This window comes from Notolepis coatsorum (assembly GCF_963971535.1).
Source record: "Notolepis coatsorum genome assembly, chromosome: 9".
In the NCBI taxonomy this organism is placed as follows: Eukaryota; Metazoa; Chordata; class Actinopteri; order Aulopiformes; family Paralepididae; genus Notolepis; species Notolepis coatsorum.
Genome location: NC_140173.1, coordinates 23,290,852 through 23,362,940, shown reverse-complemented (window position 1 = coordinate 23,362,940; position 72,089 = coordinate 23,290,852). Strand labels below are relative to the sequence as shown.

General features: G+C 43.2%; 1 protein-coding gene across 2 annotated transcripts; it reads left to right on the top strand.

Annotated features, from left to right (window-relative positions):
- The first annotated feature begins 21,411 nt into the window (after positions 1-21,411).
- On the top strand, positions 21,412-60,068 carry LOC311234538 (uncharacterized protein). 2 transcript variants are annotated; one of them, XM_084321780.1, is made up of 3 exons: positions 21,412-21,509; positions 46,287-46,431; positions 58,826-60,068. In XM_084321780.1, the coding sequence occupies exons 1-3, from the start codon at positions 21,495-21,497 to the stop codon at positions 59,974-59,976; spliced, it is 1,311 nt and encodes a 436-aa protein (XP_084177906.1). In that variant the 5' UTR covers positions 21,412-21,494; the 3' UTR covers positions 59,977-60,068. The 2 variants fall into 2 exon arrangements, with proteins under 2 accessions (XP_084177906.1, XP_084177905.1); XM_084321779.1 differs by having other exon boundaries at positions 46,287-46,446.
- Positions 60,069-72,089: the final 12,021 nt, after the last annotated feature.

Below are 72,089 nucleotides of genomic sequence, written 5' to 3'. Positions count from 1 at the left end.
CCTAGTTGTACAGTAAATGACCAAGTAAGGCTTTGTCAACATTCCAATGTACAGTGTAAAATGTGTGTGTGTCCCCTACCCAACCCCCCCCCCCCCCCCCCCACCTCCAATGTACAGCCCTCACCCAACCCACCCAACCCCACCCCACCAACCTCCTCCAATGTACAGTTTCTACGCCAAATGTATATACACTCCTTTTCTGGACACTTTTGTATCACAAACAGTACTGTATTTGCAAATCTGATATGTCATAAATGTATAGATGTAGCAGTACTGTCTATCTGTATGTCATGTATGTCATATATGTTATGATGAATTGAAAATGGGGGACCCTGGTGGAAACAAGACGAAAGTCTTTCTCTGGTCTGCATCCCCTTAACAATTGTATGTATTGAGATGTACTGTACTGTACCCATTCTGCAATCTGTTAATAAACTTTTCAATCAATCAATCACTATGAAGGGGAGCTGGAGGTCGGGGTAGGCCAGCACCGGGGGTGTCAAGAGGCACTTCCGCAGATGGTCGAAGGCCGTCTGACACTGCGGAGTCCACTTGAAGGCCTCAGGCCGGCCTTTGGCGAACCCCTTTTTTTCTTTCCCCATCAGGGCGTGCAGTGGCTGGGCCACCTGGGCGAAGCGGGGCACGAACCGCCGATAATAGGACAGGAATCCGATCACCTGCCTCACTTCCTTCGCTGAGCGTGGCGCCGGCCAGTCCTCCAACGCCTTCACTTTGTCGGTGTCGACCTGTATGCCTGCCGTGGAGACGATGTGTCCCAGGAACTTGACTTTGGTCTTCAGAAGGAAGCACTTCCGGGGCTTGAGTTTGAGCCCATGCGCCCGAAGCCGTCCAAACACCAGGTCCAACTTCTGACAGTGGCTCTCGAAGTCACTGGCGAACACCAAGACGTCCTCTAGATCAGTGGTTCCCAACCTTTTTCCCCCCAGGGACCCCCAAACATCTCTGATGAAATTTGCGGACCCCCTCCTAATAAGATACCATAAAATACTTTTTTTTTTTCATTTTAATAACAAACTGCTTATACACAGGCATATGCATCACAATTAGACCCACTATGCTTCTTTGACTTGTGCCTTCAATCAACAAATCTCATCTTGCACCATATGCATTTCAAAATGTTTGGCCAATATTAAAATGCTGTATTCATCCTCTCAAATCAGGCCCTAATGGTGAACGGTTTGCATTTATGGAACAAATCAATGCAACAAATTAAACTAAATATGAGACAGGAAATTCCAATCAGTAGCAGAGAGAATCTGTCCTAGCTGGGTTTAATACTTTTTTTTGTCATTTTAATAACAAACTGCTTATACACAGGCATATGCATCACAATTAGACCCACTATGCTTCTTTAACTTGTGCCTTCAATCAACAAATCTCATCTTGCACCATATGCATTTCAAAATGTTTGGCCAATATTCAAATCCTGTATTCATCCTCTCATATCAGTCCCTAATGGTGAACGGTTTGCATTTATGGAACAAATCAATGCAACAAATTAAACTAAATATGAGACAGGAAATTCCAATCAGTAGCAGAGAGAATCTGTCCTAGCTGGGTTTAATACCTTTTTTTTGTCATTTTAATAACAAACTGCTTATACACGGGCATATGCATCATAATTAGACCCACTATGCTTCTTTGACTTGTGCCTTCAATCAACAAATCTAATCTTGCACCATATGTATTTCAAAATTTTGGCCAATATTCAAATCCTGTATTCATCCTCTCAAATCAGGCCCTAATGGTGAACGGTTTGCATTTATGTTGAATGAAGTAAGAATCCACTGCAGTAAAAATATCCTGGTAGTAAGGTTGACTGACATGAGAATGTCCTGCTTCAGATCCTCATTTTCAATATATTGCACATAAACGATGAGCACAGCCTCGTCTGCGACAGTTGTAGTTTCATCAAGTTGTGTGGCAAATGGACCCTTTCTAAGCTTTTCTGACAGCTGCTGCTCGCAATCACTTGACATCTTATCAATTCGGTCTTTCACTACATTGTTCGAGAGTGGTACTGATTTTAGTTTATCCGCCACCTGTGGGCCGCACAGTTTCTAAACCATTTTGATGCAGGCTGGTTTGATGAGCTGCTCGCCAATATTGTGCGGTTTCTTTGCTTTTGCAATTAAAAGCGAACACTCAAAGGAGGCTTCGGTAGCCTTCTGTAAATCACTGCCACCCCTGCTCCACGCTACTCTAACATCAACAGGCTTGTTCGCCTTGAGAGACTGTTCTTTCCTCCGAAAAAAGTCTGGATCCTTCCCAACGGTTTCTGGGTGCTTAGACGCCTGATGTCTCTTCAGCTTGCTGGGCTTCAGGCTCGAGTTTGCCAACTTTTCTCCACAAATCACACACTCAGGTCGTTTGTCTGGTCCCTCAGTGAAGCCCATGGTGATGTAATTTTCGCGATTGCTGTAGGTCCTAACTTTTTTTGCAGATGAGCTGCCGTCATCTCCTTTTCGTTTGTCACACATTTTCGCCTCTGGCGGCTGACTGCAGACGAGCCGAGAAAGTTAACTAGCGTGCTAGGCTAGCTACAGAAAGTGATACAGTCAACTGATTCGCGTTTTAGCGGCTACCCGGTAGCCTACTGTTAACGTTCAAAAATCATGTCTAGATGTTTATTTATTTATCTTTATTTTTTATTGTAGTGGAGAGACTATTCATGCTTCTGATGATAAAAAAAAATCAAAAAAAACAAAACAAAAAAAAACAAAAAAAAAAATTTAAAAAAAAGACCTCAAATCATCTGTGGTCTGGCGGACCCCCTGCTGATGCGCCGAAACAGTACTTGTTGGTGCAGACGGAACCGCTCCCACTGCAGAGCAGGTTGGGAATCACTGCTCTAGATAGACGAGTAGGACGTCGAAGGCCAGGTCTCCCAGCACGGCGGTCATCAACCGCTGGAATGTCGCTGGTGCGTTACACAGCCCAAAGGGCATACGGGTCCACTGGTAGAGGCCGAAGGGCATCGTGACTGCCGTCTTCTCTTGGTCTTCTTCTTTCACCGCCACCTGGAAGTAGCCGGCGGTGAGATCGAGCGAGGAGAAGATCTTGGCCTGCCCCAAGGCGTCTAGGGACTCCTCGATGCGAGGTAGGGGGTACGCATCTCGGTGCGTCACGTTATTTAGGCGGCGGTAATCGCAACAGAACCGCACGGAGCCGTCCTTCTTTATGACGATCACGGCTGGTGACGCCCACGGACTGCAGCTCTCTACCAGGACACCCTGGTTCACCAGGTCTTGTACGTGTCTCTTTACTTCTTGGAACACGTGGGGTGGTATTCGGCGGTGTCGTTGCTTGACCGGGTGTGCGTCACCAGTGGGAACGTAGTGCGTGACCGTGGTTGTGTAACCATACTCCCCGTCGTCGAGGGAGAACACCGCCTTGTGTTTCTCCAGCACTTGATTTAGCCGGCTCACTTGGGCCGGTGTGAGATCCTGCAGGTTCGCCTGTACAGCCATGGCGAGCCAGCGGGTCTTCCCGTCCGGCTCCGCCTCTGGCGGGCTGTCTCGAGTCTCAATCGCTGTCACTCGGACGCCTCCGTCTACTTCCTCCACGGTCACCCTCTCCTTAGGCCGTACCTGACGGGGGCAGTGGAGCTCCGCCAGCCTGGACCGGGGTCGGAGCACCATCTCGACGTTGGTCGGGTTCAACACCCGCACAGGCACTCTCCCCTGTCGGGCGTATGCCACCACGTTCGCCACCAATAGTCCGGGAGGCAGGTTGGCACTCGGCGTATTCTCTAGCATCACGGGACGCCGCATCCCCGCTGTCGTCTCACATCGGCCTGAGACGACCACTTCGCTGTGTGGGGGAATGACCACCGGCTCTCTGCCGGCCACCTTGACGTACCCCATTCTTCCCGGGGCGGTACACTCTCGGGCTTCTTGGGCCAGGACGGCGACCACACGGCGGATGGCGATGCTTCTAGCGTCGACACGTCTTCGGTTCACCGGCCGCATCCCCTTGATCCCCGCGAACAGGCCGTCTACCCCGCCGAGCACGTTCATGCCCAGAAGTCCCTGGACGGCGTCTCCTGGGGCCCCTCGGCCGGGATCGTCTTTTAGTATGAATATGCATTTCCCCGTAAATGTCATATCTAGGCACTTCACCTCGGCGTAGAGACACCCCACCACTGGGATCTCCAACCCGTTGGCGGCGATGAGAGTGATCCAGTTGGAGGGGGTCAACCTCGACCTCGGGAAGTGTCTTCGGAAGTGGCTTTCGTACATGGTGGTGACTTCGGCGCCGGTGTCGAAGAGGCAGCGGGTCTCGACCCCGTCGATCTGGACGTCTAGGGCGAGGCATTCCCCTTGCGTTATTTAGGCGGCGGTAATCGCAACAGAACCGCACGGAGCCGTCCTTCTTTATGACGATCACGGCTGGTGACGCCCACGGACTGCAGCTCTCTACCAGGACACCCTGGTTCACCAGGTCTTGTACGTGTCTCTTTACTTCTTGGAACACGTGGGGCGGTATTCGGCGGTGTCGTTGCTTGACCGGGTGTGCGTCACCAGTGGGAACATAGTGCGTGACCGTGGTTGTGTAACCATACTCCCCGTCGTCGAGGGAGAACACCGCCTTGTGTTTCTCCAGCACTTGATTTAGCCGGCTCACTTGGGCCGGTGTGAGATCCTGCAGGTTCGCCTGTACAGCCACGGCGAGCCAGCGGGTCTTCCCGTCCGGCTCCGCCTCTGGCGGGCTGTCTCGAGTCTCAATCGCTGTCACTCGGACGCCTCCGTCTACTTCCTCCACGGTCACCCTCTCCTTAGGCCGTACCTGATGGGGGCAGTGGAGCTCCGCCAGCCTGGACCGGGGTCGGAGCACCATCTCGACGTTGGTCGGGTTCAACACCCGCACAGGCACTCTCCCCTGTCGGGCGTATGCCACCACGTTCGCCACCAATAGTCCGGGAGGCAGGTTGGCACTCGGCGTATTCTCTAGCATCACGGGACGCCGCATCCCCGCTGTCGTCTCACATCGGCCTGAGACGACCACTTCGCTGTGTGGGGGAATGACCACCGGCTCTCTGCCGGCCACCTTGACGTACCCCATTCTTCCCGGGGCGGTACACTCTCTGGCTTCTTGGGCCAGGACGGCGACCACACGGCGGATGGCGATGCTTCTAGCGTCGACACGTCTTCGGTTCACCGGCCGCATCCCCTTGATCCCCGCGAACAGGCCGTCTACCCCGCCGAGCACGTTCATGCCCAGAAGTCCCTGGACGGCGTCTCCTGGGGCCCCTCGGCCGGGATCGTCTTTTAGTATGAATATGCATTTCCCCGTAAATGTCATATCTAGGCACTTCACCTCGGCGTAGAGACACCCCACCACTGGGATCTCCAAGCCGTTGGCGGCGATGAGAGTGATCCAGTTGGAGGGGGTCAACCTCGACCTCGGGAAGTGTCTTCGGAAGTGGCTTTCGTACATGGTGGTGACTTCGGCGCCGGTGTCGAAGAGGCAGCGGGTCTCGACCCCGTCGATCTGGACGTCTAGGGCGAGGCATTCCCCTTGCACGTCTTGCGTCTCGGTGCCCTCCGCGGCCGAGTCGGCGACTCCGGTTACGACGGCGTCGACTGTCCTTCGTGGTCCGGGTCGGTACCCTGACGGGCCCGGAGTTTCGGGGTTGGGAGTAGAGGCGGGGCGTGGCTCGCCGGCCAAGCGGGGGCAGTCTCTGCTGATGTGGCCCGGCTGATTGCAGGCATAGCAGATCAGCCTGCCGTCTTCGTCTCGGCGGGGCTCTCGCGTGGCGGCGGTCGTGTCGTCTCGGCGTCGCCGTCCGGTGGCGCCTCTCCGGGGCACGCCACGTTCCTGTGAGAAGGTCTGGGCTAGTTGCTCCTGGCGCGCACCTAGCCGCTCCATTCCCGCCTGGATCTGCCTAATAGTCTCCCGCAGCGTGTCCATGCTTGTCGGGGTCTCTCGTCCCTCCCCGGTCGCGGCGTGGACCAAGCCCCGGGGGGGACCCTTGTTGGCGGGGAGGACCAGCTCGGCCTCCGTCCAATCGATCGCCGCCTGCAGTACCTGGGGGAACGGCCGCGTCCCATCCTCCCTCATGTACTTCCGCATTTCTCTCCTCAGGGCCTCGTCTCTGAGGCCCACCACAAACCGCTCTTGCAGCAGGGCGGTGGCGTCGGCAACCAGCGTAGGCGCCCGACGTCGTAGGCGACGGATCCTCTCCTGCAGGTCATAGGTGAACTGGCGTACGGTCTCGCCGGCGGCCTGTCTTCGGTCAAAGAACTCCCCCAGTCGAACGCTGACCGGGACCTTGTCCCCATAGGTTTCATCGAGGAGCGAGAACAAGGCTTCCGTGTCAGGGATAGTTCCCTCCGTCCGGAAGCGTACCATCTGCTTCGCTTCGCCTTTGAGGTGAAGCTGTACGACCTCCGCTTGTTACTCCGCGGGCACTCGACTGGCACGGAGATGGGTCCTCATTGCCTGGATCCAGTCTTCGACAGGCAGTTCCCCCCTCTCTTTTTCAACCCCAAATTCGCTGCACTTCCGCTCTCGTTGGACGTACACCACCGGGAGGGGCGCTGGAGGGAGCTGTAGGATCATGGCCTGTGCCGCGGCAAGCGACTCTTGGCGCCTGGCCCGTTCCAGTTGTTCGGCCTGGTGGTCCAGGGCGCCCGCCTGGTCCTGGAGTTGACCCTTTAGGAACTCCACTTCCGCGGCCAAAGCCTGCACCGTCTCGGCTTTCCCTCCTTCCTCTTTGAGAGGGGCCGGCGGGTCATCTCGTCGCTCCGCCCGGGACGGCCCGGCTTTGACCTCCGGCTTCGGGGTGTCGCCCTCCAACATCTTAGGTCTCTTGGTCGTCACTTACGAGGGAGTGGAGTAGGATGTGTATCCTGTTCGTGACGCCAAATGTAGCAGGGTGGATTATCCCTGCTTCGTGGGAACGGGTGGGCACAATCACTGGGTAGCGAGACACAGTAGAGCTCTGTCTGACTGCACCTCCGTCTTTGAGTCTGGAGCTTCGACTGGAGGCTGGTAGTGTGAGTGGATGGGGCCTGGGATTTACCAACCTGGTCTGGTACTCTGGTCTTCCTTCCCTGCAGCAGGGCGGTCAGCAGTACTCCCCAACACACTCCCACTTCCCCCAGACGCTCCTTAAACCCTCCCACACCTAGTGACTGAATTGTAAATAAATACCATGAGTTCACCCCGCAAGCAGTACCCTCCCTCAGTGACACTAGAAACCTTACAATGAAAAGAGAAAGGTGGAATAAGAAAGGGTTAATTAGGTTAACGTTACCCACACCAAAAGAGTTGCTGAACCGCTCATGAATGGACACGCACACAGAACTCCCATCTAATTCTTTAATATTAACTATACTGGTCAGTTACAAGGATTTAATGATAATGACCAAATGGACTGAAGTCCCACTATAACTCTGTTTCATCGACTCAATACCTCCTAAACCCGTATTTTATATCAGGGGTAATATACTGCAATAGGTTTGGCTCCTCACCCACGTCTGGGTCGCCCTGCATAATACCTCTGTCAGGCTTTAATTATATGGCAAGAATAATACCTCTCTAGGCTTTATTTGTAATGCAACAGGTCTGTAACCTCCCCACAGGGAAAGGGTTACTTAGATGGGAAAATATTATTAAACACAAACACGGTATCACACTCAAAGAAAATAAAAAGAAATCAAAAGGTGGGCCCACAAATACCTTACAAAAGTCCTATCTTAATGCCGGCATATATTGTTTGGGGTTCCCCTTATGAACTGTAGTAGCAACGTTAACTTCGCCCGCAGGCTGCACCACACTGTGTACGGTGTAATAGCTCCGGAGCATAGATGCTCATTTGTACTCATCCAAAATGGCGGCCTCGCCGCGCCACCGTCGTCCGGAAGGCAAGATGGCGTTGAACGCTCTCTGCGGGGTTGGAGCAGAGGGCAGTGTTGGGCTGAGAGCGTGTGCTGGGTGGTAGCGACCTCTGTCGGTCTCTGAAGGCAGCCGGGTGCAGATCTGGTTGTAGACAGCCGGGGCGAACTGGTTGTAGAGTTGGTGCTGGGTCGACACGCGGATCTAACTTGCCCTCACTCACACTGCAGCTAAACTCTGGGTCCCAAACAGCCCTTCTGCTAGACGGGATATATCATAACGCAGGGTGCTCCTAAACACCGGTTCTCTTCGCGCCACGCTGGCGGGGCGCCTCGCTAGAGGGAATAACTTTAACTTAAGCCCAACTCGGCTATACCGTTCTACCGGTGGGTCCTGGTTGTTGTAAACAGTGACTCCTACAGTTCGGTCGGGGCGCCTGCACAGCGAGGGAAGGATCTGGGGGAGGTAGTGTGACCTTCCACACGTTACACTCTCTCAGTGAGAGTCCACGCTGCCAGGTGAAAAGAAGCGGTGGGCTGGTTACACATGTGTCGGAGGAAGCATGTGATAGTCTCCGCCCTCCCAGACCGACGGTAGGGGGTAGAGTGCGCAACGACCAGGAACGGGATTGGGAATTGGCATAACGACTAACATTGGGATGGGAGAAAAACGGAAAAAGGAGGGGGAAAAAGATAATACAAAAAAGAAAAAAAAATATTATCAACAAAGCAATGTCAGACTTTATTTGGGCTGGCAGAAAACCTAAAATCTAATTAGAGACATTACAGCTGCCAAAAGGACAATGTGGGTGGAGTTTCCCAAATATAGAATATTATATATTGTCCATACAAGCCAGAATAATTTCTTCCTGGGTGAATGAGAATTCAGATTCTCCTTGGCTTGACTTGGAGTCAGTGATCTGCAAACCCCTGTCTCCTGTGAACATGTTGGTTAAACGCCTGAATGAGTTGCCACTCATTGCTAAGAACAACATCTTGATAAATAATGTATTGTGGGCATGGAGACATTTTAAGAAAATATTCAGAAACACCTAACCAGTCAACATGTTAATGACATTGGTGGATTATAACCCGGAACTATCATTACAGGGAACATTATTATATATATATATACTCCTCACTGTCAGGTGAAAAGAAGCGTCTGGCGACTCCACATCTATCGGAGGAGGCATGAGATAGTTCTACACCCTCCCCAGGCTGACAGTGAGGCAATGCGTAGGAAGGGAATTGGCATTACAACTAAATTGGGATGGGTGAAAAATACAGAAAGCCCAAAAATAAATAGAATATTAAATATGGACAAACAAAATAGGAACATCTTGGTGTACAGTAATGTTGTGGGGGATAAAATAATGCGGTTGCCTTCCAGAATTTATATTTGATATAGATATAAATTGTTATAATATAATATTCTATATAATATTTATATATCACCATATCTCTATAGTAAGTATAAAGTATTACAATATAATATTCAACATCATATTTATATATTGCCATATATCTATAGTAAGTATAAAGTGTTACAATATAAATCTGTTATTCTGGAGGGCAAAATGCTCAAACATCAGTACAGCAAGAGGCCAGCAGGTGTCAGCAAATCCACCATTATGTCTGCTGGGAAATATGAGGAAGTGGTTCAATCACTGGTTCAATTCCTGTTAGTGCTGGAGGTGCCTTCATGGTGAAGTGGGTTGGGGATCACTCCCCCCCCCCTTCTCTTTCCATGTGGAAGTATCTGATTTCTGAGGTTGTAACTATGGAAAAAACAAGACATTATATTGATGGAAGAACTCCATTGGAATCTCTGGGCATTTAATATAATGTGGATTCATGTCTTCATGTCGACAGTGGTTATGTACCAATGACTGACCTGGGAACAGTGGACATGAATCGAACTTAATTTTACTGTATTGTTTCTTAGATTATTTTTTATTGTGGACCAGTGTTTTATAAATATAAAACACCAGTAGACCTTTATGCCAGCATGTTTTTATAAGGGTCATTTCATTTGACTAATTCTAAATGCAGAATATGTTCTACTGTATATCAAAGTTACTCCTCTCACGTTGGCAGTTTTGTTAACTCATTGGCAGCCACGCTCTTTTCCCATCTTTATTGACCATTTTAGAGATGTTTGCAGACCCATCGTGTGTTCTGTATTATAGCTATGGAGACAATAGTATGGCTCATTTGACAGGCATTGTTCATAGTCCATCACTGACTAACCAGTTAATTTCTACATACTGTAGTTTGTGCACTATTACACACTAAACATCACCCCTTTCCAAAATAATCCAGTATTTTTTCATAGATTGCGAGATATGACACGTTATATGCAATATGCCCAAATCGTTCGGGTTGCTCGCCTGAAACCCCAAATACTTCCAAATCAAAGGTATATACCATGTACATAATGTGTCTTCACAAAATCATCAAGGGGGTGGGGGGTAGTTTTAACTCAAAACTGCAATTGTTACCAAAAGCACGTTTTAGGTCCGGTAAAATACAACACTCTGATCGGTACAAAAACATGTTTCAGGTTAGGTAAAATAGACATAGAATAGACCTTACCTTAGCCAGAAGGTACTCCAAAAAGAATAATCCCCATGTGATCCCATCGCCATCGCGATTACTCGTGTATATGTCAGGGCTTCCGTTGTCCGGTAATTACAGTTTTTTTACCGGGAAAATCTGTTGAAGTCCGACATATTTAAATATCTCCGGTCATAATGTCCTGTGAAAATAATTCCCTCTAAGCACAATTTGAATTGTATTAAAATAGTTACATTTGTTTCATTGTTGCTTCACCAAGCAGGTCTAATAATGACAACGATGTGTGTTCCTATATCATAGCACAGCAAGTTTCAATTTCAGTTCCTGGCATTTTTAACCAGTGGAGAAAGGTAAGAGAAATTTCCCTATCGTTTTTCTTATATGAATTATTCAACCTACATTAATAAAACATACCTGGTGATCAACTACAGTTTGCTGTGAACATTATGATATGTGTGTAGTGTTCATACAACGACTATTGGTGAAGTGATGTCGAAATTCATTTGGGTTAGGCAGCTGATGCAGCGCGACCTGTGGTTTGCTGATGATAATGGCGGGGCGGGGGCTTGATGCTGGATTAGCGCATCGCTTCGTTGGGAGGCGGAGATAGTAATTGGTTTCAGCGAATCACGCAACGTTTAGATTTCAGTGAACCCCACGATAATGTTGCCGTCTCTCTCTGTCAAATTTCTCAGTTCTTCGCTTGATATAATTAATACAAATGTCCAATATAACGGAATTCGTTAGCTCATAAAAATGTGATTATAACAGACTGCTGTTTAATGTCGGGCCGACTGCCCACAGACGCCTATTTGATTTCATGTCAGCAGCAGCACGTGAGTCTCGACGGGACTTATTTTATTTGGAATATAATGACTGTATACACAAAAGTAGCCTAGTTTTAAGTAAAAATATTATAAATCTACATGCCTTGAGGATGTCATTCTTTATATAGCCTGCCTATCAATTGTTTTTAAGCTCAATAAACTCTGACCGGAATTTCTCACATTTGTCCGGGAGATTGAAATCTTCCAGGACAGGAGTCTGGCACCAATATTTTCTAACCCTGGTATATGTGTATACTCATGTATACGGGAAATAGGTTTTAGTCGCTCTGTCCTCCGAGGGGGAGGAGTTCTTGCAGGCGAAACAAAAAAAGTGTCACCACACTAAATTGTCCCAGTTCAAAAGGTAGCCGATACTGCCACCTGGCAGGATTCGATCGTCATTGCAATTTTAACGTAGGCAGCGGTGCAAGGGAGATACAGGGAGGTCCGAGCGAGTGGTTAGAATGGGGATCAGAGGAAAAAGATCAAAGGGTCAAAACCGGCGCTCAACGGTTGGCGACGAAACCCGACTATACTCGGGTTTGGCGCAGAAAGAGTTAATAGTGACTTATATATTAATGATGATTTATGGATAATGGTGTTTTCAATATTTTATATTTACATTTAAAATGGGAGATGAACATTTTGAGTAAGGGCTCCTCTTGCGTTACAAAAACATGTCCTTCATGTGGCCTTTGATTAAAACACGGCAGCAAACACAATACATACAATAACCAGCATTACATGCTATAGAACCACAGTACACCTGTAGTTTATACCAGTCCTGTTATAACATGTTAGTTTATACCAGTACTGTTATAACATTTTATATAATACACACAGTACACCTGTAGTTTATACCAGTCCTGTTATAACATGTTATATAATACACACAGTACACCTGTAGTTTATACCAGTCCTGTTATAACATGTTATATAATACACACATACACCTGTAGTTTATATACCAGTCCTGTTATAACATGTTAGTTTATACCAGTCCTGTTATAACATGTTATATAATACACACAGTAAGTTTATACCAGTCCTGTTATAACATGTTAGTTTATACCAGTACTGTTATAACATGTTATATAATACACACAGTACACCTGTAGTTTATACCAGTCCTGTTATAACATGTTATATAACCCTAACCCTCCCAGTATGACTGAAAACAGTATGGCATATCACATAATTCTTTACAATGCAAAACAAAGTTATATTTCTTTGTTATTTTCATAGTTCAAAAGCCACATATCATTCTTGATTGTCCCTACTAATCATAGCATTCCAAGATGAAGGTATCGCAGATACTAGTTGTCTATAAATGGTATTTTTTTTTAAATACTTAGTAGGCTAGTTATTAAACTTGTCCACTACGCACCTCGGAATGTTTTTAACGTTAAACAAATAAAACTTCAAATTCACATTCAAGGGACTCAAACACTCTGATTGCGTGACCGTGGTTGTGTAACCATACTCCCCGTCGTCGAGGGAGAACACCGCCTTGTGTTTCTCCAGCACTTGATTTAGCCGGCTCACTTGGGCCGGTGTGAGATCCTGCAGGTTCGCCTGTACAGCCACGGCGAGCCAGCGGGTCTTCCCGTCCGGCTCCGCCTCTGGCGGGCTGTCTCGAGTCTCAATCGCTGTCACTCGGACGCCTCCGTCTACTTCCTCCACGGTCACCCTCTCCTTAGGCCGTACCTGATGGGGGCAGTGGAGCTCCGCCAGCCTGGACCGGGGTCGGAGCACCATCTCGACGTTGGTCGGGTTCAACACCCGCACAGGCACTCTCCCCTGTCGGGCGTATGCCACCACGTTCGCCACCAATAGTCCGGGAGGCAGGTTGGCACTCGGCGTATTCTCTAGCATCACGGGACGCCGCATCCCCGCTGTCGTCTCACATCGGCCTGAGACGACCACTTCGCTGTGTGGGGGAATGACCACCGGCTCTCTGCCGGCCACCTTGACGTACCCCATTCTTCCCGGGGCGGTACACTCTCTGGCTTCTTGGGCCAGGACGGCGACCACACGGCGGATGGCGATGCTTCTAGCGTCGACACGTCTTCGGTTCACCGGCCGCATCCCCTTGATCCCCGCGAACAGGCCGTCTACCCCGCCGAGCACGTTCATGCCCAGAAGTCCCTGGACGGCGTCTCCTGGGGCCCCTCGGCCGGGATCGTCTTTTAGTATGAATATGCATTTCCCCGTAAATGTCATATCTAGGCACTTCACCTCGGCGTAGAGACACCCCACCACTGGGATCTCCAAGCCGTTGGCGGCGATGAGAGTGATCCAGTTGGAGGGGGTCAACCTCGACCTCGGGAAGTGTCTTCGGAAGTGGCTTTCGTACATGGTGGTGACTTCGGCGCCGGTGTCGAAGAGGCAGCGGGTCTCGACCCCGTCGATCTGGACGTCTAGGGCGAGGCATTCCCCTTGCACGTCTTGCGTCTCGGTGCCCTCCGCGGCCGAGTCGGCGACTCCGGTTACGACGGCGTCGACTGTCCTTCGTGGTCCGGGTCGGTACCCTGACGGGCCCGGAGTTTCGGGGTTGGGAGTAGAGGCGGGGCGTGGCTCGCCGGCCAAGCGGGGGCAGTCTCTGCTGATGTGGCCCGGCTGATTGCAGGCATAGCAGATCAGCCTGCCGTCTTCGTCTCGGCGGGGCTCTCGCGTGGCGGCGGTCGTGTCGTCTCGGCGTCGCCGTCCGGTGGCGCCTCTCCGGGGCACGCCACGTTCCTGTGAGAAGGTCTGGGCTAGTTGCTCCTGGCGCGCACCTAGCCGCTCCATTCCCGCCTGGATCTGCCTAATAGTCTCCCGCAGCGTGTCCATGCTTGTCGGGGTCTCTCGTCCCTCCCCGGTCGCGGCGTGGACCAAGCCCCGGGGGGGACCCTTGTTGGCGGGGAGGACCAGCTCGGCCTCCGTCCAATCGATCGCCGCCTGCAGTACCTGGGGGAACGGCCGCGTCCCATCCTCCCTCATGTACTTCCGCATTTCTCTCCTCAGGGCCTCGTCTCTGAGGCCCACCACAAACCGCTCTTGCAGCAGGGCGGTGGCGTCGGCAACCAGCGTAGGCGCCCGACGTCGTAGGCGACGGATCCTCTCCTGCAGGTCATAGGTGAACTGGCGTACGGTCTCGCCGGCGGCCTGTCTTCGGTCAAAGAACTCCCCCAGTCGAACGCTGACCGGGACCTTGTCCCCATAGGTTTCATCGAGGAGCGAGAACAAGGCTTCCGTGTCAGGGATAGTTCCCTCCGTCCGGAAGCGTACCATCTGCTTCGCTTCGCCTTTGAGGTGAAGCTGTACGACCTCCGCTTGTTACTCCGCGGGCACTCGACTGGCACGGAGATGGGTCCTCATTGCCTGGATCCAGTCTTCGACAGGCAGTTCCCCCCTCTCTTTTTCAACCCCAAATTCGCTGCACTTCCGCTCTCGTTGGACGTACACCACCGGGAGGGGCGCTGGAGGGAGCTGTAGGATCATGGCCTGTGCCGCGGCAAGCGACTCTTGGCGCCTGGCCCGTTCCAGTTGTTCGGCCTGGTGGTCCAGGGCGCCCGCCTGGTCCTGGAGTTGACCCTTTAGGAACTCCACTTCCGCGGCCAAAGCCTGCACCGTCTCGGCTTTCCCTCCTTCCTCTTTGAGAGGGGCCGGCGGGTCATCTCGTCGCTCCGCCCGGGACGGCCCGGCTTTGACCTCCGGCTTCGGGGTGTCGCCCTCCAACATCTTAGGTCTCTTGGTCGTCACTTACGAGGGAGTGGAGTAGGATGTGTATCCTGTTCGTGACGCCAAATGTAGCAGGGTGGATTATCCCTGCTTCGTGGGAACGGGTGGGCACAATCACTGGGTAGCGAGACACAGTAGAGCTCTGTCTGACTGCACCTCCGTCTTTGAGTCTGGAGCTTCGACTGGAGGCTGGTAGTGTGAGTGGATGGGGCCCGGGATTTACCAACCTGGTCTGGTACTCTGGTCTTCCTTCCCTGCAGCAGGGCGGTCAGCAGTACTCCCCAACACACTCCCACTTCCCCCAGACGCTCCTTAAACCCTCCCACACCTAGTGACTGAATTGTAAATAAATACCATGAGTTCACCCCGCAAGCAGTACCCTCCCTCAGTGACACTAGAAACCTTACAATGAAAAGAGAAAGGTGGAATAAGAAAGGGTTAATTAGGTTAACGTTACCCACACCAAAAGAGTTGCTGAACCGCTCATGAATGGACACGCACACAGAACTCCCATCTAATTCTTTAATATTAACTATACTGGTCAGTTACAAGGATTTAATGATAATGACCAAATGGACTGAAGTCCCACTATAACTCTGTTTCATCGACTCAATACCTCCTAAACCCGTATTTTATATCAGGGGTAATATACTGCAATAGGTTTGGCTCCTCACCCACGTCTGGGTCGCCCTGCATAATACCTCTGTCAGGCTTTAATTATATGGCAAGAATAATACCTCTCTAGGCTTTATTTGTAATGCAACAGGTCTGTAACCTCCCCACAGGGAAAGGGTTACTTAGATGGGAAAATATTATTAAACACAAACACGGTATCACACTCAAAGAAAATAAAAAGAAATCAAAAGGTGGGCCCACAAATACCTTACAAAAGTCCTATCTTAATGCCGGCATATATTGTTTGGGGTTCCCCTTATGAACTGTAGTAGCAACGTTAACTTCGCCCGCAGGCTGCACCACACTGTGTACGGTGTAATAGCTCCGGAGCATAGATGCTCATTTGTACTCATCCAAAATGGCGGCCTCGCCGCGCCACCGTCGTCCGGAAGGCAAGATGGCGTTGAACGCTCTCTGCGGGGTTGGAGCAGAGGGCAGTGTTGGGCTGAGAGCGTGTGCTGGGTGGTAGCGACCTCTGTCGGTCTCTGAAGGCAGCCGGGTGCAGATCTGGTTGTAGACAGCCGGGGCGAACTGGTTGTAGAGTTGGTGCTGGGTCGACACGCGGATCTAACTTGCCCTCACTCACACTGCAGCTAAACTCTGGGTCCCAAACAGCCCTTCTGCTAGACGGGATATATCATAACGCAGGGTGCTCCTAAACACCGGTTCTCTTCGCGCCACGCTGGCGGGGCGCCTCGCTAGAGGGAATAACTTTAACTTAAGCCCAACTCGGCTATACCGTTCTACCGGTGGGTCCTGGTTGTTGTAAACAGTGACTCCTACAGTTCGGTCGGGGCGCCTGCACAGCGAGGGAAGGATCTGGGGGAGGTAGTGTGACCTTCCACACGTTACACTCTCTCAGTGAGAGTCCACGCTGCCAGGTGAAAAGAAGCGGTGGGCTGGTTACACATGTGTCGGAGGAAGCATGTGATAGTCTCCGCCCTCCCAGACCGACGGTAGGGGGTAGAGTGCGCAACGACCAGGAACGGGATTGGGAATTGGCATAACGACTAACATTGGGATGGGAGAAAAACGGAAAAAGGAGGGGGAAAAAGATAATACAAAAAAGAAAAAAAAATATTATCAACAAAGCAATGTCAGACTTTATTTGGGCTGGCAGAAAACCTAAAATCTAATTAGAGACATTACAGCTGCCAAAAGGACAATGTGGGTGGAGTTTCCCAAATATAGAATATTATATATTGTCCATACAAGCCAGAATAATTTCTTCCTGGGTGAATGAGAATTCAGATTCTCCTTGGCTTGACTTGGAGTCAGTGATCTGCAAACCCCTGTCTCCTGTGAACATGTTGGTTAAACGCCTGAATGAGTTGCCACTCATTGCTAAGAACAACATCTTGATAAATAATGTATTGTGGGCATGGAGACATTTTAAGAAAATATTCAGAAACACCTAACCAGTCAACATGTTAATGACATTGGTGGATTATAACCCGGAACTATCATTACAGGGAACATTATTATATATATATATATATATATATATATATATATATATATATATATATATATATATATATATATATACTCCTCACTGTCAGGTGAAAAGAAGCGTCTGGCGACTCCACATCTATCGGAGGAGGCATGAGATAGTTCTACACCCTCCCCAGGCTGACAGTGAGGCAATGCGTAGGAAGGGAATTGGCATTACAACTAAATTGGGATGGGTGAAAAATACAGAAAGCCCAAAAATAAATAGAATATTAAATATGGACAAACAAAATAGGAACATCTTGGTGTACAGTAATGTTGTGGGGGATAAAATAATGCGGTTGCCTTCCAGAATTTATATTTGATATAGATATAAATTGTTATAATATAATATTCTATATATTATTTATATATCACCATATCTCTATAGTAAGTATAAAGTATTACAATATAATATTCAACATCATATTTATATATTGCCATATATCTATAGTAAGTATAAAGTGTTACAATATAAATCTGTTATTCTGGAGGGCAAAATGCTCAAACATCAGTACAGCAAGAGGCCAGCAGGTGTCAGCAAATCCACCATTATGTCTGCTGGGAAATATGAGGAAGTGGTTCAATCACTGGTTCAATTCCTGTTAGTGCTGGAGGTGCCTTCATGGTGAAGTGGGTTGGGGATCACTCCCCCCCCCTTCTCTTTCCATGTGGAAGTATCTGATTTCTGAGGTTGTAACTATGGAAAAAACAAGACATTATATTGATGGAAGAACTCCATTGGAATCTCTGGGCATTTAATATAATGTGGATTCATGTCTTCATGTCGACAGTGGTTATGTACCAATGACTGACCTGGGAACAGTGGACATGAATCGAACTTAATTTTACTGTATTGTTTCTTAGATTATTTTTTATTGTGGACCAGTGTTTTATAAATATAAAACACCAGTAGACCTTTATGCCAGCATGTTTTTATAAGGGTCATTTCATTTGACTAATTCTAAATGCAGAATATGTTCTACTGTATATCAAAGTTACTCCTCTCACGTTGGCAGTTTTGTTAACTCATTGGCAGCCACGCTCTTTTCCCATCTTTATTGACCATTTTAGAGATGTTTGCAGACCCATCGTGTGTTCTGTATTATAGCTATGGAGACAATAGTATGGCTCATTTGACAGGCATTGTTCATAGTCCATCACTGACTAACCAGTTAATTTCTACATACTGTAGTTTGTGCACTATTACACACTAAACATCGCCCCTTTCCAAAATAATCCAGTATTTTTTCATAGATTGCGAGATATGACACGTTATATGCAATATGCCCAAATCGTTCGGGTTGCTCGCCTGAAACCCCAAATACTTCCAAATCAAAGGTATATACCATGTACATAATGTGTCTTCACAAAATCATCAAGGGGGTGGGGGGTAGTTTTAACTCAAAACTGCAATTGTTACCAAAAGCACGTTTTAGGTCCGGTAAAATACAACACTCTGATCGGTACAAAAACATGTTTCAGGTTAGGTAAAATAGACATAGAATAGACCTTACCTTAGCCAGAAGGTACTCCAAAAAGAATAATCCCCATGTGATCCCATCGCCATCGCGATTACTCGTGTATATGTCAGGGTTTCCGTTGTCCGGTAATTACAGTTTTTTTACCGGGAAAATCTGTTGAAGTCCGACATATTTAAATATCTCCGGTCATAATGTCCTGTGAAAATAATTCCCTCTAAGCACAATTTGAATTGTATTAAAATAGTTACATTTGTTTCATTGTTGCTTCACCAAGCAGGTCTAATAATGACAACGATGTGTGTTCCTATATCATAGCACAGCAAGTTTCAATTTCAGTTCCTGGCATTTTTAACCAGTGGAGAAAGGTAAGAGAGATTTCCCTATCGTTTTTCTTATATGAATTATTCAACCTACATTAATAAAACATACCTGGTGATCAACTACAGTTTGCTGTGAACATTATGATATGTGTGTAGTGTTCATACAACGACTATTGGTGAAGTGATGTCGAAATTCATTTGGGTTAGGCAGCTGATGCAGCGCAACCTGTGGTTTGCTGATGATAATGGCGGGGCGGGGGCTTGATGCTGGATTAGCGCATCGCTTCGTTGGGAGGCGGAGATAGTAATTGGTTTCAGCGAATCACGCAACGTTTAGATTTCAGTGAACCCCACGATAATGTTGCCGTCTCTCTCTGTCAAATTTCTCAGTTCTTCGCTTGATATAATTAATACAAATGTCCAATATAACGGAATTCGTTAGCTCATAAAAATGTGATTATAACAGACTGCTGTTTAATGTCGGGCCGACTGCCCACAGACGCCTATTTGATTTCATGTCAGCAGCAGCACGTGAGTCTCGACGGGACTTATTTTATTTGGAATATAATGACTGTATACACAAAAGTAGCCTAGTTTTAAGTAAAAATATTATAAATCTACATGCCTTGAGGATGTCATTCTTTATATAGCCTGCCTATCAATTGTTTTTAAGCTCAATAAACTCTGACCGGAATTTCTCACATTTGTCCGGGAGATTGAAATCTTCCAGGACAGGAGTCTGGCACCAATATTTTCTAACCCTGGTATATGTGTATACTCATGTATACGGGAAATAGGTTTTAGTCGCTCTGTCCTCCGAGGGGGAGGAGTTCTTGCAGGCGAAACAAAAAAAGTGTCACCACACTAAATTGTCCCAGTTCAAAAGGTAGCCGATACTGCCACCTGGCAGGATTCGATCGTCATTGCAATTTTAACGTAGGCAGCGGTGCAAGGGAGATACAGGGAGGTCCGAGCGAGTGGTTAGAATGGGGATCAGAGGAAAAAGATCAAAGGGTCAAAACCTGAGTATACTCAGGTTTTGGCGCTCAACGGTTGGCGACGAAACCCGACTATACTCGGGTTTGGCGCAGAAAGAGTTAATAGTGACTTATATATTAATGATGATTTATGGATAATGGTGTTTTCAATATTTTATATTTACATTTAAAATGGGAGATGAACATTTTGAGTAAGGGCTCCTCTTGCGTTACAAAAACATGTCCTTCATGTGGCCTTTGATTAAAACACGGCAGCAAACACAATACATACAATAACCAGCATTACATGCTATAGAACCACAGTACACCTGTAGTTTATACCAGTCCTGTTATAACATGTTAGTTTATACCAGTACTGTTATAACATTTTATATAATACACACAGTACACCTGTAGTTTATACCAGTCCTGTTATAACATGTTATATAATACACACAGTACACCTGTAGTTTATACCAGTCCTGTTATAACATGTTATATAATACACACATACACCTGTAGTTTATATACCAGTCCTGTTATAACATGTTAGTTTATACCAGTCCTGTTATAACATGTTATATAATACACACAGTAAGTTTATACCAGTCCTGTTATAACATGTTAGTTTATACCAGTACTGTTATAACATGTTATATAATACACACAGTACACCTGTAGTTTATACCAGTCCTGTTATAACATGTTATATAACCCTAACCCTCCCAGTATGACTGAAAACAGTATGGCATATCACATAATTCTTTACAATGCAAAACAAAGTTATATTTCTTTGTTATTTTCATAGTTCAAAAGCCACATATCATTCTTGATTGTCCCTACTAATCATAGCATTCCAAGATGAAGGTATCGCAGATACTAGTTGTCTATAAATGGTATTTTAAAAAAAATACTTAGTAGGCTAGTTATTAAACTTGTCCACTACGCACCTCGGAATGTTTTTAACGTTAAACAAATAAAACTTCAAATTCACATTCAAGGGACTCAAACACTCTGATTGTCATCCAATCCGGTAGGTGGCGCTCTCGCGTAAAAACGAGCCTCCGGGGCTGCAGCCACATGTTACGTTCACAGCAGACATCAGTATCAGCGAGACAGCGAGGCTCCAGTGAGTATTTCTTTGTTATTTTCATAGTTCAAAAGCCACATATCATTCTTGATTGTCCCTACTAATCATAGCATTCCAAGATGAAGGTATCGCAGATACTAGTTGTCTATAAATGGTATTTTTTTTTAAAATACTTAGTAGGCTAGTTATTAAACTTGTCCACTACGCACCTCGGAATGTTTTTAACGTTAAACAAATAAAACTTCAAATTCACATTCAAGGGACTCAAACACTCTGATTGTCATCCAATCCGGTAGGTGGCGCTCTCGCGTAAAAACGAGCCTCCGGGGCTGCAGCCACATGTTACGTTCACAGCAGACATCAGTATCAGCGAGACAGCGAGGCTCCAGTGAGTGTGGTCCTGCTGCTGCTCCTCTGTCCTGATCGTGTCTCTAGTGGGACTGACATCTGAGTCCCGTCCTCCTGGTGATGGAGGCTCGTCAGGTAGTGACTGAAATGTGTTTTCTAGCTGCATGTCTTCAGTGTTTGAGGGGAGTTCTCCTCTTACTGTGTTGTTAGCAGCGTCCACAGCTGCTTCTGATCACTCGTGGTGGTTGATGTTGGCCTAGTTAGCATAGCCAGCCATTAGCTCTCTGTCTCTCTCTCGTTTTTGTTTTCGGTCTTGCTCCACGTTCATTACAATAGTTATTTTCGTTACTGTTATCTGGTATATTTCTGTAGTTTTCCTTCTGTAGCTGGAGCTAGTGTTAGCTTAGCTGGGGCTAGTGTTAGCTTAGCTGGAGCTAGTGTTAGCTTAGCTGGGCTACTGTTAGCTTAGCTTGTTTTAGAGTCGACTAGACGGCCTCTATTGTCTCCATGGTATTGTCATCTTTCTCTTAGTTTTGTTCAGGTTATGACCGATATAATAAACACTCTTGACGACCTGCTTTAACTCCAGAGGTTGTTGTGTTTATTTGGCTTCTCGTAGACACACACACAGCGTTGTTTCCGTAGCATACATGGGATTAACTACTTCCGGCGCATGAGCGCCTAATATGGTCTAAAGTCTGTCCGAGGTAAGCGACAGTTGTGATTGGAGGATCAAGAAAAGAGGGCAGGGTTTGAGATAGGTCCATTCACATGACATACAACACTAGTCTGTAGATGTCCAGACAGTCCAGTCCACACAGTAGTCTTTACAGCGGGACATATCCGCGGGGTAATGTCCACTTATGGGGCTAGCTTGTTATGCCAACTCGGGGTCGCGACCCTGACCTTGGGAACCCCATTATAGTGGATCATACAAACACAATAGATGTTTTGGAACTTTTGATATGTATTGCCCCTCAACAGGCCACAACTGGGCAACATTAAATTATGCTTGTTAAGCACTATACCAAAAATAAATAACATATATACTGATTGATTGAACATTTGAATTAACAGATTGCAGAATGGGTACAATACAGTACGGCTCAATATACACACAATTGTTAACACTTTGGGAGCCAGTCCGTGTTTTCCTTTTTACCCCCTTGAATACCCAAATCCACTCCAATGTTAACATTAATATCGCCTAATCTATGTTTTAAATTATGGCAAACACTTCCAGTTGTTGGGCTGGCTTGGCTTCCTCTGCAACTTTAGGACTAGCCTCCAGAGCACATGTGGGCAAACAACACTTCCAGTTGTTGGGCGGCTTCCTCTGCAACTTTAGGACTAGCCTCCAGAGCACATGTGGGCAAACAACACTTCCAGTTGTTGGGCGGCTTCCTCTGCAACTTCAGCTCAATATACTTCACAACATTTATAACAATAGGGCCCCCAATTATCTTACAAATTATTTTCAGTCGAATAGGGACATGCATACCCATAACACCAGAGCCAACATTGCCGACCTGTGTATTCCAAGGTTCAAAACAAATATGGTTAAATGTTCTTTTAAATTCTGTGGAGCCACAAATTGGAATTTTCTACCTTCACAGCCGACACAATTTTAAGAAAAGTCAAATCATGGCTCCTTGACAATGTTAAAAACTAGATTTAAAAATGTATGAAAATGTTGTCTGTGGCTACGTTGTACTGCACTTAAAATGGACATGTCTATTAGGGGTGGGACGATATATCGATCTATTATCAATTATCAAATAGGATCGATGCAACGTAAAAAGATCGATTCATATTGCGATACTCTTATTTTGAAACTCCCCTGGTGAGCATATCCGCCCGGCCGCAACAACAACAGTAGGTCAGTGAAGCTCAGCGTGTGTAGACGTTAGACAGCATTGCTTCAGAGTCCGCCTATTTTGCGACCCGAAATAAGTGCCTGTTTTTTTCCCCACAACGGGTCAAATCAGGCCTGTACAGTGCGAGATATATATCGCACGTGCTACAGCAACAGCGGTCTGTGCGATGAATGGATTTACTTCACCAGCACTGGTGCGATAGGGATTCGGTTCATATAGATACTCTTATTTTGAAAATCCTGTAGCGGGTCTCATTTCTGCCCACGCGCAGCTCCAGCTATAATAACTAGGCTCGAAAGCTAGCAACATTCAGGTGCATATGATACTCTTATTTTGAAAAAACTCCGTGACAACTCGACGAGTCATATCCGCCCTATCCGTGCTTGCAAGCAGAGCAGCGTGTTGGTGCGCACTGCTGCTGCGTAACACAGCAGTGCGCCTACACGTCCCGAAATAAGTCTGTGGTGTTTTTTTTTTCTCGCAACGGGTCAAATGCATCTACATGCTTTGCACCGTCGCCATTCCTTTATGCGCACATCGCCCGAAATTAACGTTTATGTACCATTACAATCACTACAACGTTAGCAAGCTAACAAGCTAATCCTGATCACAGGCAGAGCCAGCAGACACAGTGTGGAAAGGGAAATGGGGGGGCACTCTCTCCCCTTCCCTGTGTGTGTGTGTGTGTGTGTGTGCGCGTGCGTGCGTTTGGAAAGACGATGAAGTCACTAGTCAGGACTCAGGACAGGAGTATATTATAGTAAACTGAGGATGGACAGATAATGTTGATATTCAAATATAAAAAATTTCGAGAGGAGTGGAAGTTTGAAGACAGACTAGACTACAATATGATGCAGGGGTGGTGAGTTGAAACAGTGTGTGTGAATGAATGAATGTAAACTTTATTTAACAGATTGCAGAATGGGTACAGTACAGTACGGCTCAATACACACAATTGTTAAGGGGATGCAGACCAGAGAAAGACGTTTGTCTTGTTTACATCAGGGTCCCCCATTGTGTGTGTGTGTCCCAACCGACCCCACTTCTATGTTTCAATAAATTATTTGCATTTAAAACTATTAACGCTGACTCATTCCTTCAGTCCACTCAAAATTATGCTAATATTCCTTATGTTGTTTATGATATTAATTGAAAATAGCATATGAGAGTATTACTATTATAGTAATAATAACACATGGCGATATACTAAATGACAGCCAAACATGGCACTGCAACTAAATAACACAAATACAATAGGCACATTTGTGACTGTTACAAATATAACATGTTTTATACTTGTGCTACAAGATTTTGGCCTGTGCTACAAAACTATCAACCTCTGTAGCACCAGTGCTATGTGCAAAAAAAGTTAACGTACAGCCCTGGGTCAAATGCATCTAACATGCTTTGCATCCTCGCCATTCCTTTATGCCAACGTCACGTTAAATACCGAAATTAACGTTGCGTTAGTGTAAGCTAACTAAGCTGATCAGAGCCATATAGAGAGAACAGCAGAGGTCCATTAGGGACTGGGGAAGGGGGGGGGCATTCTCCCTGTGTGTGTCTGCGTTTGGAAAGAGGGGTTTTAGGTTGCGTGTTGTGACTTGTGAGTTCCAAAAATGTTTACTTAAAGTTTAAAGCTCAATTTATCAAAACGTGGCACTTTACAGTGAACAGGAGGTCTATTTGTATTAAAAACAATAAAATTTTTTCATTTTGGAAGAGCTCAAAAATAAAAATGTCAAATGATATTTCCGTTGCCTTTTTTGAGTTGATCTAAATGTTACTGAATGGGCATATAATATCATCTCATATCGATAGCAGGCACCTGAATCAAATAGAATCGTATCGTGGCAGACTTTGTGATATCGGCAAATATCGTATCGTTGTCCAAATAATCAATATCGTATCGTGATGAAACTGGTGATTCCCACCCCTAATGTCTATGTAGTTTGTCATATTGTTATTTGTAGTCATGTTTTTGTATTGCTTATCTGTCTGAGACCAGGGACCACAATGGAAATAAGTCTAGACTTTATTGTGTTTCATCCTTGATGTTTTCTCGAATCTTGAATTTTTTTTAAATGTCAAATCAAATAAAAACAACCTGTTGACACTTTCAGTGCCACCAGGGGGCACACAACTTAGTGCTTGAATGCCACCATCGGCGCCAATGTTAACGTTAATATCGCCTAATCTATGTTTTATTATGGCTATGTGTCTAATCTGCCCGTCGCTTATCAAAATCATTTTCCAGTCAGTGCTGTCAAGGCAGATTGGTTTTTTATCGCTTCATTTCCGTTTGAGAGCAGTTTGAAAAGCACCCGTTTTGAGGTAAAAAAAACAGCCCATTCTGTGATAATCTCCTTTTACTGGAATATTCCAGAACGTTGATATTTGTCTGCCTATTTATGAATCGTTTTCAAATAAACGCTAGATGATCAATAGTATATGTGCGCACACGCACATTCGAGGCGCGCGCTGATAATAGCCGTTTTCATTTCCTCATGGATTTTACAGTGAAACCGCTGGAGTACATATCAGAAAAAAGCTTATATCTTCATCAAAACGAGTCTGATTATCCTAACTAGGGATGCCCCGATCGATCGGCCACCGATCGTTATCGGCCGATAATCAGTATAAATATGCGATCGGTGATCGGTGATACTGCTTTATTTTCGCCGATCGTCAAAACAGATCTCACTCGCTGAGTTCTGTTTCAGACACCGGGAGCTGCACACAGTGCTGCGCGTCTGCTCCTCCTCCAGCTCCTCCCGCACGCATGTAAACACGGGTCTAGTCTAGTCTAGTGGGACGGGACCTCCATGAGCTAACGTTAGCTACCGTTACAAAATGACCCAGTCAACTATTCACTTTTAGTTTAATACATGATGAGGCATTGTCTAACTGAACGGTATCTAGCCGGCTAGCTACTGATAGCTCCTGATATCAACAAATGCTCCAGCAATAGTCTAGTTATCTAGTACTAGTGTATGATACCTCTGTTAGCTCACGTTAGCTTAGCTCACTGTTCAAAACGAAATGTCCCATTCAACTAAATAGTAGGGGTGCACCGATATATCGGTCGGGTATCGGTATCGGCCGATAAGTGCCTTGTTGACTGCTATCGGCCTATCGGCCGATAAGCTGAAATGTGCCGATAGCAGTCACCGATAAATAACCATCAATTTGTGTAGCGTCAAAAGGCAAAAAAAAATAATTCACTCGCGACCTACCTGCACAACGCCCGCCGTCCCCCACACACACACAAGCTACTGCATCAAAGTTACTACTAGTTATGATTAACAAGGCATTCGTTTTGTGGCATTAACTTATATAGTTAGTGTTACACGGACAATAACATCAGCATATTATTTACCCGAACGTAGCAAGCGTTCATACTAGCTCAGTTCCTTCCGTTGCTCACAGAGCCCTGAGTTTTACCCATTCTGCAATCTGTTAATAACGTTTTCAATCAGACACATGTATAGAAAGGCTTTGTTTTATTATAACATGGCAGTAGCCGATAAATATCCATCAATTTGTGTAGCGTCAAGACAAAAAAAAGTTCACTCGCAACCTACCTGCACAACGCCGCCCCCGGCCCACACACACAAGCTACTGCATCAAAGTTACTAGTTATGATTAACAAGGCATTCGTTTTGTGGCATTAACATTATATAGTTAGTGTTACACGTTCATAACATCAGCATATTATTTACCCGAACGTAGCAAGCGTTCATACTAGCTCAGTTCCTTCCGTTGCTCACAGAGCCCTGCGTTTTACCCATTCTGCAATCTGTTAATAACGTTTTCAATCAGACACATGTATAGAAAGGCTTTGTTTTATTATAACATTAGTTGCAGTAAAATCATTATGCCTCATTTAAGTCATCCTGCGGAGCTAAAAGCTAAACGTCAGCCGCGCCGTGTTCTAGAAATCCTCTCGTCAACTCAAAATCAATGGCGGACGAAAGCCGAAGTAAAAAATGTATACGGCTTGCCGATTGGTGGTAACAGCAGAGCCGGGTGCAAGCGGTGTGTGACGTAATTGGCAGAATCGACTGTCAATCAAAATGTCATTGGTTGAGACAATAGTATCTCGCTGCAGCCCAGCAGGTAGACCATGCTGGGAGAACTAGTATCTAGCTGCAGCCCTGCAGAACATACTGGGAGAGAGATAGTGCTATTTCTTGATGTTTCCTTTTTTTAAGTAAGTAAAGAGGCCTATGTTCATATCGGTGAGCACAATTTGTAAGACAAATATACAGTAGTTTCATAAAAAAAATACAAAAAAAAATATTACAAAAAAAAATTTATATTTAAAAAATATTTAAAAAAATTATTTTGCCACAAAAATCGGTATCGGTATCGGCCGATTGTGTTAGTTGAACAATCGGTATCGGTATCGGTGGCAAATTTTCATATCGGTGCATCCCTACTAAATAGTTCACTGAGGCGTTGTCTTAACGTTATATTTCCGGCTAGCAGTAGCTACAGACAGCTCCTGATATCAATGTCTTATAACACTCATTCGATGCATATTCGAAGCCCGGCTTGCGTCGCAGTCACTAACGGGGATAGCTGAGGGAGTAGGGTATATCTGCAGAGCCTAGGGTAAATCTGCAGAGCCGAATGTGATTTGATCAAAGCAAGAGTATGAATGAATGAATGAATGAAAACTTTATTTAACAGATTGCAGAATGGGTACAATACAGTACGGCTCAATACATACAATTGTTAAGGGGATGCAGACCTGAGAAAGACGTTTGTCTTGTTTCCATCAGGGTCCCCCATTTTCAATTCATATAGACATTTATGACATACACAACATACATGACATTTATGGCATAGGGACATATAGGTTTGATTGATTGATTGATTGAAAACTTTATTAACAGATTGCAGAATGGGTACAATACAGTACAGCTCAATACACACAATTGTTAAGGGGATGCAGACCAGAGAAAGACTTTCGTCTTGTTTCCACCAGGGTCCCCCATTTTCAATTCATCAGGACATATATGACATACATGACATACAGATAGTCAGTACTGCTACATCTATACATTTATGACATACCAGATTTGCAAATACAGTACTGTTTGTGATACAGAAGGAGTCAAGAAAAGGGAGTATATACATTTGACGTAGAAACTGTACATTGGAGGAGGTTGGGTGGGGGGGGTTGGGTACACTGGGATATTGACAACCATACTGGGTAATTTACATTGGAGGTGGTTGGGGGGGGGGGGGGGGCACACTGTATAGACAAGCAAAACTGTACATTGAGGGGGGGGAGACTCTGTACAAACAAACAAAATTGTACATTGGACTATTGACAACCATACTAGGTAAATGACTGTACATTGGAGGGGGTTGGGTTAGGATATTTACAGGGGCCAGTGTTGAATTGCAGTCTCCCGTAGGTGTCTCTTGAGAGAGGTTTTGAAAGTGGGTAGTGATCCACATTCCTTTACAGCTTTGGGTAGGGCGTTCCACATTGATGTGGCATAATTGCGAAACGTGTTTAGTCCCTTATTTGAGCCGAATCTGGGTTTAACATGATTTGTGGAGCTCCCTCTGGTGTTGTGATCGTGGTATTCACTGACCTTTGGGAAGTATTTTGCCATGTACATGGGTACCTTGGTCGTGTAGTGTATCTTGTAGACCAGGCCCATTGCAAGTTGCTGTACTCTGTCATCTACTCTAAGCCATCCTAGGTTGTCAAAGTGGGCAGGGGTGAGGTGGGTTCTAGGAGTAAGGTCAAGCAGTAGTCTGACCAGTTTGTTTTGAGATGTTTGTAATTTTGTTTTTAGCGCCTTTGAGGTGCTTTGGTACCATGAGGTGCAAGCATAGTCGTAGTACCCCTGAATGAGTGCTCCTGCCAGAGTCTTCAGGGTATTCTTGTTTACCAGAGAGGAGATCCGGTACAAGAATCGAGTTCGTTGGTTGACTTTTTTTATTACATTGGATGCCATTTTGTCACAGGAGAGATTAGCCTCTAGGATGGAACCCAGGTAGGTAATTTCATCTTTCCTTGTGACAATATTGTCACCCACTGTAACTGAGAAGCCGTCGGTCTTGCTGAGTTTGTTATTTGAACCGAAGAGAATGGACTCTGTTTTGCCCATGTGTAATGATAGTTTGTTATCAGCGAGCCATATGCAGATTCTGCCTAGTTCCGAGCTGAGGGTTTTTTCAACCTGTAACTTGTTCTTGTCAGAGACCAGCAGGGCTGAGTCGTCCGCAAACAGGAACAAGTTGCAGTCACAAGCTGACGACATGTCATTTGCATAAATTAGGAACAGTAGCGGTCCTAGTATGCTTCCTTGTGGAACACCACAGCTCACTGTGAGAGGGGGGGATAGGGTACCGTTTACCTCCACCATCTGTTCCCTCCCCTCAAGGTAGGATTGCATCCAGCTCACTGATAGACTATCAAAACCAATTGCTTTTAGCTTGTCAATCAGAATGGAGTGATTGACCGTGTCAAAGGCCTTTTGTAGGTCCAGCATGACCATGCCGCAGTATTTGCCTGCGTCCACCTCTTGTTTGATGTGGTCATTCAAATAGAGAAGGCATGTGTCAGTGGAGTGGGATGTTCTGAAGCCAGATTGGAATTCGTAGATTAGATTTTTTTCCGCTAGGTACTTTTCGACCTGTTCGTAGACTATTTTTTCCATGACTTTCGAGATGGAGGTGAGAATAGAAACAGGGCGGTAGTTGCCTGGGTCTAATTTGCTGCCCTTTTTGTGCAGAGGGGTCACCCTAGCAATTTTGAAGTCCTTGGGGACGTGTCCCTGTTTTATGGAGAGGTTTATTATGTGTGTGATGATTGGGGTGATGGCGGCTGCTGAGTCTCTGAGGAATTTGGAGGGGATGTTGTCATGGCCAGTGGCCTTGTTAGGTTGGAGGGCGCTCAGTTTATTGAGTACCTCATCTGTTGTTACCATTTCCAGCTTGAAGTCGTCCTTGCGGACCCCTAGGTTTTTGTAGTAAGCTACTATGTGTTCTACCCCATAAAGCCCTGAGTGGGAGGGTAGTTTGTTTACCAGTGTTGTGGCTATGTTTGTGAAGAAAATGTTTAAGTAATTGGCTACATCCAGCTTGTCTGTGATGAGCGTGTTGTCCGTTTTTATGTTTATGTTTGAGAATCTGGTTTTAAGTTTTTTACTGCATCCTAGTTGATTATTGAGTAATTTCCAAAGTTCACGTGGTTTGTTTTTGTTTTCCTCAGTTTTGTCATTGATGAAATTCTTTTTTGCAGTTTTGATCATGGAGTTTACGTCGTTTCTTAGTCTGTTTCTTTCTAGTTTGAGTTCAGTCACGTGGGCTTGGAGTTCACTGCTCGTGCTTTTAGTAAGCTTTGACTGACTTTTACGAAACTCAGAGCATTTTTTGTCTCTGGTTTTCATAGCGGCCAGTATTTCGGAGTGCATCCACGGCTCAGCGCGATTTTTTACCCTGGTGGTTCTTAGGGGGGCCATGTCGTTTAGTATGGTTGAGAATTTGGTTTTGAAACCAAGCCATGTTTCTTCAACCAGTGTACCATTGAGTTCATCTGACCAGTCCAGGCTCTCCAGTTCAAGGTTAAAGGCCTCGCTAGAGTAGGTTTTAAGGTCTCTAGATGTGACTGTTTTGTGGCAGCCAGCCTTTTGTTTTAGTTTTTTGCGGGTACAGAATATCATATAATGATCACTTAACCCGCATGCTATAACCCCTTTCTTGGAGATCTTGGACTTGTCGGAGGTCAGAATGAGGTCAATGGTAGTCTGAGTTGATTCACATACACGTGTGGGTTGGGTGATTAGCTGGCTGAGGCCGTGCAGATCACAAAACCTACTGAATGACTTGAAGACGGGTGCATCTTTTCGTTGCATATCCGTGTTCCAGTCTCCAATAAGAATTTTGTCTACATCCTCAACTCCAGCTAAACACCCATCCAGTGTATCATAAAAATCACTATGATCTGGCGGCCTGTAGACTGTGCCAACTAGTAGGGATTTCGCCCTTTCGAATAGGATTTCCACCCATACAGTTTCAATTGATTTATGATTCAGGTCATTTCTGTTGGTGAATTTGGTGTCCTTGTGTATGTACATACAGACACCACCTCCATGTTTGTTCCTATCATTCCTAATTATTGAGTAGTTCTCAATCTCTATCTCTGGATCTTTTACAGAATCGTCAAGCTTAGTTTCTGAGAAGCACAGTATGTTTGCCTTACCATTTATGAATAATTGTTTGATTTCATCCAATTTGTTTTTTAAGCTGTTAATGTTAATGTGAAAAATGTTCAGTATTTAGTACTGATACATTTGTGACATAACGGTATTCAAATATACAGTACTGTTACCCCTAGATCCTGACAGCGTATATACATATGATGGGGAGGGGACTGTACATTAGGAGGGGGTGGGTGGGTGGGAGGGAAATATACATACGGCGGGGAGGGAATATATACATGCGGTGGTGAGGAGACTGTCTATTAGGAGGTGGTGGGGGTTTTGGGCATTTACGGTGGCCAGTTTCGAATTGCAGCCTCCCGTAGGTGCTCTTTAAGAGCGGTTTTGAATGTGGGCAGGGATTCACATTCCTTTACAGCTTTGGGTAGGGCGTTCCACATTGTTGTGGCATAATTGCGAAACGTGTTTAGTCCCTTGTTTGAGCCGAATCTGGGTTTAACATGATTTGTTGAGCTTCCTCTGGTGTAGTGGTTGTGGTATTCACTGACCTTTGGGAAGTATTTTGACATGTACATGGGCACCCCGGTCGTATAGTGTATCTTGTAGACCAGGCCCATTGCAAGTTGCTGTACTCTGTCGTCTACTCTAAGCCATCCTAGGTTGGCAAAGTGGGCAGGGGTGAGGTGGGTTCTGGGGTTCAGGTCAAGTAGTAGTCTGACCAGTTTGTTTTGTGATGTTTGTAATTTTGTTTTAAGCGCCTTTGAGGTGCTTTGGTACCATGAGGTGCACGCATAGTCATAGTACCCTTGAATGAGTGCTCCTGCCAGAGTCTTCAGGGTATTCTTGTTTACCAGAGAGGAGATCCGGTACAAGAATCTAGTTCGTTGGTTGACTTTTTTTTATTACATTGGATGCCATTTTGTCACAGGAAAGATTTGCCTCTAGGATGGAACCCAGGTGCGTGTAGCTTTATGCCAAGCAAGCAGTGCAAAAATGTACCGTAGTGGCATGCAGTAATGCGCCTTTCATTTTCCGCCGCCCAGCGCCCAGGTCGCGCGGAAATAGGCTGTCTATTGCCATTCTCTTTGACAAACTCTAACCTTAACCAGCTCCTTAACAACGCCTAAACTTAACCGTTCTAACCTTAACCAACTCCGAAACAATGCCTAACCTTAACCTTAACCTTAGAAATTATATTGCCATTCTCTTTGACAAACTCTAACCTTAACCAGCTCCTTAACAGCGCCTAAACTTAACCGTTCTAACCTTAACCAACTCCGAAACAATGCCTAACCTTAATCGGCGAAAGAATACACGTTAAAAAAAAATCACGTTAAAAAATATTTTCGATGGGATTCGAACTCGCCAGCAAACAAGCCATAGGATCCACAGCCATGTGTCCTTGCCAATTGAGCTATTTGCTAGATACTGAATAAGGGGCGGTGACTTATATATATTGAGCTCCGCTCGTGTCGCATGCGCGGGCACCTCGCGCGAGCACGCCGGCGCACGCACGCACCTGAGCGAGCACGCCGCCGCCGGTGCACGCACGGTAGCATTTGTCTGAAAAGAAGGGCGCTTTACCGCACTAGCGTGCGGTGACGAATGCGGAAGCATTTTTGCACTGCTTGCTTGGCATTAACGTACAGGCAACCCAGGTAGGTAATTTCGTCTTTCCTTGTGACAATATTGTCACCCACTGTAACTGAGAATCCGTCGGTCTTGCTGAGTTTGTTATTTGAACCGAAGAGAATGGACTCTGTTTTGCCCATGTGTAATGATAGTTTGTTATCAGCGAGCCATATGCAGATTTTGCCTAGTTCCGTGCTGAGGGTTTTTTCAACCTGCAATTTGTTCTTGTCAGAGACCAGCAGGGCTGAGTCGTCCGCAAACAGGAACAAGTTGCAGTCACAGGCTGACGACATGTCATTTGCATAAATTAGGAAGAGTAGCGGTCCTAGTATGCTTCCTTGTGGAACACCACAGCTCACTGTGAGGGGGGGGGATAGAGTACCGTTTACCTCTACCATCTGTTCTCTCCCCTCCAGGTAGGATTGCATCCAGCTCACTGATAAGCTATCAAAACCAATACACACAGACAGTGGAGATAGCGAGCATTTTGACTTGTTGCGTGGTGGCGTTGTCTCGCAGATAATACAACTACAAGTACAAGTCTAATTATATAATATATATATTTTATATAAAAAAAAAAAAATTATATAATTATATTTTTTATTAATCAAAAACGATCGGATCGGTATCGGCCGATATGGCTCAAGACGATCGGTGATCGGTATTGGTGGCAAAAAAACGTGATCGGGGCATCCCTAATCCTAACACTGATAACATAGATTCCTTACCTGCAGGGACCGAAACTAAAGCCTGCCGCCCGCCAGGGGCGCTCAGTTTTTACCTTTGGCGCTTGACACTTAGAGGGCTGCCCGCCGTGTGGCGTGTAGACGTGTAGTTCATAACGATACTCTTATTTTTATTGTGCGAGTACAGATTATAGCCTCTCGTCTTTTTTTTCTCCGCCGCGAGATCGTTAAAAAACTACAAGTCCCACATTGCACTCAAGTCAACGGTCCAATCACAGTAGAGTGACGTGACTGGTTTCATGAGAAAGAAAGCAAATGACCAATCGGAAGCTCTCATTTGGCTTGTTTACTTCCTGAAACGCCACCATTGCGATATGCGGGCAGTCTGCTCTAGTCTAGAGCCATATGGAATCCGCGATCACGGAATCGCGGACGGAATCGCGGAATTGAGCAATAAAAATGGAATCAACTATAAAAAAAAAAATTATTAAAAAGATTATTTTTTTTTTTTTTTTTTTACTTTTTTTTTTTTATGTTGTGGGACTTGTACAGCACTTTGTTCAACTTTGTCAGTGCTGTAAAGTTTAAACCCTTTTAAATCTTAGACAAACAAAACACTTTGCTTTCATGAAATATTGTAAGCAGTCATTTGAGGCTTCATAAAAGCAGCACAATGAACACAAATCTGTCAGTGCCGAGTCCGACCTCATCTTAAATAACAAACAGCATTGCTTGTTGTAGTTAACAAAGAGAGGCAGAGTTGATTTTGCAAAAATATATATACCTTTTTATTTTTTTTATTTTTTTAATAATCGAATTTTATTTTCATATTCGAATCCCATGCCCATCGAACGAAGCTTAGAAGTATTTAAGACAGCCTTATTAAATGGACTGTTATATCTTATTAAATTATGGACATTTATTCATTCCCACTTATTAGACACTATTTCTGATGGTAAAATGAGCGTACAAAGCAAAATACAGAATTCTGAAATATTAAAACGGAAAAAACGGAATTTGGAAAAAAATTTAATGGAATTTGGAAAAAAATTAAACGGATTTCATATGGCTCTACTCTAGTCTATATCGGACCTCCATGAGCTACCGTTACTGTTTAAACAATGACCCAGTCAACTATTCACTTTTAGTTTAATACATGGCGAGTCATTGTCCAGAGGTGGGACCAAGTCATTGTTTTGCAAGTCTCAAGTCAGTCGCAAGTCTTGTTACTCAAGTCCCGAGTCAAGTCCCAAGTCAAGACAGGCAAGTCCCAAGTCAAGACTGACGAGTCCCAAGTTGAGTCCCAAGTCCTAACCTTTAAGTTTCGAGTCCTAAACAAGTCATAATACGCGTTTCACCAAAAAGTTTAATTATCAACTTGTTGGCAAAACATAATCTAATTTCTATAAATGTAATAATATTCAGAATCAGTCTTACAACTAGATACAATTGGGCAAGAGCTGCTTGAAAACCAGTTCAGGAGTATATTGAGAAAAAAAAGAATAAGGATCACTGTAACTGAGGGGTACAATTCCCTGACTGTATTACTAGATATGATACTTACTACCACTACCTTTGTACTTAATATTCGGCCACCCAGTACACGGCATAAATATATTATCATGAACACTCTCACGTAGATGAAACGGATCCAACACAAATGTACGAAGTCGAAGTATGCGTTTATTACTACACAGCAATGGTGTGTAGAGCAAGCACTTAATCACTTTTTTTTTTTTTTTTTTTTTTTTTTATTATTATTGCAAAACAAAACTTATTAAAAGTCAGTACTCAACACACAATGTATAATGAAACTTTCAGTAAAGGTGGTTAAAATATATGCAAGTACAGAAACAGGATAAAACAAAAATAGTCAATAATAACATTTTAACCGTATACAGTGTATATCCAGCGAAGTTACAATTATATAAATGTTAGTATATAATATACCCCTAATACCTATTTTCTAAAACCCTACACACATATGCTCCAGCTCAAACCCCCCCCTCCCGGACCCCCTCTTGGATAGTACCTCCATTATCCCTCACTCCTAACCAGACACTACCATTATACTTAACTAGCACTTAATCACTTAATTACATTTATGAATTGAAATAGTATGCACTTTTATGGCAAAGAGTATTCGTCGGTATATCAATAGAGAATGTCCAATCTCTGATGGCGCAGGTGGTAAATATACGACCTGGAATAGTTAAGGAATAACAGCAATGATACTTTAATGATTATATACTAGATACACTAAGGGGGGGTTAATCCGGTCGCTTGTAAGCCGACAGGAGTAGGAGGGGGGGGGGGGGTAGAATCCGGCTGCCTCGTCCGGCCAAGGGTATCCCAGGTGAACCCACTGTAGTGCCGTTCAATGCGCCGGCGATCCTTGGACCACAGATGAAAGCAGGTGGACTCTTTGTGGGCCGGCTCTCTCCGGTCCACGGGGGAGAGACGTGAAGCGACCTCGTCTTGCAGAGCGTCTCCTCACCTTGCGTCCTCTCCAGGGGGGGGGGTTCCAACACACGGCAGTGTCGGGGGTCTTTATCCATGGAATAATCAAAGTATACAAAGCATAATCCGTGCCTGGGAAGGCGGGCTGTCGTCGGTAGAATAATCCGGTATACAGGTCCACTCGCTCGTCGGCTCTGGGGCTCCTCGGGTGCAGCTTCACATGGGGTCAACCACCCTGGGTAAGCAGCCAGTTCTCTGCCCGAAACGATGGGGTACTGACTACGGTAGTATTCTCACCGCACGAAGCACTATATATTAACAGACTATTATTAGCTTAATAGACTACGTCCAACTCGACGATATAGTGCCAAATATGACTATTCAAATATTAATATACACAATGTCTCAATACCGATGGTAGGCGAACTTGGCCTTACTCCCACACGTGGCGTCGCGGGGAGGCTTTACGTCTGTGACTCTATTGGAGGGTAAGAAACTGGACTGAAAAGAAAGTCCTACTTTAGTAGCGCAGTATATATACGCACTATGAACAAATAGTCCCATTAGTGGTGCGGTAGCCAGATTCCTACGCGGAACTAGGACTTGTTCGTACATGTGGAGCGGTACGTTTGAACTGGGTCTGAGGGGTATGGCAGCCTGGCACCAAGGTCTCGACCAATAGTAGAATGGAGACTATTATGGGATGTTCAGTAGGCTAGAATGGATATTCAATGCATATTGTACAAGGAATATACAAGGGATATCAGGGAATATTAGAGAATATACAAATACAATTAAATATATATATATAAATAAATATATATATTCGGTTTAATCTGGCCCTTCACAACAATCACCATATCCATTTTAAAGGTATAGGATAACAATAACCAACATATTGTCTTCCCACTTGGACCAATCATTTATTTAACGTCTGCCTGCCCTGTATATACAGTCTAGGCACATGATCCATAATAGCAGACCTCGGTTCAACTAACCTTAACCCTTTATCAATTTTGGGGTATAAAAAATCTGTACTGAAATGACAAGGCATCTCTGCAATTCATATTTCATATTGTTCATATTCATATTCATATTTCATATTGTTTATTAGGTATTAGAATTAGGTAGGGCCTAATTTGTGTGCGAGTTCTCTCTCTCTCTCTTGGATAAAATAACAAACTCAGCAAGGCCAACGGCTTCTCTGTTACAGTGGGTGACAATATTGTCACAAGGAAAGATGAAATTACCTACCTGGGTTCCATCCTGTGACAAAATGGCAACCAATGTAATCAAAAAAAGTCAACCAACTAACTCTATTCTTGTACCGTATCTCCTCACTGGTAAACAAGAATACCCTGAAGACTCTGGCAGGAGCACTCATTCAAGGGTACTACGACTATGCTTGTACCTCATGGTACCAAAGCACCTCAAAGGCACTAAAACAAGATTACAAACATCACAAAACAAACTGGTCAGACTACTGCTTGACCTTACCCCTGCCCATTTTGACAACCTAGGATGGCTTAGAGTAGACAACAGAGTACATCAACTTGCAATGGGCCTGGTCTACAAGATACACTACCACCTACATGTCGAAATACTTCCCAAAGGTCAGTGAATTCCAGGACCACAACACCAGAGGGAGTTCCACAAATCATGTTCAACCCAGATTCGTCTCAAACAAGGGACTAAACACGTTTAGCAATTATGCCACAACAATGTGGAACGCCCTACCCATAGCCGTAAAATAATGTAAATCCATACCCTCCTTCAAAACCGCTCTCAAATAGCACCTACGGGTGGCTGCAATTAAAAACTGGCCCCTGTAAATGTCCAACCCCCCTTCCCCTTCAAATGTAGTATATATTTCTGTTTCTTATGATCTATGTCTCTTATACAGTACTGTAATACTTGTATGTCATAAATGTCTTGATAAAACAGTACTGTATAGCTGTATGTCATAAGTGTCATGATGAATTGAAAATGGGGGACCCTGATGTAAACAAGATGCAAGTCTTTCTCTGGCCTGCATCCCCTTAACAATTGTGTGTATTGAGCTGTACTGTATTGTACCCATTCTGCAATCTTTAATACAATTTTCAATCAATAATTTTTTAAGGAGCAGCATTAATGTTAGGCTTTCATCAAGCAAGACATTTCTGATTGTTTATAAACCAAGTTACATACCGTTATTTATGCAGCTTCAAATGTAGTTGGAAGTTGTTGCGTCTCAATCTGTGATTTTCTGCAATTCGTTTTTTGTTGACCACCACATAGTTTTTATAAGCAAACGAAGCAATATTTGGTATAATTTCACCACTGGATCCGTTGTTCTTAACGTTCGTAACTTACTTCTTCTCTGGCGCAAATTCATTGGATGCTGTCGGATTGTTTCAAACAAAGTGGGCAGAAGATATGATCTTTGAGCCAAGACACAAATTACATTTAACTAAAACTATCTTTTCTTTGTGCTTGACAAAAGAGAAATTGTGACCATATCCATCTGTAAAAACGTGACTAGTGGGGGCTGCCATGACGGTCAAATAGTAAACACCACAGCACAGCGTGTCTCCGCGAGTAGGGTCCAGCTGCAGCACCGGAGAATCCTCTCAAGGGGCAAGCCTGTGGCAGCCACGAACCTACTACTTTCTATATAGCAGCTGGGAGGTGCGCTGTTTTAAGTGAGCGACGAGCGTGTGTTATTGGATTGATTGATTGATTGAACATCCGAGCTGCTTCTATAGAAAGAAGGTTCGTGGCTGCCACAGGATTGCCCAGTGAGAGGATTCTCCGGCGCTGCAGCTGGACCCCTATTGGTCTCAGACCGGAGAGGAGAACTACGCTGCAGCTCGCTACCAATCTACATAAAGATAACGCAGTAACTAACGAACCATTCAGTATTTAATATATAACTTATCTTTGGGCATGGGGGAAGCCAAGGTATCAAGTCTTCTCAAGTCAAAAGGCTCAAGTCCAAGTGAAGTCACAAGTCATTGGTATTAAAGTCGAAGTCAAAGTCTTTTTTGATTTGGTCAAGTCAAGTCCAAAGTCATCAAATTCGTGACTCGAGTCTGACTCGAGTCCAAGTCATGTGACTCGAGTCCACACCTCTGGCATTGTCTAACGGTATCTACTGGCTAGCTACTGATAGCTGCTGATATCAACAAATGCTCCAGCAATAGTCGACTCGAGTGCATAATACCTCCGTTCCCTCGTTAGCTAGCTCACGTTAGCTAGCTCACATTAGATCTATCTGTCCCAGTAAACTAAATTGTCTTAACGTTATCTACCGGGCTAGCAGTAGCTACAGATAGCTCCTGATATCAATGTCTTATAACATTGATTGAATGCGTATTCTAGCTGAGGGCATGTTGAATGTGATTTGACAAAAGAACCGCAACGTTATACCAATAGGGTCCAGCTGCATCGCCGGAGAATCCTTGCATGCTGAATGTAGGGTCTAGCTGAATATAGGGTCTAGCTGCAGGGCCGGAGAATCATTGCTGGAGCTGGAGGCTACTCAAGTATACACACAGACAGTGGAGCTGTTTGCAGATAGCGAGCTTTTTGACTTATTGCGTGGTGGCGATGTCTCGCAGATAATACAACTACAAGTATGATTATATAATATATATTTTATTTAAAAAAAAATGTATATAAAATATATATATATATATTATTTTAATCAAAAAAAATTGGCAGGTAAGAAATATGCTTGGCGGGTAGATTCTTCCCATCTACCCGCCACTGGCCGGTGAGTCAAAAAGTTAATTTCGCTCCCTGCTTACCTGACATCAGATGGTATCCATCTGGTATATTCCAATTCCTGATCACCATTCGAAAAAATCGATAAGTGTATAGATCTAACGTGTATACAGTAGAACTCATGCTTGCCGCGGCTCAAAGTCTCCAGAATGAACTCTGGTAACCCCGGCTGCATCAGTGGACTGGAAAATGTGGACTGGAATATTTTTTTTTCCCCCATCCATTTTCATTGAGTCCATTCCAAAATCCCTGATGTCATCTGGGAGACGATGGGGGGCGCTTTTTTCACATCTGATCGCCGGCGGCCCTTGGGTAGGCTAGGGTAGGCTCGCGTGATGCAATATGATTTCAGATCGCTAAAAAAAAATCCGAGAAATCTCGTGAGTGGCTTTCAACGTAACTATCATAAACACGAGATTAGCCGTGAGTTAGGGGTGGACGGTATAAACGGTATACGGTATAAACGGTATTAATTTGCTCTACGGTATGGATTTTGACTATACCGTGTAACCGGTAGAGTAGCTCTAAAATAGCAATGACGTCATGTAACCACAGCTCGACTATTTCAATCGCATTTGCCCCTAAAAATAGATAGAATTAGTCATAGATAATAGATATGTGCAAACTGGAAAAAGATATTTAGGAGGCTTCGCGCAGTGGGCGTGTCAACACGCAATTGTCATTTCATAATAAACACATATCACCGCGGCGCACAGCAAGTTTCAATTTCAGTTCCTGGCATTTTTAACCAGTGGAGAAAGGTAAGAGATGTCCCTATCATTTTTCTTATATGAATTATTCTACGTTAATAAAACATACCTGGTGATCAACTACAGTTTGCTGTAAACATTATGATATGCGTGTAGTGTTATGATAACGACGGCTGCAGCGGGAGCCGGGAGGACGGCGGCAGCAGTGGATTTGCGAATACCATGCAGCTGCAGAGCTGCAGAGCCAGCGGCGCTTTCAGGTCAGGTCCGCTCAACAGCGCCCCCCCACCCAACGGCTGAAAGCTGTGACCAGACCTGAAAGCGCCGCTGGCTCTGCGGCTCTGCAGCTACATATGCTTCTAGCAAAATCCAGCATCCAGCCCGGCTGTTTGCAATGGGAGCAGCACGGACTCGGGACTTATTTTATTTGGAATATAATGACTTTATACGCAAAAGTAGCCTAGTTTTAAGTTAAAATATTATAAATCTACATGCCTTGAGGATGTCATTCTTTATATAGCCTGCCTATCAGGCAAAAAAAAATATTCGAACGGAAACACTGATACCGTGATATATACCGTTACCGTCTATGTAGGGCTGGGCGATATGACCAAAAACGTTATCGCGATAAAATGATAAAATTATTTTCATATAATTCGATATCGATAATTATCGTCGATATAATGTCTGTCAAGTTTAATTAACTTATTATGCTGCTGCGAATGTCTCAAGTCGAGTTGATGTCGTCATCAGTCCGCGCACGTTAGCAGTTAGCCGACAAGTGGAGTATCATGACAATAAATATGACACTAAAATACTCTCTTCCGCCACAATATATTGAAACGAACTGTATACCCCACACCACTATAAACGTGGCCTCAGAATTCAAAACACACACATACTTGGCACGTAAATATATAAAACATCGCCGTGCAAGCTAATTAGCCTAGCAAGCCTGTAGTATCTAAGCGGTGTATTCCATGACAATGTGCTAAATATGACACGAAAATACTCTCTTCGCCACAATATATTGAAACGACGTCCACTGTATACCCCCACTACTATAAACGTGGCCTCAGAATTCACGCCACACACATACGCGGCACGTAAATATATAAAACATCGCCGTGCAAGCTAATTAGCCTAGCAAGCCTTGTTGTTGAGTGAGTCCTACCTCCTTCCGGGTGTACTTCGCTCTCGGCCATCTCCTTCACTGATTGGTTGTTAGCTGTTGTGCGCAAGCACGTCATCACGTAACGTTGGTTGTTGTTAGTGAGTGTGCTGAGCCGAGGCTGAACGGAGCCAAGCTTGGAAAATCGATATATCGAAACTTTGCGACCACGTTTCATGTTTATTTCGAGGAAATAATTTATCGCGATAGTTATCGTTATCGTTTTATCGCCCAGCCCTACGTCTATGCTTCAAATTATACCGTGATATAAATTTTAGACCATACCGTCCACCCCTACTGTGAGTGGCAATCAAAGTGTTAAGCCCTAGCCCTATTTCCTGAAAATCTGCCTAAAAATACATATCTAAGTAAATGGAAGATTACTCCACTTCTACAAGGTCCATTTGCATGTTCTTGGTATCTAGGGTCATCTATGGATCTCATGGAATGTATTCCCATATTGTGTCTGTTACTAGGCTTGAGTAAATTGTGATGAAACAAAGGTGAATATAAATTATGATTTTCTGTGCATATTTGACAGTGAATAACACCATGCTAAAAATGACCAGACATGAACAACTGCCACTGAGCTCGTTCAGCACCTTTTTGAAATCATGTGTACAAAAAAGTCTAAGGAAATGAATAAAGGGAAGATGATTAAACGGAACGTTTTGTAGATACAGTACTGAATTATACCAGCCGGACCAATGCAATTTTAAATATTATTATAGAATAGCAGGCCTATAAATTACTTTATTATAGCCAATTCGCACATTTATGGATTGTGCCAAATCTTCTCTTTCAAATGGCAGTCCAATTTGGATTTAGTATCACCAGGTGTGCAGGAAGAACCGAGAATAAATACGGTCAGTTTTAAATTTGCCACAGGTCCGCCATTTTGAATCCGTTTGCAACGCGGATTCTTTCGAACTAGTCTCAGTGTGAAGTTGCCTTTGAGAACAAATGGTTCTTGAGCCGTAAAGGCACATGGGGCAGGAGCCTATCTCCTGTTTCCGTAGCGTGAGGCAGCTTGATGTACAAGTACACCCCTTGGACATGACGCTAGTATCAGTGTGAGGTAGTCACGAAATGCTTCAGTGTGACATGATGTGTTGGAACTAGTCTCAGTGTGACGTAGGGGTGGACGGTATATACGGTATAAGCGGTATGAATTTGCTCTACGGTATGGATTTTGACTATACCTTGTAACCGGTAGAACAGCTCTAAAATAGCAATGGCGTCATGTAACCACAGCGCGACTATTTCACTCCGCATTTGCCCCTAAAAATAGATAGAATTAGGTAAGGGATAATGTATAGCTACGAGGTCATTGTTGCAAAATAATTGACCGACACAGAGTTTAAAATACCGAGGCGCAGCGCCGAGGTGTTTTAAACGTCAGTGAAGGTCAATTATTTTGCGACAATGATCGAGTATAGCTATACGTTATCCCGCTTATTACATGGCTAACTTACTAACAAATATACCTAATTCATTGTACACCATCGACAAGACAAGATCAAATGCAAACACTTTGTTCTGTGGCTCTGTCAGCCCAAATAAAGTGATTATTATTATCGGCAGTCGGCAGGTCTGTGGTCTGATTGCACTGATGACTATGCTGAGCAGCACTGATACAGTGTTGTAGTGGGCTTGATTGCGAACAGCTGCGCACAGCGGTCATTATTGCTTGGCAGAGGTCCGTTATTGTGTGATAACGGACCTCTGACGCGCGCTATTGACCAATAACAAGCAAGCATTTCGGCGATTGTGAAAACGCCATGTAATAATCATAGATAGTAGATATGTGCAAACTGGAAAAAGTTATTTAGGAGGCTTCGCGCAGTGGGCGTGTCAACACGCAATTGTCATTTCATAATAAACACATATCACCCGGCGCACAGCAAGTTTCAATTTCAGTTCCTGGCATTTTTAACCAGTGGAGAAAGGTAAGACATTTCCCCATCGTTTTTCTTATATGAATTATTCTACGTTAATAAAACATACCTGGTGATCAACTACAGTTTGCTGTGAACATTATGATATGTGTGTAGTGTTCTGACTGCTGGGCAGCGCAAGCTGGATGCTGAATTTTGCGAGAAGCATATGCAGCTGCAGAGTAGGGGCGCTTTCAGGTCCGGTCACAGGCCCGCTCAACAGCGCCCCCCACCCAACGGCTGAATTGCCAATGGCTGAATTGGAGTATTGCACTGTGTATTGCACAGTGCAATACTCCAATTCAGCCGTTGGGTGGGGGGGCGCTGTTGAGCGGGCCTGCGACCGGACCTGAAATCGCCCCTACTCTGCGGCTCTGCAGTTGCATACTATTGGGATTGTTGGGAGCAGCACAGTCTCGACTCGGGACTTATTTTATTTGGAATATAATGACTGTATACGCAAAAGTAGCCTAGTTTTAAGTTAAAATATTATAAATCTACATGCCTTGAGGATGTCATTCTTTATATAGCCTGCCTATCAGGCAAAAAAAATTATTCTAACGGAAACACTGATACCGTGATATATACCGTTACCGTCTATGCTTCAAATTATGCCGTGATATAAATTTTAGACCATACAGTCCACCCCTAGTGTGCCGTAGTCAGTAAATGCTTCAGAGTAGGGCTGGGCGATATGGCCTAAATATGATATCACGATATTTTCCGACCTTTCGGCGATACACGATACACATCACAATGTTTTTCTTTTTTCCCCCCAAACAATTCATTATGAGGCTTACCAAGACAGTATTTGAGTTTGCAAGCTAACATTAAAGACAAAATAAAATACCCATGCATTTAGCATTTTTATATTATATATTAGATTTAGATTATTGGATCATTAGATTATATATTGCATATATTTAGCAATGAGATATTATATGATTTATATATGATGAATTGAAAATGGGGGACCCTGATGTAAACAAGACGAAAGTATTTCTCTGGTGTGCATCCCCTTAACAATTGTATGTATTGAGCTGTACTGTACCCATTCTGCAATATGTTAATAAAGTTTTAAATCAATCGATAGCATTTTAGCATTTTTATGAAACTACTGTATATTTGTATGTCTCTAAATGTTTTGATGAATTGAAAATGGAGGACCCTTGTGTAAAAAAGCCGAAAGTCTTTTTCTGGTCTTCATCCTCCAGTCCACTGTTGTTGTATTGAGCTGTACTGTATTGTACCCATTCTGCAATCTGTTAATAAAGTTTTCATTCATTCAGACGGCAAACAGAATAATTTTGATTGACAGTCGAGTCTGCCAATTACGTCACACCGCTTGCACCCGCCCTGCTGTTCTTAGCACCAATCGGCAAGCGCGTATTCATGTTTTACTTCCGCTTTTGTCCGTCATTGATTTTGACGAGAGCTCAACAACATCAACAACGTTAGCTCCCCGCGGCCGACGTTTAGCTTTTAGCTCTGCAGCATGACTAAACGAGGCATAATGATTTTACTGCAACGAATGTTATAATAAAAGCCTTTCCATACATCTGTCTGATTGAAAACTTTATTAACAGACCGCAGAATGGGCACAACTTACTCAGCACGGGCTGAGATATGAGAGTAATGCTTGCTATCTATCTAGGTTGTCCTCGGGACGTTGCTATGTTCGGGTAAATACGCTGATGTTATTGAACGTGTAACTATATAACGTTAATGCCACAAAACGAATGCATTTTTTAATCATAAGTAGTAACTTTGATGCAGTAGTGTGTGTGGGCCGGCGTTGTTTGAACGTGTGGACCAGATTGACGTGACACAATCCGCGGCAAAACATCACGATATCCACGATACGTTTAAAAAGTGTATCGTTAATGAACTGTACCCGATATTTATATAATATAGTCATATCGCCCAGCCCTACTTCAGAGTGACATGATGTGTTGAACTAGTCTGTGTGACATAGTCACTAAATGCTTCAGTGACATGATGCGTTGAACTAGTCTCAGTGTGACGTAGTCACTAAATGCTTCAGAGTGACATGATGTGTTGAACTAGTCTCAGTGTGACGTCACTAAATGCTTCAGAGTGTCATGATGTGAAGGACTAGTCTCAGAGTGCCGTAGTCACTAAATGCTTGGTCTTGAAGCATAGAAAATGAGGCACACTGTTTTCTGCTGTGGGTGATTAAAACTTCTGCCAGGTCAGAACTCCGACCACGAGACTCTGTGTGTAAACTGAGGGCACTGCATCAACTATACTGCTATAGTATTTCATACCACTTGATGTCCAAAACTCTTGAACTATCCCTTTAAGGTGACTCATCATCAAGTTCCAGTGACTGACGAGACATGTCTAACATAAAAAAAACAACACTCAGCCAAACCTGTCAATCTACAATTACTCTGGGGAGAGTGAACGTTGGATTTTGCAAGACTCTTATTGTTACTGTTTTTTATCTGGTATTTTTTAGGCCACAGCCACACTGATATCCAGTACAGTGGAGGAGATGGCGTCTTGCAGTCACCGCTCTCTGTTGGGACTAAAGGAACTATCTGTCTGCTTGGTGGACTGCATTAAAACACCAGAACATAAAGGAACTGTGAATGAAGGAGGAGGTAAGGCTCTAAAGGGTACATCCATCTTCAGTGTTCATACAGATGCTTGAAATAAATCATGCAAAGACTAGGCGATCGTTCAAACTATATCCCCAATTGTTTTTATGCATGTTTTTCTATGATTCTCATTACCATCATTTTCAAGGTGACATAATACTGTGATTTCCCATCAATGACCTAGACTGGCGGCCCGCCACAGTCTAATTAGTCCCGCCACAGTTGTATAATGAACCAAAAAAATTAAATATACAGTTTGCCAATAGGGATGTATCAGTAGTATTGGCAGTGGTAATAGTCGTAATAGTAATCCACTATATTTTTTTTATTTTCTAAAAAATAAACCAGTTCAACACAGGTAACCACTTTTGCTTCATTTCTTTGATGGCTCTAATGTTTGCTCTAGTTCAGTGCTTCCCAATCCTCTCCTCGAAGCACCCCAGCCGTTCCATGTATTTGTTAAATTCCACCACCAGCACACCTTGATTCAACTAATAAAGGGCTAGTTAAGTTGAATCAGGTGTGCTGGTGGTGGAATTTAACAAATACATTGAACGGCTTTGGTGCTTCGAGGAGAGGATTGGGAAGCACTCGTCTAGTCGATTTTGTGTTTTGAGCACAAAGTTCATCATAGAATCTAGCCTCTTTATTTTGCTCTCAAAGTGCACCAGATTGATGCATTTAACTTCAAAATGTAAAAAATAAATAAAATTCGGGGGGCCTGCCCCCGGACCCCCCTAGAGGGTTGGAGGTTCACCCCCCATAGTCTCTGAAAATCCTGTGGGAAACTGGGAAATCTCCATATTCCAATAAATCTACCTTTATTTTAAACCTTGCATGAAATGCAAACAAATTTATTATATAAGATTTGCATTATATCACCAAAATAAATGGCCCATCAATCATTTCCAGCCATTACAATTTCCAGCCATTACTACTAGGGGTGCACCGATATGCAAATTTGCCACCGATACCGATTGTTCAACTAACACAATCGGCCGATACCGTTTTTTTTTTTTTTTTTTTTTTTATAAACTACTGTGTATGTGCACGCGCGCCCTTTTGGCGGTGCGTGACATGAAAAGGCTAATGGCGGTGCTATGGTGGTGTTTTACTAATAAATATAATCCGTTTCTTAGCCTATGCATGTAATTCTCATTTTGTTCTTTCGTGTGGTGAAGTATTTTATTTGTTGCAATTTGAGTAAAATGATTGGAGTTACCAACATTTTCGTTAATAACTGCTGCTTATTGATATAGCTGGTTAATTGTTGTGTGCTCGCTAAGGCGAGGATAATGTTTACTTGTATTGTATGACTCATGAGCATTATAAAATACATGTCATGGTGAATACAGGTGCAGCTCAATAAATTAGAATATCGTGGAAAAGTCAGTATATTTCACTGTATTATTGATGCAGTCATTTGTGCACTGCAAAAGGAGCCCTAACCAAGTGTACTGAGTGAACATACATGAACATACTTAGTTTTCAGAAGGCTGACATTTCTATATACAAAAGAAAAATACATCTATTTTATTTTTAATTTTTTTATTGGTGATACAGACTTTTGGGCTTTCATGAGCTGTAAGACATAATCATCCAAATTCAAACAAATGAAGGCTAGTTGAAATATTTCACTTTGTGTGTAATGAATCTAATCTACGAGAGTTTCGCTTTTTGAATTGAATTACTGAAATAAAATAACTTTTCCACGATATTCTAATTTATTGAGCTGCACCTGTAAATCCATAAACATATTTCTTGATGTTTCCTTTTTTTTAAGTAAGTAAAGAGGCCTATGTTCATATCGGTGAGCACGATTTGTAACACAAGAGACGTGTAGCCTATTTATTTATTTAATATTTTATTTATTCATTTTATTATTATTATTTAATTTGTTGCCATGCCTAAAATAATAGCAGAATTCAGTGTTTCTCGTCAGGCGCAAAAAGGAACATCATCTCAGCTGTGAGTGTGCGCACGCTTCTCAAGGCTGCAAAAAGGAACTTTAAGGAAGTAAGGAACATAATCTTTTGTCAGAAAAATCAAGGCAGCTCTCTGAATGTAACGTTATTTATATTTCAACGAAAGAAAAGCGGGGGTGTCTGAAATATCTACGGTACCGTGCTGTTTTTCTTGTACACAAAACAAATACGAAGACAATGTCTGCTGTATGGGCGCATTTCACGGTGTCAGAAAAAGAAAACGGGCGCTATGCTATTTGCAACAAATGCTCCATTGATATTTCAAGGGGAGGCACCTCAAGCAGGGATTTTAATGCATCAAATCTGATCAACCATTTAAAATCAAGACACGTGGAAGATTACATTGAGTATCTGAAAGCCACATTGGCACTGGCTACTACGAAAGTGCAACGCAAGTCCTCGACTCAGTGTCTGTTAACACACTCATTCGAGCGCAGCCAAAAGTTAGATAGGGACAGTGCCAAAGCTAAAGGTATCACTAAGAAGGTGATGGAGTTTATCGCACTAGATGACCAACCCTTCTCCGTTGTGGAAGACGTGGAGTACATTGAGCCCCGGTACACACTGCCAAGTCGGCGTTATTTCGCTGACGTCGGTCTACCCGACATCTACAATGTTGTGGCCACACACATTCACGAGCTACTGGCCCTTGATGTGCACGCCATTAGCTTCACAACTGATATATGGAGTTCCGATGTCAGTCCCATGAGCATGCTTAGCCTCACCGCCCAATGGGTAGACAAAGACTTGAAAGTGGTGTTGCATTCGCAGGAGTTTACAGGGTCCCACACAGCAACAGCAATCTCCGCAGCATTCGATAAGATGTTTGCCACGTGGAAAATCGACAAATCACAGGTGCATGCTGTTTTTTTTTTTTTTTTTTTTTTTTTTCTCTTCTTCTTCCCTCCATTTTTCCTCCGATTTTCTCCCATCCCAATGTTAGTCGTATGCCAATTCCCAATCCCCTTCCTGGTTGCTGCGCACTTACCCCCCACAGTCAGATCATCTGGGAGAGTGGAGGCTATCACGTGCTTCCTCCGACACACGTCCAGCCAATCAACCGCTTCTTTTCACCTGGCAGCGCGGATCCTCCATGAGAGGGCATAGCGTGTGGAAGGATCACACTATCCCACTCGGGTCCTATCTGCGCTTAGCAGGCGCCCCGACCGAACTGTAGGAGTCGCTGTTTACAACGACCCGGACCCACCCCGCCAGCTTCTCCCACCCTCTAATACAGCCAATTGTATTAGTGTGAACGGCCAGCCAAGCTGGTGACAACCCCGGAGCTGTGAGCTGGATTCGAACAGGCGAATCCAGCTCACAGCTCCGGGGTTGGTGACGAACGCAATCTCCGCTACGCCACCTAGCCGCATAGGTGCATGCTGTTGTGAGAGATAATGCCAAGAATATGTCTGAAGCGATGAAGGACAGTGGACTCACCAGTTTTGGGTGCATGGCACATACTCTCCAGCTGGCAGTCCACGAGGCGGTACTGAGTCAGAGGAGCATCTCGGATGTGGTCGCAATAGGCAGAAAAATAGTCGGTCACTTTAAGCATTCCCCACTCGCGTACTCACGCCTACATGCCCTGCAGAAGACAGGCCAGTTGGGTCCAATAAAACGGCTCCAGCAAGATGTTTCCACGCGCTGGAACAGTACTTTTTATATGCTGCAAAGCCTTCTAGAACAGAAGCGCACACTCGCTGCATATTCTGCAGATTATGACCTCCCCGCAACTATCAATGCGCACCAGTGGGGATTGGTTGAAAACGTCCTCACACTTCTCTCTCCGTTTGAACAACTGACAAGAGAAATTAGCGCATCTGAGGCGTCGGCTGCTGACGTCATTCCATCCGTGAGGGCCCTGAGACGCCTTCTGAGCAAGGACGTTGACACAGACCATGGTGTCAAAACCACAAAGACCACACTGCTAGAGGCTATAAATAAACGCTTTGATCAAGATCAAATAGAGTTTGACCCCATCTACAGTATTGCAACCGCACTGGATCCTAGATATAAGGACCGCTACTTTGATGGGGATGCAAAACTACGTGTATTAGTAGACCTAATTCATGCACTGCCTGGTGATGACGAAGTGCATAATACAGAGGCAGCTGGCAGCCCACAGCAGAAAAGGGCACGACGGACGAGGCACGGCCCACTCTGCACGACATGTTCCATGAGATTTTGGAGGAGAGTGGGCCAGAAGGGCCACGCTCAAGCGCATTGCAGCAACTGGATGGGTATCTTGCAGAGGTCTCCATTCCCAGAAATGAGAGTGCACTTGAATATTGGAGCAATAATCACGGCCGTTTCCCTGTACTTGCACAGATGGCACGCAGATACCTATCTGCCCCATGCACCAGCGTGGACAGCGAGCGGCTGTTCAGTGCTGCGTCTCATGTTATAGATGAGAAGAGAAACAGACTGAGCTGCGACAAAGCAGAGCTGCTTCTATTTATAAAGAAAAACATGCCGCTTTTTCTTAAGAATCGGAAGTAGGCTAAAACAACGTGCGAAGCCGCTCTAAACATCTCTCACTTTAATGTTCCTTTTACAATGTGACGTGTTCTATTCATTTCTCAGTTATTGAATACACGTGTATTCTTTGTTGCAATGTTAAATATATTTGCTATATATTTATATATCTGTGCTGTGCTTGATTGAGAAGTTTGTTACCGAATATAATGTTCGAATCAGCACTAGGCCTGTTGCGTTATTGAGTGCCGATTCTTGCGTTGCAGAGAATATTCATGGTATGGAATGCCATACATATATTTCTTGATGTTTCCTTTCCTTTTTTAAGTAAGTAAAGAGGCCAGTAAGTAAAGAGGCATATGTTCTCAGTGAGCATAATTTGGTGTAACACAAAAAGAGAGACTTGTATTATTATTTATTTAATATTTTATTTATTCATTTTATTATTATTTTATTTGTTGACATGCCTAAAAGTCAAGCATAGGGCTAAAACGTTTTCTTAAAAACAATAATATATTGTTTTGTTATATGAAAGAATGTTATAATAAAAGGAAAGCTTTTCTATACATGATTTGTCTGATTGATTGAAAACTTTATTAACAGATTGCAGAATGGGTACAGTACAGCTTAATACAACTGCTAAGACTCTAAGACTGGAGGATGAAGACCAGCCAAATACTTTCAGCTTGTTTACATAAGGGTCCTCTATTTTCAATTCATCAAAACATTTAGAGCAGCGGTTCCCAATTTTATTTTTGTATATACTCACTGGCTTTCATAACCTTACAGACTAACTTCTTGTCTTGCTCAAGACTTGTTTATGACTTATGAGTTTTAATAAGAGCACCATCTCTCTCAACCAAAGCAATGCATGGTGACGGCAACAGAACAATCTTTATTGACAGTCGAATCTGCCAATTACGTCACACCGCTAGCTAGGGGTGGGACGATACATCGATCCAGATCGATACATCGATGTAATTATCAACAATCGAATCGGATCGATGCGATGTAATAAGATCGATTCATATCGATACTCTTATTTTGAAAATCCTGTGGCGAGTCTCATATCCGCCCAAGAACAACAGCAGTAGCTCCGTGTGTGTAGATGTTACAGCATAGCATTCTCCCTTTCTGTGTGTGTGTGTGCGCGCGTCTTTGGAAAGACCAGATGAGGTCAGAGGAGTTTGATGTTTAAATGTTATTTAAACATAAACAATATAATACATAATAAATGTAGGCCTATACATGATCATGCAACATCAACAAATTGTTGTAGGAACGGTTTGGGAGAGGGAGGTTGTGAGTTTTGAGTTCCAAAAAATGTAGCTTAAAGTTTAAAGCTCAATATATAAAAACGTGGCACTTTACAGTGAACAGGAGGTCTATTTGTATTAAAAACAATAGATTGATTTTCCTTTAAATGTCTGGAAGAGCTCAAAAATACAAATGTCAAATGATATTTTCATTACCTTTTTTTTGTTGATCTAAATGTTACTGATTGTGTTAACACTTTCAGCGCCACGCCTGGTTTTCAGTTTTACCGCTTGAATGCCACCATCGGCGCCAATGTTAACGTTAATATCGCCTAATCTATGTTTTAAATTATGGCTATGTGTCTAATCTGCCCATCGCATTATCAAAGACTATTTTCCAGTCAGTGCTGTGAAGGCAGATTGTTTTTTTATCGCGTCGTTGCCGTTTCAGAGCAGTTAGAAAAGCCCCCGTTTTGATATAAAAAACAGCTCATTCTGGAGCATTCTATGAAAATCGTCTTTTAGTGGAATATTCCACAACGTTGATATTCGTCGGCCTTTTTATGAATCGTTTTCAAATAAACGCTAGATGATCAATATTATACGTGCACGCACGCACATTACGGCCGCGCACTGATAATCGCTCCGTTGATTTGCTCACGGACTTTTACAGTGAAACCGAAAGAAGACATTTCACAAAACAGCTTATAACTTCATCAAACTTACTCTGATTATCCTACCACTGATAACATAGAGTCCTTACCTGACATCAGATGGTATCCAACTGGTATATTCCAATTCCTGATCACCATTCGAAAAAATCGATACGTGTATGGATCCAACGCGATACAGTAGAACTCCATGATCCGCGGGGATCTGAGGCTCCAGAATGAACTCTGGTAACCCCGGCTGGATCAGTGAACTGGAAAATGTGGAGTACCGGATTTTTTTCCCCATTCATTTTCATTGAGTCCATTCCAAAATCACTTATGTCATCTGGGAGACGACAGGGGGCGCTTTTTTCCACAGTGATCGTCGGCGCCCCTCGGCTATACTCGGGTAGGCTCGGGTGATGCAATAATTTTTCAGATCGCAAAAAAAAAAAAAAACGAGATCTCGTGAGTGGCTAGCAACCACCTATAAAAAAACACGAGAAATCTCGTGTGTGGCACTGAAAGAGTTAAATGGGCATATGATATCATCTCATATCGATCGCAGGCACCTGAATCTAATCGTATCGTATTGTATCGTGAGAGACTTTGTGATATCGGCAAATATCGTATCGTTGTCCAAAGAATCGATATCGTATCATGATGAAACTGGTGATTCCCACCCCTACCGCTAGCACCCACCTCCTGCTGTTCTTACCACCAATCGGCAAGCGTTTATTCGTTTTTTTACTTCCGGCAATGCCGCCATTGATCTGCTTGCGAGAGCACAACAAACTTACCGTAGCTAGTACGTTAGCTGCCCGCCGACCAGCGCTCCACAGGATGACCAAACGAGACATAATGATTTTACTGCAGCAAATGTTATAATAAAACAAAGCCTTTCTATACATTTGTCTGATTGAAAACTTTATTAACAGATTGCAGAATGGGTAGTTGGGTACGGAATGAGCAACGGAATGGAACTGAGCTATGAACGGAGTAATGCCTTGCTTACTTGCTATGTTCGGGTAAATAATATGCTGATGTTATTGAACGTGTAACACTAACTATATAACGTTAATGCCACAAAACGAATGCCTTGTTAATCATAAGTAGTAACTTTGATGCAGTAGCTTGTGTGTGTGTGGGGGACTGGGGACGGCAGGCGTTGTGCAGGTAGGTCGCGAGTGAACTTTTTTTGTCTTTTGACGCTACACAAATTGATGGATATTTATCGGCTACTGCCATCGGCACATTCAAGCTTATAGGCCGATTGCAGTCAACAAGGCACTTATCGGCCGATACCGATACCCGACCGATACATCGGTGCACCCCTAATTACTATTTAATGGACCCATGTCCCATTAACTCATTGGATGCCACAGCTTAAGTGCGCCACAGGGCGGTAGAACGCCATCGCTTTAATCAATGGGAGGAGTGGGAGATTTGCGAGTGCTTAAAATATATCTTAAATTATGGCTATGGGTCTAAAACACCCCTCGCTTATCAATGACTTGCTTGCAGTCAACATGTACGAAACGGATTGTTTTTTCATTGGTACATTTCCGCTTTATACCGGTTTGAATACGAGTATAGTTTTGGAGATGTCTAGTAATTACAGAGAAATTCCGCGATAATAGCTCTTTAGTGGAATACACAAAACACGTGTAATTTTTCAGCTGATTTATGAATAGTTTTCAAATAAACGCTAGATTATTGATAGTATATGTGTACTTATGCACGCTAGAGAAGCGAAATCGATTATCAGGTGCCTTGGTCAGCGCTAACGTTACACACACAGACACGCTGCGATGGCGGTGAAAAAAACATCTGATTAACCCAAGACCGGTAAAATAGAGTCCTTACCTCACATCAGATGTTCTGCAAAAAGATTAATCCAATTCCTGATCGCCATTCCAAATATTGATCGCGTTTAACGTTATAGCACCAAAACACATAATCTACCCTTCTCCCAGCCTCGCCAGTGAATGTGATAACACGATACTGCTTGCCCCGGAAGGGAAAACCCCCGGACCGGAGTTATTTTCTGATGCACATCCCAGCCAATCCAATCCAATGATGTGCAATACCATCCGGGCGACGATAGGCGGCGGCATTTGCCCTTTGCGAGCTCAGACTCATTCCCAATGATAACGTCAGGCTGGTTGGATGAAAAATGAATGTATATCGCTAATAAAAGAAATAACGATTAAAACACGACTATACTCGTGATTGCCACGCAAGCGATGGCGAGTTAACCCGACTATACTCGTGGTTGGCACTGAATGGGTTAGGATCAAGTATAGTCAATATCTAAACAAATTAACAATGGGCAGATCATTTACAGGGGCTTTTGTAGATGCAGTACAGAATTTTGCCATCCGGACACATGCAATATGAATGTAGAATATAAATTCCACGCCTATACGGCTTTATAGGGTCAAGTGAGGCATCATTTGAAAGGCCAGAATCTCGTTGTATTATACTACCATAGTTAAATCTGTAACCCTCTTACATAGAAACTAAATCACCAATTATCTTTCTCTCCTTCCTCTGACACTCTTCTCCATCACTATCTCCCTCCAGATAGCTGTCCTGTCAGGCTTGGGAAGAAACCAAGAGTTAATGTACTATAGGCTACTCTTTTTACATGGATTATGCTAATTAGCTTTAACGATCCTGATTCCTGAGCCTATTTAATTCAAAAGGAAGATTTGATTGATTTAAATATGTTTATAGCCTATATATAAAAAAAAATGTATCGTATCCTGTGCTGGCACAAGCACTACCATAGTGTGGAGAGATAATACATAATAACTCATGGAGATATACTAAAAAGCTATTTATAATTTTTGGCCGGTAAAAATATCTCTGGCTGGTAATTTTATCTAAAGCTAAAAAGTTAATTTAGTTTCCTGAATGAAAAACAGCATTTAGCTACAGTATGTATTAGGGGTGGAACGGTTCACAAAATTGACTGTTCGGTTCGTATCACTGTTTTGGGCTAACTGTTTTCGGTTCGGTTCGATATACGTTGTTTTTTATAATAAAAAAAAATGTAACACTCAAATCTAAACATGCTTCATTTATAAAAAAAATTATAAAAAATGTACAGTGTTTACAGCCTTAAATTATGTTTGGCACACAAAGACCGAACTGACTGAAAAATATAGGCTACATTTGTCAAAGTATTAACTTAGTGCAAACAAACAATATACTCAGCCAGCACTAGACTTTCCTTTCTTTAAAATAAACAAAAAAACAATGTCAACAATGTTTAAATTCCCTCATTGTCAGTTCTTAATGGAAAGATTAGTTTTCCGCTTGAAATTAAAGTGCAGTATTTGAAATACAATGACAGGAATATGGCTGGATTTCTTATCAAAGGGAAAAGTCTCACTGTTATTTAAAATAAACAAATTAGAAGGCCATCAATATAAATTGCAGCATACATCAAACTAACACACACACTGTACTTCAAAACAACACTGCTCTGTTCATTCTATTTTTAAAATACGTATATTATCTGTCTACATTTATTTAGACTAACATTATTTAAATATTGAGTGCAACTGTGGTAGGGCTGTCTTAAATACTTCGAAGCTTCGTTCGATGGCACAAGCTTCGAACATTTAAAAAAAAAAACGAAGTTTAAAAAAAAAAAGAAAAAAAAGTTAAATTTTTTTAACTTCGATTTCTTTTTCTGTTCGAAGCTTGTGCCATCGAAATAACGTGTATCCATTCAACTAGCTGCTGTACTGCTATGGTAGCTAGCCTAGCCGCAATGCTATGGCCGATCCCATTCACGTTAGCATGTAAGCTAACAACAAGAGCTTTAGGTTTAGTCTCTCGCTTTTTGAGAGACATAAACTCTCCGCTCTTGGTGGTACATTGTGTTGATGACTCTGCACCCCCCCTTAACAACTGTTTGTATTGAGCCGTATTGTATTGTACCCATTCTGCAATGTTAAATAACGTTTATCCATTCAACTAGCTGCTGTACTGCTATGGTAGCTAGCCTAGCCGCAATGCTATGGTCGATCCCATTCATGTAAGCTAACAACAACTGGTTTAGTCTCTCTCTTTTCGATTTTCATTTTTTATTTTTATTTTTTACTTCGATTTGTGTGTGTGTGTGTGTGAACAATCCACTTTATTTATAGAGCACATTTAAAAACAACAAAGTTTACCAAAGTGCTGTACAAGTCCCACAACATAAGATACAAAAATAAATAAGAAATAAAATAATTTTTATTTAATTTTTTATATCGAAGCTTCGAATTAAAATCGAAGCTCGGCCCCGAAGCTTCGATTGCCAAAAAAAGCTTCGAAGGTCGGCCCTAAACTGTGGTGGATTAACGTAATTCGGTGAGTTGGAACTATCTATGGGTTGGCGGGTTCAAAGTAGCCTTAAACTATAGTATAGTGCAGGGGTCGGCAACCTGCGGCTCTTTAGCCAATCAGCTGTGGCTCCCTGGCCACCCCAAAAAAATTAAAAATCTTATTTTGGAGACCAATGTCATACTGTGACACTGAAATAAAAAAATATTTCAACTAAAATATTGTCAACTAAAATATTTCATCAACTAAAATATACAGTACGTCACACCCCGCGCCTCTCCCTGCCATCTGCAAGTGGCTAATCTTGAGTTTTCGACCCCCCAGTAAGCTAACCATGGATGAATCCAAAAAAAGGAAAGTGAGGAAAATAGAGGGTTTAATTCAGCGTGGACAGATTCATTTGCTTTCACGACTAACGATGCAGGCTTACCTGTATGCCTGATATGTGGTGCGAAATTTGCAAACAACGAAAAATTTACTTTTTATTTTATAGATTTTCCACAAATAAGGGAAGGACTCAAATAGAGCTGCATACCGGTAGTTCAGGGTTTTATTTCAAAGTAGGTCTACAGACACCAGTGTGTTGTCTCCTCTTCTGTGTTTTATTTAAAAATAAATAGGTCTACACAGCCAGTCTTTTTTCTCCTCTTCATAAGAGTTTGAGGTTTTCCTTTGTTATAACAGGTAAAAACAGCAATAAAGTCAAAACATTTCTTTTTGTTGCTTTATAATTCCAATAATGCAACAAACTGTGTGCTATAAGTATAAAGTATAATAAATCGCAAATTACTTTGGGTATGCAATTGTCAGGCGTTTTATGCTAAATGTGGGGTATGCTTTGGGATATATAAAACGTTATACACTGTTATCTTCACTTTAAGGGTAAATAGGTTGTGCGGCTCCCTGAGCATTATATTTTGTGGGAGGGGGGAAAAGTGGCTCTTTTGATAGTAAAGGTTGCTGACCTCTGGTATAGTGTTAGACCTAGTAGTGTAGCCTATAGTGTAAACTAGGCATGTGCCGGTATGACATTTTGAGGGTACGATAACCCTGGGCAAAATTGTCACGGTATTCAGTAGGGCTGAACGATTAATAGATTTTAAATCGAAATCGCAATTTGAAATGATGCAATTAGCTAATCCAAAAAAAAAGGCAATATATATATTTTTTTTATTTAATTTTATAAAATGTATTTAACCAGGAAGTCCCATTGAGATACAAGATCTCCTTTGCAAGTTTTATTGTTGTAGGAACGGTTTGGGAGAGGGAGGTAAGGGGTTTTAGATTGTGTGTTGTGAAGTTTAGACTTCAGAGAGGGAGAGTAAAGTACAGAAAAAAAGGTACCGTTGGGTACCGGTGTCGACTACACTGTTCTTAAAGGAAAACTCCAACATTTGGGGAAATTAGCTTATTTAACATCTTCCCTGGAGTTAGACAAGAAGATACATACCTTTTTTGTCTGGCTAACGGAGCGACTGTTCCCAATGCTAAATGCATGCACAGAGACAAAAAAGGTATGTATCTTCTTGTCTAACTCCAGGGAAGATGTTAAATAAGCTAATTTCCCAAAATGTTGGAGTTTCCCTTTAAACTATAAAACCCAGCTATGTACCATTATAAACCTCTTACATTAAAGCTAAATAAATTCACCAAATCTCTCCTTCCTCTGACACTCTTCTCCATCCAGATAGCTGTCCTGTCAGGCCTGGGAAGAAACCAAGAGGCTTTGATGGAAGAAAAGGTCTCTGCTGTGACCAGTGTGGAAAAAGCTTCAGTACAAAGATGAATCTCAATAAACACCAATGCAATCACACAGGAGAGAAGCCCTACTCCTGTGACCAGTGTGGAAAGAGCTTTAGTCAACTGAGTAAACTGCAAAGGCACCAGAGAATCCATACAGGAGTGAAGCCCTACTCCTGTGACCAGTGTGAGAAGAGCTTTAGTCATCTGAGTAATATGCAAAGGCACCAGAGAATCCATACAGGAGTAAAGACCTACTCCTGTGACCAGTGTGGAAAGAGCTTTAGTCGATTGAGTAGTCTGCAAACACACCAGAGAATCCATACAGGAGTGAAGCCCTACTCCTGTGACCAGTGTGAGAAGAGCTTTAGTCAACTGGGTAATCTGCAAACACACCAGAGAATCCATACAGGAGTGAAGCCCTACTCCTGTGACCAGTGTGGGAAGAGCTTTAGTCGGGGAGATTGTCTGCAATTGCACCAGATAATTCACACAGAATTGAAGCCCTACTTTTGTGACCAGTGTGGGAAGAGCTTTAGTCGGGTAGATCGTCTGCAATCACATCAGAGAATTATTCACACAGGAGAGAAGCCCTACTCCTGTGACCAGTGTGGAAAGGGCTTTAGTTCAAAGATGAATCTCAATAAACACCAACGCAATCACACAGGAGAGAAGCCCTACTCCTGTGACCAGTGTGGGAACAGCTTTAGTTTGGTACATAGTCTGCAATCGCACCAGAGAATTCACACAGGAGAGAAGCCCTACTCCTGTGACCAGTGTGGAAAGAGCTTTAGTTCAAAGTGGAATCTCAATAAACACCAACGCCATCACACAGGAGAGAAGCCCTACTCCTGTGACCAGTGTGAGAAAGGCTTCAGTCGACTGGATACTCTGAAATTACACCAGAGAATTCACACAGGAGAGAAGCCCTACTCCTGTGACCAGTGTGAGAAGAGCTTTAGTCGACTGGATAATCTTAAATTACACCAGATAATTCACACAGGATGGAAGGCCTACTTTTGTGACCAGTGTGAGAAGAGCTTTGGTCAACTGCGTCATCTTAAATCACACCAGAGAATTCACACAGGAGAGAAGTAGGGATGGGAATCGAAAACCGGTTCTCGTTGGGAGCCGGTTCCTAATTGTCCGATTCCTGGAATCGCATGCCTCCGTCACTATCGATTGCTCTTTTTTTTGTGACCGACTTTTTATTTTGTCTTTTTTTAAAACAAGTTCAGAGGAAGGACATTCACATCAGCATTTCATATTAATTCACACAGTGGCATAAAAAGTGTCTTTTCAGTATATATTGTCCGTCAGTATATTCATATACTGTGTAGTCTGCCTGTTGCAGTTGTGACAGTCTTTTCCTCCGTTCTGGCGGTCCTGTGGCTGCGAGACAGCCCAGGTCGCTTCTTAACCCCACTCCCAGCCCCCCGGGTTTGCATAAACATTTTAGGAGAGGGGGAAAGCTTGATGCATACATGTATAGGATACTCTTAATTAGAAAAGAAATCATAATTATGTTTGTTAGATAACCAAGTAATAGGGAAAAATACAATTTAGAAACGACTACAACAAATTATAGCAGTAAACAGAAAAGGAAAAGATAAATGGAAAAGATAAATGGAAACAGCAACATGATTTTTGTTCATTCTCTGGTGTCAAGGTACAAGTGTTCAACCTAGTGGAGTACTGATTTTACCTTCTGGGCCGCAGTAAGTAATATTTGGATCGATTCTGTCCTTGCTCCCTGTGCTCTAGCACTGGATGCCTCTAATCTCAATACTTCGTAGAAGGACAGTTTCCAACGGTAAATATTGAGACTATGGGGTGGTTTCCATCTCATTACGAGCATTTTCTTTGCTGCCGTTAAACCGGCCAGAAACACTCTCTTTTTGTGAGGTGTTAATTTTAGAGATGAATCATCATTTAATAATAAAATGTGTGGCAAACAAGGTATGTTTATCTCCGTTATATTAGTGAGAAATAATGCAACCTTGGCCCAAAAAGCGAGTACTCCTGGACATTCCCACATCATATGTATGTATGTTCCTATAACTTTTTGCGGACATAAAGCACATAGAGGACTTTGTAATATTTTTATTTGACAGAGTTTCCTGGGTGACAGATAAAATCTTTGTATCATTTTGTAATGAGTTAATTGGTTATTATAATTACGAGAGGTTAGTGGAATATTATCCCATACATTCTGCCAATTTATGCAGGCATTGTAATTCTTTAAATCTATTTTCCAGACTGGTATTACCTGTAGTTCTGTTTAGTTTTCCTTGTATTTTATTATATAACCCAGAAACAAAACCATTTTAACATTTATGCCATTCACTATATTCATTAAAGGGTGACCTGGTAAAGGCTGATTCCATGGGACACCATAAGTGCGCATTGCAGTGCGTAACTGTAAATAAAAAAAGAAGGATGTACTAGGGACATTATAGATTTGTTTGAGCTCTTGAAATGATCTGAGACCGTATTCACTGTATATGTCAGATAGTTTGTGAATACCTTGTCTTTGCCAATTGGGAAATGTAGCTGGTTTCCCTCCCAACAGTAAGAAGTTGTTATCAAAAATAGGGGTATCTATGTGCCATTTTGTGTTCCACTGTCCCGTTTCGGCAATATATTTCCAGACGTAAATTGAATGTGCTATAATTGGGCCGAATTTAGTACGGCAAAAGCTTGGGGATAGACCAGAAAAAGAGTATATCTTTGAATGTATATGGAGATACAATGTGCCTCTCCATATTCACCCATGGTATGTCAGAATCATTATTGAACCATCTTAGCAACGGTCTGAGCATAAAAGAAAAATAGTACTGTTCAAAATTAGGAACAGATAGCCCTCCTGCTTTCCTACTGTTTTGGAGTGTGGAATTGCTGATTCGTGGATGTTGTTCACGCCATATAAATTTGAATACTAGTCCCTGTAGCTTCTCCCAAAATCCTGGAGGTGGCGGTAAATTAATCATGCTTACCAGAAAATTGATCTTAGGGAGAATGTGGGTCTTGACTACTGAAAGCCTGACTGAAAATGGGATTAATAATAGTGACCAACGGTTTAACTCGTCAGATATTACCTTCTTAAGGCTCTTGTAATTTTTTGACACAATTTTGTCAATGGATGTGTATATATCTATACCTAAATATCTGAAACCAGAGCCCACTGGTATTTCTGTATGTAGTTGGGGACTACTTGCTGCTGTATTTAGGGGAAGTAAAATTGATTTATTCAAGTTGATCTTGTAGCCTGAAATAAAACTAAAATGTTTAATAGTGTCTAGGACTACAGGTAGGGACCGTGGTGTATTGTCAAGAAATAATAACAGATCGTCTGCGTACAGACAAATTTTATGGTAGGTGTTATTTACTATTATGGGTTTTATTTCGGCACAATTTCAAATTTTTTGGGCAAAGGGTTCAAGAGATAACGCAAATAATAATGCGGAGGCGGGGCAACCCTGCCTGACGCTACGTCTGATAGGGAAGGGTGTGGAACACTGATTGGATGTGATAACCATGGCCGTTGGATTATGATATAAGATTTTGAGCATATTTATAAATGTGTCTCCAAATGCCATATTCTTCATGGTGTGCCATAAGTACTCCCATTCCAGCCTATCGAAGGCCTTTTCGGCGTCAAGGGACAACACTGCACATGGTGATATTTTTGGAGCTTTGTCAATAATGTGTAACAGTCGTCTTAAATTATCTGATGCAAATCTTTGTTTAACAAATCCAGTTTGGTCTGGGTGGACCAATATTGGCAGTATCGTCTCTAGACCTCGTGCGAGGACCTTGGCATATAATTTTAAGTCTCCATTAAGAAGGGACAATGGACGATAGCACAGATGTTTCCATCTTTTCCTTTTTTCTGTATCAGTGTGATGATTGCTGTACTTATGTCTCTATTAAAACTCCCTTTCATAATGGCTTGTTGGAACATCTCGAGTAGTAATGGACCCAACTCTTTCCAAAAGGTCAAGTACAGCTCCGGTGGGATACCATCGAAACCTGGTGATTTCCCCTGTTTCATTTCTTTCACTGCATCGTAAAGTTCCTCCAGGGTAAAGGGAGAATCCGTTGAGGTTATTTGTTGCTCTGTTAATTTAGGTAGATCCAAGTCTTCAAAAAAGGAGTCTAAATCAGCTTTTGAGAATTGAGCTTCAGATGAATACAATTGTTGATAGAAAAGTTTAAATTCTAGATTTATTTTGGCCGGATCGTTTACCATCGCTCCTTCTTTATTTAGGATTGATGTGATGTCTGCTTTCTGTTCATTATATTGGATTTTCCTAGTCAACACAAAGCTTGGATTATTTCCATTCAAATACTCAGTTTGCCTCGCTCTGTGAGCTAGGAACTCTGCTTTTTGTGCCATTAGAGCATTTAGTTCAGACTTCGCTTTCCAAAGCTCCCTTTCTCTTTCTTGATCGTAGTTGTTTTGTTGTTCTGCAGTTAGCAATGAGTGTCTATTTTCCAATCTGGATATTTCTTGATGGTGGGCTTTGTTACGTGCTGAAGCAAATGATATTGTATTATTGCGAATAAGGCCTTTAGTTGCATCCCATAGAAATCTTATATCTGTAACACTATTTTTATTGATATTGATAAAAAGGTTGAAGTCTGATCTAAATTGCTCACAGAATGATGGATCCTGCAGTAATGTTAAATTAAATTTCCATCTAGTAGCACGTTTTGGACAATTTTCAATTGTATATACACACAGATTGGCATGGTGATCTGATAAAGACATGTTGATAATGTCCGTTTTTTTAATACAGTGTAAAATATTAGCAGATATTAGTATATAATCTATTCTTGAAAATGTTTTATGTCTATTTGAAAAGAAGGTGTATTGTTTTAAACTTGGGTTATAATTTCTCCAAACATCTATCAATGAGTGATTTGACACCAGATTTTTAAATGCTGTAGTGGATGAATTAACTGAGGTTGGACCTGACTTATCCAAGCCTGGTGATAAAACTGTATTCATGTCTGCACCAATAATTATTCCACAATCTGAATACTTTTGTAAGGTCTTTGTTAGTTGGGCATAGAATGCAGAGTCATAAGTGTTAGGGGCATATGCTGATAGCAGCAATCTAGAATGCCCTTTACAAAAGTGACTCTGCCATCTGAATCATTCCCTTTCTCAATAGTATTGAAATTAAGTTTTCTAGATATTAGAATTAATACTCATTTTGTTTTATTAATAGCAGATGAGGAAGAAACGACTATGTATCTATTGTTTTCCAATTTTCCCAAATCTTGTGCCATTATGTGAGTTTCTTGAAAAAAAGCTATATCAATCCTTTTCTTGTCTAGATATTCAAGACAGCTGCTATATTTTATATTCTTATTTATTCCCTGTACATTCCATGAAAGTATATTTATTTTTGCCATATGTTCTGTAAATTTAATTTAGCTTTGGCAATTATTATTATGTATATCTTGGAATTATCCATGACACAGTAACAAGAGGATTTCTATTTGCATTAAATTGTCAAGCTGTAGAGTAAAGAATAAAATTAGCAATACATTAGGGAAATAATATATATACATCATGTAACCCTTCCCCAGTTGTAGTCCAGCATCAACCCAAAAACCTCCCACTACCCCCCCACCCCCCACCCGAAGACAGCCACGTGGGTAGAATACCGTAGTATCCTTATTCCACATGGCCACCTTCCTACCTCCTATTATCTGCCTGTTGCAGAGTTGTGACATGTTAGCTGGTCAGACAGCTCCCTCTACTGGTCTCCCTGTGTTATTAAATATCTACATTACCAAAAAAAACAAAATTGGAATATAAACAGGGAGATACATTATTTTTTCTTTTTCTTTCTCTTTAATTTATGATAAATTATATTGGGTAAGGAGAGTAATGCTATGGGTGATACTATCGTCCCCACCAGTCATGTTGACCACAGACCACCCACAGCAGCTCTACAGTAGATATAAAACAAAATAAAAATACTAGCAGTAATAATTCACCCAACACAGCTACCACTATATCTGTTGCTAATAACGTAGATCGTAATAATAATAGTACAAAAAAATATATATATATATATTTATATATATATATAAGCTGAATATGGCCCAAATTATATTGGGTAAGGACTGGTGAGTAATACCATGGGTGATACTATTGTCCCCATCAATCATGATGCCAACAGCACCATCCACAGCATCACTAATGGTAGTACAAAATAAAATATCAGCCATACTAATTCACCCAACATAGCTACCACCAATACTGTCACTAATGACTTAAATCATAGATAATATTAAATTATATTGGGTAAGGAGAGTAATGCTATGGGTGATACTATCGTCCCCACCAGTCATGTTGACCACAGTACCATCCACAGCTGCACTACAGTAGAGATAAAATAAATAAAAATACTAGCAGTAATAATTCACCCAACATAGTTACCACTATATCTGTTGCTAATAACGTAGATCGTAATAATAATAGCACAAACCCATATATATATATAAACTGAATATGGCCCAAATTATATTGGGTAAGGGCTGGTGAGTAATGTCATGGGTGATATTATCATCCCCATCAATCATGATGCCAACAGCACCATCCACAGCAGCACTGACTAATGGTAGTACAAAATAAAATATCTGCCATAATAGTTCACCCAATACAGTTACCACTGATACTGTCACTAATAACTTAAATCGTAAATAATAATATTAACAATTTTTTTTTTATTATATAAACCATGAGGGACTAAAACAAATTATATATCGACCAAATAATAATGATAACGTCATTAGTAATAAAGGGGGGAAAAATAGGAACGAAAATTAAATGATATATATATATATTTTTTTGTTATATAAACCATGGGGACTAAAACAAATTATATATCGACCAAATAATAATGATAACGTCATTAGTAATAAAGGGGGGAGGAGAAAAAAAAAATAGGAAAGGATATTAATAATTATACATTTTTTTTGTTTGTTTTTGAACCCATGAACAATACCCAAACAGAAGAGGATTTTATATTATTCCAAGTCCATGTGGCCACGTTAGTCTCAAATGTTCACAATCTTCCAGCTGACCACCGCGCGACCATAGGCATACCTGTGTTCTGTGATGTGTATACAGTAGTAGACAGTCTCGTCCTAGGTCGGGGCTGGTGTTGAATGTGCCTCCGCGTCTAGCGTGGGCTTGATCTCGGTTGTGTAGAAGTCCATTGCCTCTGATGCTTCGGTGAAGGAGTGAGTCTTATCCTTGAAGGTGATGAGCAGCTTCGCAGGGTGAGCCACCCCGTAGCGCAGTTTTGTTTTGCGTAAGAGTGATCTGAGCTCATCAAAGGAGGCTTGCTGCTTGCGTTGTTCTGCTGTAACATCACGGAAGATGCTGATTTTATGTCCTTTGTATTGTAGCCCACCTGGTTCTTTAGCTTTCCCACCGGCAAGACGCACAACCTTCTGCCTTATATCAGAGTTGTTGAATTTTGCGATTAGGCATCGCGTCTTGCCTTTATTTGCTCCGATGCGGTGAGCGATACTGATCAAGTGAGGTGGCCCTAGATCTTCGCCAAAAAGTTCGCTCAGCATTGCGTTTACAAACAGTGTCGGGTTGCCTTGTTCCGTTCCTTCTGGTAGCCCCAAGATTCTCACGTTGAGTCTTCTGCTGTGGTCCTCAAGCGATTCCGTCTTCTGTTTTAATGATTTAACTTCCTCAGATAGTGATTTATTCTCTGCTTCCAGTTGTATCAGCCTTTGATCAGTGTCGTTGGCAGCCGTCTCAAGAGAGTCAATCTTGTCCAGGCATGATGTTACCTTTAGCTGGATTTTGTTTAGATGATCCTTGATCGGCTTTAGATTGGTTTCGAGTCCTGTAGCAAGTTCTTCGCGTACAATTGTTCTCATGAGCACCGCTAGGTCAGCGTTCTCCATTGTGAACTTTGTTTGTGCATGCGTGGTCATGTGTTTGTTCAAGAGCGATTAGATCGTTTTGAACGAATTTGCTTACAAAATAAAAGAAGCTGATAAATGTCGAGGTAAAGTCAACTTTAGTTTTGTTCTTTATGGGTTCAAAATAATGATTATTCGAGGGTTTGCTGCGACATGCTGCGAGCTGCGTTCAGTCCATGCCACCGGAAGTAGAACCGCTATCGATTCCTCTTATCGATGCCAGGTTTTTCCTACAGTTGCGCATAACGTTAGCGCCACGCATGTAGCCATGGCAGACTATTTGATTCCTTAAGGGCTCGAAATTGCCTGAGTTTTGGTCATATGCTCCCGAAATGCTCCCGCTGTTTGGCTGGTTCTATGTGCAGTGAAAACTCCTCCAATGTTTTAGAACCTAGTCATTGATTTAATTCAGGGTAACCTAAGATTAGCCACGGAGCTAACGCTAGCTAATCAAGCTCACAGAGAGATAACAGCTGACAGCAGGTAGTACAGGTACAAATAAAATAAAAAAGGGGGTGGGGGCTGTTGTGTAAACCTTGTACTCTTTAGTTCACATATAATAAGAGACGGAGAGCGTGTGATGATCACGTTGACTGTTTACTAGTAAGTCAGGAAGTACCGTGCAACATACAAACATGTCCGTGTAACAACACAAGCCAATACCTTACAGGACAGGGGCGAGCGGGGACTGGGGAGGGAGCTCTGTGTGTGTGCGTGTGTGTGTGCGCGCTGGTCTTATACCAGAGACAGAGAAGTCAGAGGAATAACCAGTGGTGCGTTATTGAAATCATCTGGGGTGACACGCACCACGTGCACGCGCGCTCCCTGCGCGTGCGCGCGCTCCCGCGAATGCGCATTTAATGTCCCCTCGCTTGGGCACAGACTAAAGACAGTGCCTAATTGCCTCTACGAATGGAATGTAACACGTCTTCACAACAAGGTTAGGTGTGAATGTGTCTGAGAACGTATTTAACACACCTGACGACCGGAGCTATTGATATGCAAATAGCGAGTGAGGTCCCACACCGTGCTACCCCGTCCCATGAACAACGCATGCCTGGGAATAACTACCTGTTGAATGCAACTACGGTTCAATAGATTAAATTATATATTATATAATTTATATATATATATATTAAATATATTGAACTGTAGTTACATTCAACAGGTCGTTATTCAATAGATTAAATTAGTTTAAGAATACATTTTTTTTTACAGTTTTTGTATTTCTGACATGGGGGCTCAACAATAAATGACAATCAGAAATGTCAAGTTGCATGTTGTTATTCTAACCAGCTTAGTTCTGTTGCATTTCCAATTTATTTATTTAAATTATAAATTTATCAGGAATCGATAAGGGAATCTGTTGACAGAATCTGGCTATGGGTGACAATAATGTGGTCAAGAGGCATGGTTTCTATCTTTAGCCTTTGGCGTGGTTTATTCATTCACATGGTATGAGCAGCAGCACATGAGTTCTCCTCTCACTTGAGAGGCTGGTGGAGAAAGAGGTAGAGGGGGAGGAGACATCTCCTCAATGCTCTAAAGACAGTGGAGATGGTAGTGGACATCAGGAGGAAAGCAGCCCTGCCCCCTCCCATCATACTGGGAGACACTCAGGTGGCCTCCGTGGAATCATGCCGACTCCTTGGCATGACCATCTCCCGGGATTTGAAGTGGGAGCTCAACATCACGGGCCTGCTCAAGAAGGCCCAGGGGAGGATGTTCTTCCTCCGGCAGTTGAAGAAATACAAACTGCAGAGGACCATGATGGCCCAATTCTACACGGCCATCATTGAGTCCATCCTCACCCACTCCATCATCTCCTGGTTCCCCGCTGCAGCGGCAAAAGATCTCGCCAAGCTGCAGCGGGTGATTCACTCCGCAGAGAGGGTGATCGGCTGTCCCCTGCCCTCCCTCAGGTCCCTGCACGACTCCAGGGCGCTGAAGAGGGCGAGGAAGATCATGGCCGACCCCTCCCACCCAGCGTTTCCGTTAGCCGGTAATTACCGGTATTTGACCGGCAAAATCTGTTGAAGTCCGACATATTTAATCTCTCCGGTCTTAATGTCCGGTGAAAATAATTCCCTGAGTCTAAGCACAATTTGATTATTTGAATTGTATTAAAATAGGCTAAAATTAAATAGCCTATGCGATGAACGAAACAATCATTACATTTGTTTCATCGTTGCTTCTAATAATGACAACGACGTTGTCAGCGAGAGCTTAGTGCTGGGTGTGCGAACTTTTGTGAAGCTGCAGAGCCGGAGCAGCAGCAGCACAATGCAGTACTCCAGCAGTACTCCAATTCAGCCATTTTCAATTCAATGTTGGGTGGGGGGCGCTGCTGTGCGGTCCCCAGAAAAGAGCCAATAACAGCTGAATCTGCTGCTCTGCATCGACATACTCTCGCAAATAAGTCATTGGGAGGTGGAGAGAGAGAGAGTCGTCACGCAAACCCACGATAATGTTGCCGTCTCTCTCTGCCAAATTTCTCAGTTCTTCGCTTGATATAATTAATACAAATGTCCAGATGAGGTACTCAATAAACTGAGCGCCCTCCAACCGAACAAGGCCACTGGCCATGACAACATCCCCTCCAAATTCCTCAGAGACTCAGCAGCCGCCATCACCCCAGTCATCACACACATAATAAACCTCTCCATAAAACAGGGACACGTCCCCAAGGACTTCAAAATAGCGAGAGTAACACCCCTGCACAAAAAGGGCAGCAAATTAGACCCAGGCAACTACCGCCCTGTTTCTATCCTTACATCCATCTCGAAAGTCATGGAAAAAATAGTATACGAACAGGTCGAAAAGTACCTTATGGATAAAAATCGAATCTACGAATTCCAATCTGGCTTCAGAACATCCCACTCCACTGACACATGCCTTCTCTATTTGAACGACCACATCAAGCAAGAGGTGGACGCGGGCAAATACTGCGGCATGGTCATGCTAGACCTACAAAAGGCCTTCGACACTGTCAATCACACCATTCTGATTGACAAGCTAAAAGCAATTGGTTTTGATAGTTTATCAGTGAGCTGGATACAATCCTACCTGGAGGGGAGAGAACAGATGGTGGAGGTAAACGGTACCCTATCCCCCCCCCCTCACAGTGAACTGTGGTGTTCCACAAGGAAGCATACTAGGACCACTACTGTTCCTAATTTATGCAAATGACATGTCGTCAGCTTGTGACTGCAACTTGTTCCTGTTTGCGGACGACTCAGCCCTGCTGGTCTCTGACAAGAACAAGTTACAGGTTGAAAAAACCCTCAGCTCGGAACTAGGCAAAATCTGCATATGGCTCGCCGACAACAAACTATCATTACACATGGGCAAAACAGAGTCCATTCTCTTCGGTTCAAATAACAAACTCAGCAAAACAGACGGCTTCTCAGTTACAGTGGGTGACAATATTGTCACAAGGAAAGATGAAATTACCTACCTGGGTTCCATCCTAGAGGCTAATCTTTCCTGTGACAAAATCTCCTCCCTGGTAAACAAGAATACCCTGAAGACTCTGGCAGGAGCACTCATTCAAGGGTACTACGACTATGCTTGCACCTCATGGTACCAAAGCACCTCAAAGGCACTAAAAACCAAATTACAAACATCTCAAAACAAACTAGTCAGACTACTGCTTGACCTGACTCCTAGAACCCACCTCACCCCTGCACACTTTGCCAACCTAGGATGGCTTAGAGTAGACGACAGAGTACAGCAACTTGCAATGGGCCTGGTCTACAAGATACACTACACGACCAAGGTACCCATGTACATGTCAAAATACTTCCCAAAGGTCAGTGAATACCACGATCACAACACCAGAGGGAGCTCCACAAATCATGTAAAACCCAGATTCGGCTCAAACAAGGGACTAAACACGTTTCGCAATTATGCCACAACAATGTGGAACGCCCTACCCAAAGCTGTAAAGGAATGTAAATCACTACCCACCTTCAAAAACACTCTCAAAGAACACCTACGGGAGACTGCAATTCAAAACTGGCCCCTACAAATGTCCTAACCCAGTTGTACAATAAAGACCAAGCATGGCTTTGTCAGTATTCCAATGTACAGCCCCACCCAACCCCACCCCACCTACCCAACCTCCTCCAATGTACAGTTTCCATGTCAAATGTATGTCAGTATTCCAATGTACAGTGTGTGTCCCCCCCTACCCAACCCCCCCCCCCCCCCCCCCCCACCTCCAATATACAGCCCCACCCCACCTACCCAACCTCCCCCAATGCACAGTTTCTATGTCAAATGTATATACTCTTCTTCTGGATTTTTGTAGTATCACAAACAGTACTGTATTTGAAAATCTGGTATGTCATAAATGTATAGATGTAGCAGTACTGTCTATCTGTATGTCATGTGTGTCATATGATGAATTGAAAATGGGGGACCCTGATGGAAACAAGACGAAAGTCTTTCTCAGGTCTGCATCCTCTTAACAATTGTATGTATTGAGCTGTACTGTACTGTACCCATTCTGCAATCTGTTAATAAACTTTTCAATCAATCAATCAATCCAATATAACGGAATTCGTTAGCTCATAAAAATGTGATTATAACAGACTGTTGTTTATTAATGTCGGGCGACTGCCCACAGACACCTATTTGATTTAAAGTCTGCAGCAGCACGAGTCTCGGGACTTATTTTATTTGGAATATAATGACTTTATACGCAAAAGTAGCCTAATTTTAAGTAAAAATATTATAAATCTACATGCCTTGATGATGTCATTCTTTTGTTTTGTTGTCATGAATGAATGAATGAATGAATGAATGAATGAAAACTTTATTTAACAGATTGCAGAATGGGTACAATACAGTACGGCTCAATACATACAATTGTTAAGGGGATGCAGACCTGAGAAAGACGTTTGTCTTGTTTCCATCAGGGTCCCCCATTTTCAATTCATATAGACATATATGACATACATGACATACAGATAGTCAGTACTGCTACATCTATACATTTATGACATACCAGATTTGCAAATACAGTACTGTTTGTGATACAGAAGGAGTCAAGAAAAGGGAGTATATACATTTGACGTAGAAACTGTACATTGGAGGAGGTTGGGTGGGGGGGGGTTGGGTACATTGGGATATTGACAACCATACTGGGTAATTTACATTGGAGGTGGTTGGGGGGGGGCGGGGGGCACACTGTATAAACAAGTAACACTGTACATTGAGGGGGGGGGGGAGGAGACACT

What these genes read in the sequence shown, in the direction of transcription:
- LOC311234538 (XM_084321779.1), top strand. An exon ending in AGGAGGTAAGGCTCTAAAGG is followed by an intron (nt 46,447 to 58,825) that starts GTACATCCATCT and finishes TTCTCCATCCAG; the next exon opens with ATAGCTGTCCTGTCAGGCCT.